General features: G+C 42.2%; 3 protein-coding genes, 1 long non-coding RNA gene and 1 pseudogene across 4 annotated transcripts in view; 1 reads left to right on the top strand and 4 right to left on the bottom strand.

Annotated features, from left to right (window-relative positions):
• Positions 1-5,774, bottom strand: part of LOC149995047 (uncharacterized) — a 6,398-nt gene extending 624 nt beyond the window's left edge. The window contains exons 1-3 of the mRNA XM_090260764.1: positions 5,633-5,774; positions 4,661-4,753; positions 1-1,585 (exon numbers count right to left, since the gene is read on the bottom strand). The exon at positions 1-1,585 is cut by the window's left edge and continues 624 nt beyond it. Coding sequence (XP_090116890.1) covers positions 1-1,585; positions 4,661-4,753; positions 5,633-5,666 — 1,712 coding nt within the window. The 5' untranslated portion in view covers positions 5,667-5,774. The remainder of the gene's footprint in view (positions 1,586-4,660; positions 4,754-5,632) is intronic.
• Positions 5,775-7,602: 1,828 nt separating this feature from the next.
• Positions 7,603-12,281, bottom strand: LOC149995048 (uncharacterized). Its single transcript, XR_016507792.1, has 3 exons — positions 12,140-12,281; positions 11,759-11,922; positions 7,603-7,654 (listed from the first exon to the last, which is right to left on the bottom strand). It is a non-coding gene; the product is annotated as an uncharacterized LOC149995048 (long non-coding RNA).
• A 7,688-nt stretch (positions 12,282-19,969) lies between these two features.
• Positions 19,970-33,995, bottom strand: ZNF234 (zinc finger protein 234). Its single transcript, XM_090260763.1, has 5 exons — positions 33,444-33,995; positions 33,272-33,342; positions 31,686-31,778; positions 28,255-28,381; positions 19,970-22,476 (listed from the first exon to the last, which is right to left on the bottom strand). Exons 3-5 carry the CDS (start codon positions 31,698-31,700, stop codon positions 20,618-20,620), a joined length of 2,001 nt encoding a protein of 666 aa, XP_090116889.1. The 5' UTR covers positions 31,701-31,778; positions 33,272-33,342; positions 33,444-33,995; the 3' UTR covers positions 19,970-20,617.
• A 547-nt stretch (positions 33,996-34,542) lies between these two features.
• On the top strand, positions 34,543-35,501 carry LOC149995050 (WW domain-containing oxidoreductase pseudogene; annotated as a pseudogene).
• A 3,877-nt stretch (positions 35,502-39,378) lies between these two features.
• Positions 39,379-51,823, bottom strand: LOC149995051 (uncharacterized). The gene is made up of 4 exons (XM_090260767.1): positions 51,762-51,823; positions 48,721-48,814; positions 47,780-47,906; positions 39,379-41,978 (listed from the first exon to the last, which is right to left on the bottom strand). The coding sequence occupies exons 2-4, from the start codon at positions 48,733-48,735 to the stop codon at positions 40,576-40,578; spliced, it is 1,545 nt and encodes a 514-aa protein (XP_090116893.1). The 5' UTR covers positions 48,736-48,814; positions 51,762-51,823; the 3' UTR covers positions 39,379-40,575.
• Positions 51,824-60,948: the final 9,125 nt, after the last annotated feature.

The raw sequence follows: 60,948 nt of genomic DNA on the forward strand, positions 1-60,948 counted from the left end.
TTAAGATCTGCTCTACGACTGAATCCCTTCCCACACTCTTCACATTTGTATGGTTTCTCCCCAGTGTGGCTCAGCTGGTGGACCTGCAGTCGTGAACTCTGATTGAAGCCCTGCCCGCACTCCTCACACTTGTACGGTTTCTCTACACTGTGAGCCTTCTGATGGATTTGAAGATAGGAACTCTGACTGAAGCCCTTCCCACATACCTCACATTTATAGGGCTTCTCTCCTGTGTGGACCACCAGATGAACTTGATAATGGGAGTTCCTCCTGAAGCCCTTCCCACACTCCTCACATCTGTATGGCTTCTCTCCAGTGTGGACTCTCTGATGTGCTTGCAGATTTGAACTCAGAGTAAAGCCTTTACCACACACATTGCACATGTATGATTTCTCTCCAGTGTGGACTCCCCGATGGGCCTGGAGACTTGAGGGCCGACTAAAGCCTTTACCACATTCCTCACATTTGTAGGGTTTTTCTCCAGTGTGGACCCTCTGATGAATGTATAGATTTGAGCTACAAATAAAGCCCTTCCCACACTCCTCACATTTATAAGGTTTCTCTCCTGTATGGACTCTCTGATGGGACTGAAGATGTGAATTCCTACTGAAGCTCTTACCACATGCATCACATTTGAAGGGTTTCTCCCCAGTGTGGACTCTCTGATGGTCCTGAAGATGAGAGGCCTGACTGAAGGCCCTCCCACACTCCTCACAACTATGTGGTTTCTCTCCCAAGTGTAATTTACAGTGAACAGTAAGTGCAGATCTACGACTGAAGCCTTTCCCACATTCCACACATTTGAATGGTTTCTCTACAATAGGGACTTTCTCATGATTTTGCAGACGTGAGCTCTGTCTTAATTCCTTGCCACAATCATCACACTTAGAGTTTTTTTCTTCCATGTGAAAACTCTGATGCACATGAAGAGCTGATCTGTAACAGAAGCCTTTTCCACACTCACTACACATATGCGACTTCTCTCTTGAGTGTACTTGCTGATGAAAATCAAAGGTGGAGCGATCACTGAAGGTTTTTTTACACTCATTACACTGGTAAGGTTTTTGTCCTGTGTGAATCACACTATTCTGATCCAATGCTGAAATTTTCATGCTGTCTCTTCCATAATGATTGTAACTACAAGATTTTTCACTTCTGTGTACTCCACAATCATCGAGGCAACGTGATACCCAACTGATTGTGTTAACATCCCGTTTATACTGACAGAGTTTATTTTTCACAGAAATTTCCTGATATCTAGTCTGATAGTTCTGGGACTCATTCAGGGAAGTTTTCCTCCAAGAACCTTGTGCCCTCAAAGTTGGAAACTCTGGATTTCCAGCATCCCTGGGATCATCCATTTTATGATTTAGTATATAGTTTTCATCTTCAGAAATCTGAATAGATAGTCCTGCTCCAACATGATAGGGGGAATCACTTTGTTTGTAGAACTGAGAACAATTTATCATGAAGTCTTGACAATGGGTTAAATCATCTACAATTTGTTGCCAGATCTGCCAGCAGGAAAGCTCTTCATGTGCTCCTGTGTCTTGAACAGTCCTCAACTCACTGTGATTTCTCTCACCTATACAGACAAAGAATTCAGTGATATGCGCAAGTGAAAGCTTTGTTTGATGATTTAAGATTTCACACTTAGGGTACACAGTATAAGAGTTTAATGAACCTTGGGATGGTTCAGCTTATCTTTTTTACCACAAATGATGTTCTCTGCTTTATATACTGGCAGAAACCAGGGGGTGGTCCACCGAGCTCCCAACCACTTAGCATTAACGAAAGCCATTTAAGTCAAAATGACTGCTGTTTGACATACTATTTAAAATACTTTTCATAAATTACATGTCTTTCCTACCATAACACAGTATCAATAAGGAAGAGCATTTTGGAGTGCTCACAGCTGTAATAATGCCTGGTAGTAGGTGCTCAAAAAATGGAGACATATGGAACCACATTTTGATTTCTGGGATTCTCTACAACTCTAAATCCCAGCTTAAGTTTGAAGCAAGTCATAGGAGCAAAAGTGCTTTTACAAGAAAGGTATCTGAAATAGAAAAAGGGTTGGAAAATATTTGCTGAGAAGTTGAAAGGCTGCAAAAGAGGCAGCAGTACCCCAAGGGGTGTAATGCTGAGGATAAAACCAAGGTGCTAAGAATCACTTGATATAAATGAAAAGCTGGACGATCTAGATTCTTGAGACTTTTGTACTGTCTAACATGGTTTTATTTTCCTACATAGGAATTAAAATTTAGAGGCTAAGGAAGAATGCTGTCTCTTTGAAAATAGCATGATATACTTTATACGGAGATACATTGGCCTTTAACAAGATTGATTTCAAAAGTGAGGATGCCTGGACTTCCGGCCAAGATGGAGGTGTAGACAGACATGCTGCGTCTCCCTCCACAACTAAGAAGAAATATAACTACCTCAAAACCAGAAACAACCAGAAGTTCCAGAAAATCAAACTCCATGGAAATCCAGCAAACAAAGATATAAAGAAGAAATACTCATCCAGGCAGGCAGGAGGGGTGTAGAGGATGCGGTGTGGTGGCGGCAGCGGCAACGGCGGCAGTGGGCAGACAGGCGGAAAGCACAGTCTTATGTTTTAAAAAGTCAGGAGGGACACCTGGGGAGCACTCCCAGCTCCTCACCAGACTGCGCAGCTCACGGTCCCAGCACTGGGGAAGATCAAGCCTCATTGCTTCTGACTGTGCAGACCAGTGGAGTTTGGGGGGGGGGGGGAGAAACTGCCAGTCTCAGCAGAGTCCACTTGTTTAAAGGGCCCCCACGGTACTAGAATGTCCACGGACCCACCCATTTTGGGAACGGCAGCCAGGGTAGCAGCTAGAGGGGCGCCAGTCTGGTGCGGAAGGGAGAGAGGTGCCTGGAAAAGGGGCGAGTGCTGGGAAGGTGGCATTATTCCCTCTCAAACCCCTCCCCCCCACACAGAGCCACAACGTGGTGAAACAGGTCACCCTGTACTGACAAATCCCTAAGGCTCTGCTCCTTACAACATGACAGGAGTGACTGCTCTACCTGGGATGCGGAGGCAAGCAAACAAAGGGGTCAGGATGAGGAGACAGAGAAATACGGCCCAAAAGGGGAAACAAATCAAGGTTCCAGTGGAAGAACTAAGTGACAAGGAGATAGCCAACCTAACAGATGAGGAGAAAGACAAGCTAACAGACACAGAATTAAAAACACTGGTGATAAAGATGCTCACAGGCTTGACAGATATGCTTGAGTATGTCAAACACATAAGAGAATAAGTGAAGGCTATGCTAAGTGAAATGAAGAAAATCCACACAAAACCAATGGTGAAGGGAAGGAAACCGGGGTTCATAAGGAAGAAAAATACAGTCAACCAGAACAGAATGAGGAAGCAAGAATTGAAAAAAATGAGGAAAACTTCCCAAATTTTATGAAGAAGATGGACATGCAGATCCGGGAAGCACGGAGGGTCCTGGGTGAGCTGGACCCAGAGGAGACCACACCAGGACGCATCATAACTGAGATGCCAAAGGTGAAAGATAAAGAGAGCGATAAAGAGAGAGTCCTGGGGTCAGCAAGAGAGAGTCAGAGAGTTGCCTACTGGGGTGTGCCTAAAGGACTATCAGCTGATTTCTCAGAGGACCCTTTGCAGGCAGGAAGGGACTGGCAAGCAGTATTCAATGTGATGAAAGGCAACCTGCAACCAAGATTACTCTATCCAGCAAGGCTATCATTTGGACTGGAAGGGCAGATAAAGTGTTTCCCAACAAGGTAAAGCTAAAGGAGTTCATCATCACCAAACCCTTATTATATGAAATGTCAAAGGGACTTAGTTAAGAAAAAGAAGATCAAACTATGAACACTAAAATGACAACAAACTCACAACTATCAACAACTGAATCTAAAAAATAAAAACAAAATCCAACTAAGCAAATCAGAACAGGAACAGAATCATACGTATGGGGATCATTTGGAGGGTTATCAGCTGGGAGGGGGAAGGGGGAGAAATGAGGAAATGGTGCAGGGATTAAGAAGCATAATTGGTTGGTACAAAATAGACGGGGAAGTTTAGAATAATACAGGAAAGGGTGAAGCCAAAGAACTTATATGTACAACCCATGGACATGAACTAAGGGGGGTGGGATTGTTGGAGGGAAGGGGGTACTGGGCAGAGGGGAGCAAAGGGAAAAAATTGGAATTACTGTAACAACATAATAAAATACATTTTTTTAAAAAAGTGAGGATGCACTTTATTAGTGAGCTGTGAAATAAATTCAATACCTTCTGATAAGTATTTAGAAGACTAGGAATTATTAGAAAATTATCACATGCAGTAAAGGTTTCAGTATATGAAATGCATTCTAAAGTCACACATATCAATGTACACAAAAATCAAATAGAGGTAATGACGTGATATCTATTTCTTATTATGGATGTGGGCTTCAGAAGAAGCAAATGTGATGAGCTGTGCAAATATTTTAAGGGAGAGGCTGACTCATAAGCTGTTTTCTGAGGGCAGGCAACCAATACTAAGGCTGTTGAAATAATCCAGGAAAGAGATTTGGCAATTTTGACTGGGTGAGGGCACAGGGGAGGTGAGAAATGAAATATATAGACAGTTAACTACGAGAACTCACAATTGCTCGGTTCTTACCTAAATTTCTCTCCATTTGGAGTGATGTCTGTATCATCCAAAGCTTCTCTTCTCTTTCTATATGTGACATATCTTGCCTGAAGAGTTGATGTCCTGAAAACATGCAAAGTCATAAGTTTCAAATGAATACGTTGGAGCTAAAACTTACTGGAAATTTGAGTTCTAAATGCATATTCAAGATATTGAAAGCAGTGTTTTTCCAATTTTATCATAATCCATTGAAGAAACCGCATTTACTTTATGATCTGGACACATATGCACAGATACATATTACTAAACCAGAAGGCAAATGGCCCATTTCTAACCAATGTCTGTTTTCATTGTATCTCCTCCCAGTGGCTCTCAGACTACTCATGCAATTGGCCAATTTTAGCTGCAATGTTCTATTCTTCTAAGGAGCTCTGATCTTTCCTGCCCTATTTTATTTGATCAAAAATTGCAGAGAGAACTACATAAGTTGGTTTTATAATTCACTAATGGGACAAGGGTGAAATTTTAAAAAGAATACAGGAGAGGTATAGCAGCATACTGATTATTTATGGTGCTTTTACAAAACACAAATGAAAAGAAGACCTGAAACAACCTGTTTAGAAAGACCAGAGCCTTGGCTGGATGGCTCAGTTGGTTGGAGCACTGGCTCATACACCAAAAGGTTGTGCCCTGGTTAGGGCACATTTCTAGGCTGCAGGTTCGATCCCTGGTTGGGGCATCCATGGAAGGCAATCAATCAATGCTTCTGTCATAGTGATATTTCTTTTTCTCTCTCTCTCCCTTTCTCTCTAAAAAAAAAATCAATTAAAAAAAATAAAATAAAAAGGGCAGACAGAGAGCAAGAATAAAAAGCAAAAACCAGAAACATTGTCTTGGGTCCTATAGGAATTGGCCAAAGTCCAGTCCCCAAAATGGGGAGCTATTCCAAGAATGCCAAAGCCTTAACTCCACAAAGATACTCCAGAAGGAGGCTGCCCTCACCCAGGGAGGCCAGGTTCCGGAAGTTCTCCAGCATCACGTCTTGGTACAGCTTCCTCTGAGCAGAGTCCAGCAGCTCCAGCTCCTCCTCTGTGAAGGCCACAGCCACGTCCTTGAACGTCACCGCCTCCTACAACAAGCACATAAAACCGCACTCTTACACCCAATGTCCACAGGAAGAGGGGCAGCACTGACAAGCTGAGGGGAATGGGTGGGAAGTTGCTCTGGCTCCTGAACAGTTTGTAGATCTCCCCGCCCTTCTATCCTGTCGACGCCACACTGATTTTTCCACAGCCTTGCCAAAAGTGCTATGAAAAAGCAAAGTTTTGTGTTCATCAGTGCTCTCGCATTGAGCACTGTGAGGAGTAAGCTCCCTAGAATTCTAACTGCTATGTTCTGACCAAAAAGGTCCTATACTTTAGTTACTACTGTCAATTGCCCCCGAAACATTTACTGTTTTAGTCCCAACAGTGTTTCATAGCACATGCCTTCTCACTGAGGTGGGAGCCAGGTGAGGAGAAGCACTGTATGTGGAAATAAATCAAAGAGGCTGGCCAGAGCTCTGGAATAAAAAATTCTCTTTCCTCCTGTCTCTGTATTTCACTTGAGTAAAATACTGACTTTTCTTTCCTCTTTTTAAAAGATTTTATTTATTTACTTTTAGAGAGAGGGGAAGAGAAAGAGAAGAAGAGAACATCAATGTGTGGTTGCCTCTCACACGCCCCCAACTGGGGACCTGACCTGCAACCCAGGCATGTGCCCTGACTGGGAATCGAACTGGCGACCCTCTGGTTTGCAGGCTGGTGCTCAATCCACTGAGCCACACCAGCCAGGGATGAATTGCTTTTCTATGTGAACTTGAGCAGGTTCCTTATTTTTCATAATCCATTTTCTTTACATTAAAAGTAAAGACGAAACCAAAAACCTCTTCATAAAATTGTTCTGAAGTGTCAATGCAGTGACAAGCACTCTAGTACCACGGGACTTTTTAAACTAAAGTCATGTATTACTTCGACTTAAAAATTGCATGAAGGAAAAAACAAATAAACCAGTAAATACATACAAGGTATGACTCAAGAATGGGGGGACAAAATCTACCTCTTGTAGTGAGAAAACACCTTTAAAAAATTTTTTTGTTTTTTTAATTTATTGAGTTAAGAGAGAGAGAGAAACATTGATTTGCTGTTCCACTTATGTATGCATTCACTGGTTGATTCTTACATGTGTCCTCACCAGAGATCAAACCTGCAAACTCGGCGTATGGGGGTGACCTCTAACCAACCGAACCACCCAGCCTGGGCAGAAAACTTCTATCAGTATTTCTTCTGTGTGAAGCAGCAGTCTGATCCTGATGCACTGTGCTGTGTTTGAACATTCAACAAAAAACCCCAAGGTACCACATATAAAACATACTTTTTCTATTTTGAATACCTAATATGCTAAGGACAAAAAAGGACAGTATTTTTTAGAACTGATTTTTCGAGAAAAAGGTTCAATGCTGGAAAAGTATCCTGCAGTGTTCCTAAAATAGTAACAATCCTAAACTAATGTCTATGAATTGACAACAGTTTAAAAAATAAGTACATAAATTTGATGAGAACATAACAAAAATGAATGTTACATAGTATTAAGTACAAAAACCAACTTAACGTTTTATCTGTGTTCTAAATACAAACACATAGTATGACTACATACGATAGAGATTACAGAAATAGAGGAGCGGCTAATTTGTAAGCAGGGAAGTAGTAAGGTAGAAGTTGGTCATTTCTATTATTTTTCCTCTTATTTGTGAAATAAAAAATGATGAAATAAAACAAAAACTAAACCCAAAAGCAACTGAGGCTAGAAGGGACAAAACAAGCATCCGACACACCCTGCAGCGCCTCAGATGCCCGGACATCCCTGGAAAGGGGAAAGCTTGCATCTCTGAGTACTGACACAGCATTTTTAAAAGTGAAAAAGGAAACCTCTACTCACCTTGTAAACGCTCATTTCTTTCTTTTTCTTCTGGGGAAACACAGCGGTCTAAGGGGACAGAATGGGAAAGGAGAAGGAAGTGAATGTAAACTGGCCCGTACGTCACTAACCCATAGGGCCGCTCACTGGGGGTGTGCAAAGGTGCCTGTTCCTCAGGGCGGCAGCAGCTGCCTGCAGCTTCATGAAGAGCACTTGGAGGGGAGGGAGAGAAGGAAGGGAAGGAGGGGAAGGAGGGGAAGGGTTTAGTAAAGGAACATGTATAAGTGACCCATGGACATGCACAATGAGGTGGGAGGAGTGGGCGGGGCAGGGGGAAGCAATGGGGGGATAGTGGGACAACTGTAATAGAAAAACAATAAATCAATCAAAAATTAAAAAAAAAAAGGAGAGCGAAAACTTGGCATGGACGCCAGACAACCGCCCTGCCCCTTTCTGTAGTTCACGGAACCAGCTGCCTAACCTCACGCAGGGGCCCGCTCCCAGCGTGTCTGTAGCTTCCTCAGGAGTAATTATCACGCTGGGCGCGGTGTAAATGGGGCAAAATAAGAGCAGACCCTGGAGCAAACACGCACGGGCTGAAGCCCTGGCTGGGCTACTCACTAACAGTGTCATCTCGGGGAAGTTAATTATTACCATCTCTTTGCCTTACTTCTGCCATCTACAAGTGGGGGGCCTCATGGGGCTGTTATGGGCGTAAAAGTTCTTAGAACTCTGTTTAGAACTCTGTCAGGATTTCTTACTTCTTCGCCACCACGCTAAAGCAGATGACATTCTCTAGTTTGATATCATCCTTCTAAATGTAATTTCTGCCCACAGAATGATGTAAGATACTTGGCGTCTGGCGACTGTTGAATTGTCATGCTAGAGATTTATAACTTTGAAAAATATCTCGTTTTCTTTTTTCAATAATATGTTACCTCAACAATAATACTGAAATTGACACAGACAACTTTAACAGGTATAAAAATGTGTAAAGCGTCTACTAAAGCAAGGGCCCTTTTGATGAATATGCACAGAAGTGAAGAAAATTAATTAAAATCCATGACTATGCAACAATAAAAGTTTGACGGCCCCTACCTAATTTAAGTTAGTAAGGAATGAATCTATATATACTGTTATAAACATGGGAATATATAAGAAGCAAATGGGTGAGAAGGGAAAACTCTTAGAACACTGTTATGGTAAAATGCAAACTAATAAATATAGAATGAAAGGTAGTCAGAAAATTACCAATGGATGCTAAAACTGGTGAAAGTTTGGTGAGGAATAAGATAGCCACATAGTCTCGAAGTATTAATTGCAAAAGGAAAAACAGTAACCTGGCAGACACCGTCACCAAAAAAACGAAGCTGAGACCACCAACTGCGACAAACTGACACTGGCTTCCTAGGATGATGCTGAGGATGCCTCATCGCTTCGGCGGCTTCCCTGCTGAGCCCGAGTCTCATCATGAACAATACCCGATAAAGCAAAAAAGAGGGACCTTTTACAGACTAATCTGCCAATACTGTTCAAATATCAAGAGCAAAAATGGAAAAAGCCCCAGGAATCATTCTAGTGTAAAGGAGACTAATGTAACAAAAACTAAGTGCAATGTATATAACTGGACTGGACCTTGAACTAGAACGAAGACTTTATTGGAAAAACAAAACATTTAAATAGGGGCTGTGATTTAGATAACAGTATCTTATCAATGCAAGTAATTCCATTTTCATCACTATCTCTAGTTTGTTCTCCAATAGTTCTGAAAAAGAACAAAAAATACTATATATAAGTATGATAAAGCTGGGAAAGAAAAAAAAAAGAACAGTTCTGACAAGCTAAAACCATAACAGCTAGAACTTGGTGTTTCCCACTGATGAACAAAAATCAGTCAGGACCACTCAGTGATTGTGGTGAACAAGAAAAGGACAAGACGTCCCACAGCACAGAGACAAAGGCACTGTACGGTGACGGAATAGCCAAAGAACGGCCCCTCCCAGTTGACAACTCTGGTTTCATTTTGTTTCTTCCACTGCTAGGTAAAAAAATCTTTTTTTATTTTTAATATTTATTATTTTGAGAGAAGGGGGAAGGGAGGGAGAAAGAGAAGGAGAGAAACACTGATCAGCTGCCTCTTGTCTGTTCCCTTACCAGGGACTGAACTGTAACCTAAGTACCTGCCCTGACCGGAAATCAGAACTAACAACACTTTGCTTTGCGGAATGACACTCAACCAATGGAGCCACACTGGTCAGGATTAGGTAAAAATTCTTACAATATTCAGTCATGAGATTGCTTCTGCTTCTTAACAGCATCTAACCCAGAACAAACCCTCACTGCCTACAACTCTTTCCAATTCAGCTAACACAGGCCACAACCCTGTAAGCAACCCCTCCTAACTGCCTCTTACCAACACCCTCTGTTTTGACTCCCCATGGTGAGTGGGTTTCCCTGCTGCAGGGAACAAACTTAATTCTTGAGATTACAGATATGTTCCTGATGGTATTTGGCTGATGATCACCAACAGAGGAAATGGGCAAAGCATATACAATTGATGAATCTGGGTAAAGAATATATGAGAACTCCTACTATTCTTGCAACTTTTCTGTGAGTATAAAGTTATATGAAAACAAAAAGGTATGGAAGTTAGAAAATAATCATAATAATAACTGGTTATGATGATGATGATGATGATGACTACAGCCAAAGTATCTAATACTAACAGTAAGTACTAGGTGATCTTCCTACTTCCGACAGAAGTTCTCCAGTTTAAAAGATGGCACTGAATCCACTCTGCAAAGCCTTGGAGAAATATAGCTTCACAACCTCTAACTCTGTCCATTCTGTCTCTATACTTGCCGGCTACTTTCTGCTAATGTCAGGATTTTGCAAGGAAACCTGACAGCTGACAATAATTTGCGGGGGGGTGGGGTGGGATTATCGAACTGAGTAGGGCTCTGGTGTAGCCCACTCAGTTTTATCTGTGACAGCTAGCAGGGTCAAATTTTTAGGTTTTCTTTCCAGACAAGAATCTTTCCTGAATTTCTTTTTCTTTTAAAGATTTTATTTAGTTTTAGAGAGAGGGGAAAGGAGGGAGAAAGAGAGGGAGAGAAACACAGATGTGCGTGAGATACATAGATCGGCTGCCTCTTGCGCGCCCCCAACTGGAGGCCTGGCCTGGAACCCAGGCATGTGCCCTGACTGGGAATCGAACTGCGACCTTTCAGTTCATAGGCCGGCACTCAATCCACTGAGCCACACCAGCCAGGGCCCTTTCCTGAATTTCTTAAACTTTCTTGTGCACAGGCATCACCTCAGGATCTTGCTGAAATGCAGATTCCTGGGTCCCAGCTGCAGAAATTCTACATCATAAGGTCTCGGGTGGGGCTCAAGGATGGGCATTTCTACTCAAGTGATGCCAATGCCACTGGTTTGTGGTCCACAGTCTGGGAAGCACTGCAGTGTACCAGCCGCCCCAAAGAAAACAGCCTCCACTAACCAGAAATATCCACAACAAACAACAATGGTTATATTTACATCCTAAGGTTATATATAATTTAATTTTTTATTTATATATTTCTGTATTTTCTGAATTTTTCCATAATGATGATGTTACTTCTATAATACAGGGTGGGGCAAAAGTAGGTTTACAGTTATGAGCACCTGATTTATTCTTGTGTTATTACTTATTAATGATTGTATTTTTTCCATATGAACAATTGTAAACTTATTTTTTGCCCCACCTTGTATAGCCATTACTGTAAAGTAGTGAAACAGTTGAGAAAACTATTTTCAAAACTCTTCCATAGAAGAGCCTAAACCTTGCTCTCAAGGTTCCCACAATCCAGTCCCCACCCGCTTCCCCATATGACTCTCACAGGTCTCTGTGCCCAAGGAGAACACACCAAAGCGATTAAGGAACTCAGGCGTGGGACTCAGACTGCCTAGGTTCCACCCCCAGCTCTGCCACCTACTAGCAGGGCGGCTGGGACCAACCTGTCCCCTGCCTCTCCGTCTCATCTTGAATGAAATGTGTTCATTTGTATAAAGCTTGAAGAGGGACCTTAGCAGCCAAGACTTAGTTGTAATCATCGGCTCTATCTGTCCAAGTGCACGGCCCACGCATTTTCCAATTCATGTGAATGTTAGAAAATGGCAAATCCTACTCACGCGTAGGGCTCCGGGGCCCCCTCCACCGCGCAGCGCTCTCTGCGAAGCCAGGCCGGGGAAGCACAGGCAGCCGTGACACGCGAGGGCGGAGTCCGCGTCCCTGATGGACCGCATCCCCGGGTCGTTTTCTCTCAAAACATTCCAGTAGGAAGGTATTCATTTCCCTTTTACACAACAGTAAGCGAAGGCACAGAGGGGTTAAGGAACTCACCCAATGTGATACGGCATTAAGTGTTAGGTGGGGGAGCGGGCCAGGGGTGCAGAGAGCCCGGGGGACCCCCAAACCCCGACGTACGACCGCGCCCGCCCCATCCCGGGTACGTCCCAAAGGCAAGAAAAGCTCCACCCCGGGAAATGCAAGTCGCCACTTTTGCCTCAGACCTCCGTTTTTAGCCGCTCTTCTTCTTTCTTCCCAAAAGGCAGACGGCTGTTGGCCCCAGGTGCATCCCTGATTAGTTAGAGTAGGTCGTGTACAGTTGACCTCAAGAACCACAACCTGGGAAAAGATGGCCGCCACCTGGTCCAGCTGGGGCGGAAGTGCCTGGGCCTAACCCGAGCCTCCGAACTACATTTCCCAGAATGCGGCAGCACCGCCCCTCTGGACTAGAAGTACCTGCGGCTCCACGCAGCTTTTGCGTTCGCACATCCCAGAATTTCGCGGGGAAAAAAAAAAAAAACGTGTACAACACGGCCTTCCTGTAGGTGTCGTACGTAAGACTACACGGAGCTGTGGACTACGCGTCCCAGAATGCTGAGCGGAAGAAAAAAAACGGGCCAGAGCCGCGCCCCCTGTTGCGGAAGTGCCCAACTACTCGGAGCGCATGGTTTTTCACTCCCCGGAACCCTTGGAAGTTCTCGGGCAGATGTTTGACATTCTAGTCTACCGGGTTTAGGGGAGTGTGGATTCTGTTCATTAAGAAGCTGAGGAGCCCTTTGGACGGGTTCGAGGGACTAAGCAACAGATCCATTACCTTCCGCAGAGGCCTCCTGGCAAACCCCAAAGATCTTCACCGTAGGAATAACAGCCAAAGGGAACTGGGCATTCTTCGGCCGGGACTGACACCAGACGTCAAGTCGTCTCAATTCCTGAAACTGCATGAAGGTGAAGGCGTTTTGTTAGCATTACGGCCCTTGCAGAAGCAAATGAAAAGCCTTTCTAGAGAAACGTACCATCACCCTAGACCTCAAATGATTTCTGTAATTATAAATTTGGTGAGATTAATATTTGACCAAGTGAACTTTAAGAAAAAAGGCATGACCTGACACATGGAGGGGCACTTTATAATGACAAAAGTTCCGAGTTACCAGACTCTAACACCTTGAGTTATATTTTATAAAGTGGAAACTGAGAGAAGCACTGCGAAGGAAGATGCAGTGGGTGAAGAGAAACAAAAGGTTTTAAAAAGAAAAGCAAGCACTGTAGGTTGTAGTGCAGTGGATCCTGACAATGAACTGCAGCATGAAACAGTCTCGCCCATTATTTTATTTTTAAGTACATTTTATTGATTATGTTGTTACAGTAGTTACAATTTTTTTCCCTTTGCTCCCCTCTGCCCAGTACCCACCTTCCCTCCAGCAATCCCACCCCCCTTAGTTCATGTCCATGGGTCATGCATGTAAGTTCTTTGGCTTCACCTTTTCCTATACAGCAGTCCGTCTCTATATCGCGGTTCACTTATCGTGGCCTCACCGTATCGCAGGATTTTTTAAAATATTATATTTAATTATTTATTGCGGATTTTTCACTATATCGTGGGATTTTGCGGTACTGTATAGGTATTTATATGCGTAGTACTAATGATTTTAGACTAAAATTTTTCAAAAAATATGTAAAATATATAATAAATGATTCCAACATTAAAAGAATATTAAGTCGAAATAAAATACTGCACAGTGTTTATAGTATGTATTTTTTTTGCGGATGAACACATACATTACACTGAAAACGAGATGTACGTTTGAGCTCGTTTGTGTACGTGAGATTGTACACAGCACACGATTGGCTGATTGATGAAAGGCGACCAACCAGAGGAGCATTGTCTTGTGTATCCTGGGTGCTCATTGGCTCAGTAACCGTAGCATCAGCCTGTTGCTATCCCGCACTGTGCGCATACGTTCAGCATCTTGCCTTGTCCACTTCACTCCTACCTCCAGTCGCTGTGGGTAGTTTTGCTCTGCGGTGTTGTGTTTTGTGAAATTTTCCTTAAAGACTGAATTTATTGCAAGCCCTACGATGCCACCCAAACGTTCTGCATCTTCTAAGGATTCTGGCAGTGAACCCAAGTGCCAGAGGAAGATACTTACCGTAAAAGAGAAGGTGGAACTTCTCGACATGTTGAAGGAAGGGAGAAGCTATGCGTCTGTTGGCCGTCATTACGGGATCAATGAGTCTATGGTTCGCTATATAAAGAAGAACAAGAAGAATATCAGGTCTATGGCATCAGTGATTTTCAACAAAACAGCAAAGAGAGTGGTTACTTCCCACAATAAGATCATCGTGAAGATGGAGTCTGCCTTAGCTGTGTGGATAACCGATTGCAGAAAAAAAGAATATCTCGTTGGATACAAAAACCATCCAGACGAAGGCCAAGCAACTGCATGATCGTTTAGCAGCAAAAAGGGATGATCACGACGGTGATGAGAATGAAGAAGAGGATGATGACGACGACCACCCCCATTCAGTGCCAGCAAGGGCTGGTTTGATAAACTTTAGAAATGCTTTGGACTCAAGAGCGTTTCTCTGCACACAGAGGCTGCCTCTGCGGATAAAGTTGGAGCTGAGGAGTACGTGAACAACACGTTCAAAGACATCATCAAGGAAGGAGGCTATAAACCTGAACAAGTTTTCAACATGGATGAAACGGGCTTATTCTGGAAACGGATGCCATCTTGCACTTTCATGATGAAGGAAGAAGCAAAAGTCCCTGGTTTCAAGGCCCAAAAAGATAGGGTAACTTTAATCATGTGTGGGAATGCTGTGGGCTTTATGATAAAGGCAGGGTTATAAATCCAAGAACCCAAGGGCCCTAAAAAACAAAAATAAGAATGTGTTGCCTGTGTACTGGATGCACAGCCCTAAGGCTTGGATCACGAAACTCCTCGTGACTGGTTGATTTTATCAATGTTTTATCCTGGAGGTTAAGGTTTATCTGGCAGAGAAAGGCCTTGATTTCAAAGTGCTTCTGATAATGGGCAATGCTGGAGGCCATGCTGTCGACCTGATGTATGATGGCCGTCCAGATAGACTTCTTGCCGCTGAACACCACATCACTCATTCAGCCAATGGATCAAGGCATTATTTACACTTTTAAGGCGCTCTACACCTGAAACACCCTGTAAGAAAGAAGAAAGGAAGCTGTATATCATATTTCATAGGTAGCAATACTGGAATATGAAGGACAGGAAAACAAGTAAGTGGGATTTCAGGCCTTATATATTTTTCTCTGTTATTTTGTATTTTTTTTTCTTTCTTTTTATTTATTTATTTTTAGAGAGAGGGGGAGGGAGAAAGAGAGGGAGAGAAATATCAATGTGTGGTTGCCTCTCATGCGTCCCCAGCTGGGGACCAGGCCCGCAACCCAGGCCTGTGCCCTGACTGGGAACTGAACCAGCGACCCTTGGGTTCACAGGTTGGCACTCAATCCACTAAGCCACACCAGCCAAGGCTATTTTGTATTTCTTATCTATTGAGGTTGATGTGGCTTTGTTATGAAGACAATAAAAACATAGAATCTTTTTTTAAAAATCACACAACATCCCAGGTGGTATGTGCATGTGTCTTGAGGTAGAAGGGGTGGGGAACTGTATGCATGAAAACCTAGTTGCTAAACCCCTGATTGCTCAGCTCTTCTTCACTTCGAGTACACACTTGAAGCAATGCTGCTAGACCCCATCAGCTTTGGGCTGGTGGAGGGGAGGAAGTGACATGGAATCAGGCAAGCAAGAGTGCTTGGCACTTTAAAGAGAAACAGACTTACCAAGTGTGGTGGGGACGATGACCTGCTGTCCTTGCCCGCATGGTGCTGGCAGGGTGGAGGGGATAAGAAGAGGCCATTTCATCTTTAGGTACTGCACAGGGGACAGAAAACAAAGCAGCTGGTGAGATGAGGCCTCTGCGCACCCAGGTAAACAGAGGAGGAGCTCTGCAGTTGGGTTACTGGCAATTACGGGAGCCAGTTCATTTTAACTGCACATGCTCCCTCCTGGGTCAGTGTCCAGATGGTCATCAGAGTATAGACCATACATTTATAGTCATTACTATCAACACCAGTCCCCTCATTTTCAGGGGGCACAAATGATAGCACAACGGACTAAAGTATTCGAAGAACCTATCAGTGACGGTGAAGTGCTTCCTACTCTAGTCATGGGACAAGCAGGGCTCTTCAAAGGAGCAAAGGCTCCCAGATAGTGGTCCTACCTGTTTGCTTCCATTTCTTACGGCATCACACGCAATGCTCCCTAAGCAATAGCCTCCCCAGAAGTATCTGGTGAATGAATGAATAAAAACCATTGGCCTGGGTCATGGGTAGAATCTGTTCATACTAAAGGATGCTGAACTTTACTTCATTATAGTGTTTCTCAACCTTGAAAAGATAAACCAGTGCCCAGCCTTCTCCCATGTATTATTGCAGGAAATCCAAACAGTAAGTCACACACACACACACACACACACACACAGAGTCATTAAACAAAAAGCCTTTCAAGAGCCTATACGGGAGTGAGTGGAGAGGCAGTGGGGGGCACAGGGAGAGCTTCCCGGGCTTGCGAGTCCAGTATTCACGGGTTTAGGTTCTCACTCTGCCAATGATGGCTGTGTGACCTTGCATGAGCTTCTTAATAACTCTTAGTCTCAGTTTCTTCACTTGTAAGGCAAGGCTATTATGACTAACTCTACAAGTTGTTAGAAGGATTAGAGACTATGTCAAGTATTGAACGCAGTAATTTGCACGTGGGAGATATTGACAAATGGCAGCAATTTTTTTTTTTAAATTAGTCTGCTGGAAGCAAAAGCATACATGTAAAAAAAAATCAAACTTATAATTGGAACTTTGGATTTTAACTTATACATAGAAAAAAAAATGTTGAGCCTTAAATGAATAAATGTTAAAATAGAAGGAAAGCTGAAAATTGATTCAGAAAATATTAATCTCAAGAAGTTACCAAATAAATAGCAAAACCAAAGAAAGTAGGTGGATGTCCATAGAACTCCCATTTTCTGCACCCATAACATTTTACCTACTTTTCCCATTGCCTTTGCCAATAATAATGAAATGAACACTATCATACATGTCTGCTTATAGAGCTATGTGAAAATTTGGGATGAAATTATTTCATAGCATATGTGTATACTTAACTTTAATATTAGTCTGACTGACCCTCAGGAAGGCTACCGCAGTCAATGTTATGAGGATTTTTGTATAACAGCCTCCTCATCTTCATTTGGATGACTCAGTAGTCTTGTAGTACTACTGATTTTTTTTCCCATTGGAGAACCTTGACTGATCTAAGACAGCTACATTTTAACACTTACAAGGGGATATCACATATCATTTTTTCACATCATTTCTTCATGTTTGAAAAGATTCGTAACTGCACAATGATCACCACTATCTAATCCTAGAACACTTTCATCTGCTCCAAAGAACTGTCCCACCCTACACATTAGCAGTCCATCCTTATTCCCAACCCCACCCTCCACCCCTAGGCCGTAGGAAGCACTGACTTACTTTCTCTCTCTATGGATTTGCATATTCTGCACATTTCATATACATGCAATCATACCACACATCATCTCTTATGTCTGGCTTCTTTCACTTAGCATAATGTCTTCAGGGTTCATCCATGCTGTAGCATGAATCAGTACTTCATTTCTTCGTATTACTGAAAAATACTATATTGTTTGGATATCCTATGTTTTGTTTATCCATGCATCAATCGAGGAATAAAGGATTATTTCTACTTTTTACCTATTGTGAATACTGTTGCTATGAACACTTTTGCACAAGTTTTTGGGTGGGTGTGGTTTCAGTTCTCTTGGGAGTATACTTAGCAGTGTAATCATTGTGACGTAAGCCCAGTCTTCTTGGAACGTGGTTTTGGTGATGTCGGTCTCACTGAGACGCTCGTGGAATTGTCTTACCAGTCTCCATCTTGTAAGGAAAACACTTAAGACTGGGGCCCAAAACAAATGAACAAGGGTAGTTGTAGTGCACTTCGCAAGATGACGGGGTCACGTTAGCAACGGGAGAGAGGTACTACCCTTAGGTACAGGGAAGTGGGGCTCCTGCTTTGGGCCCTGTGCCTCAAGGGTCCCCACAATTTCTAGCTCCTTCCTCCAAGACTTTGAAGTCTCCCTCCAACCCCTGGGATTGGTCCCCACTAGCAGTGCTGTCCAGGCTGGCTGCCCCATCCGTTTTCCTAGGGTTTGTCTTTAACTTCTACCCAGTGTGAGTGATTGACCAAGTGCTCCAAGAAACTACAAGATGATGCCCATGTGGTTGTCCCAAAGCCCTGTGGCCATTGGCTAGCGCTGGTTCCAAAAGGGAAGCCTGGTGAACAGATATCTCAGATACATACTATACTCAGTACATGGCTCTCCCACCACCCGCGACGAGGGCTGGCCAGGGGATTACTAGCCAGAAGGACTGTGTGTTGTTTTGGGAATGGATTGTAACTCCCTCTTTATCTCCTTTTGCGAGTGTCTTCTTATCCTGTGACTGTCTCTTGACCTTTTCCTTCTGCACATACACATTGATGTAAGGTAGCTCTGGGCCACACGTAGGTTTGTGCAACCTGGACCTGTCCTGCCTTTGCCTGGGACCCCTTATAATGAGCCTCAGACTGAAGGAGGGGCAGCCTCTCTCACACCAACCTACTGTCATCCTCTGTAATGTGCGTTATAAACACCATGCCCACATCTGCTAGTCCACAGGGTTGGTTTTTTTGTTTGTTTGTTTGTGTGTGTGTGTGTGTGTTTTTCAGAATATAATGAACACTTAAGCGGCTCCCTGGTCTGGGACTCCTGTGCTACCAATACACATGCAGATGTCATAGGAGCTGGTTCACACAATTCTGAAGGTTAAGAAGTTCCACGATCTGCTGTTTGCACACTGAAGACCCAGAATAGCTGGTAGTGTTATTTAGACCAAGTCCCAAGGCCTGAGAACCAGGAGAGCCAATGGTTTAAAGTCCAATCCGAGGGGCAGAGAAAATATGCCCCACTAAAGCAGGGAGGCAGGAAATGAAAAGGGGCAAATTCTCCTGTCTCTCCGATGCAGTGTGCAGATGGTTTTATTGGGTTGTACACTTGAAACCTGTATGGCTTTGCAAACCAATGTCAGTCACCCTAATAAATTCAATCAAAAGAATTCTTCTCCCTCTTTTTGTTCTCCTCAAGTCCTCAACAGACTGGATGATGCCCAACCACACTGGGGAGGGCAAGCTACTTTACTGAGTCAGCTGACGCAAATGCTAGTCTCATTCAGAAACACTCTCACATACACATGCGCACATGTGCAAACACACAAAGACTAATGTTTGATTATGCGACAAAGGCGACCATCTATGATCTCTCAAAGCCCATATTATGCATTTCTCCTATCCTTACAGATATCTGCCATAATTTTAATGGCTTCAGATTAATATAAGGCTATTTCAACATTCAAACTCCTACAGATGTAAGCTTATTTCCATTTCAAATAGTTCAGTGACATCATCGAAGCAGTGCTCATCTTCTTGGCATTTTAATCTCATAATCAGAACTTTCACTATATGATTCCAGATCAAAGAGATGTACTACCTATATTCTGATATATACTCCTTGCCCCAAACCATGGTTACTGTTCCCAATAGGAGAGAGCATATACATGTCGGTCTTGTCTCGATAATATTTACATTTTATAAAATTATCAAATTCCTACAAGTTTTTTGGTGTTTGTATCATGGGGAGTAGGGGGAGAATATGGCATAAACCCTCCCTGAGAAGTTTTGACAAAAGAAATGCTACAGTAATCAGAAGGCAAACGTTTCAAAGTCAGGCTGGAAATACACAGAATTAGAAAACAGTAATAATTTTAAGGTTAAGAAAACTGACACTGGTGACACTTTCAAAGTGTTCAGGGCAAGCCCCTGTCTTAACATTGGCAGATAAAAATCAATTTTGTAACACGTTTTTTAACTTCTTGTAAAGTAAAACAAAATCTTTTTAGTCTGTACTGTCAGAAAAACCACAAAAGATAGTTCAATTACACTGTACACAATCCTTGGAAAACTAGACAGGGCCCCCAATAATCCCTCAACTTGGGAACAAAGACTGCAGGGAGGATGGAAGGCAGCTGCAAGAGGGGAGCACCATATCAATACTGTGGATGTGAATACTGCGTGGTTTTATTTCAACAAATGTTCATTCCCCCGAATTTTATTTGGCAGAGCTCCTCCTCTAGATATGATTTCATATATTGTACATTTCTCTTTTTGGTTTATTTAACATATAAGTACTGAACACATCTACAAGAGTCAGTCAATGTTACAGTTGTGCAGACTTGACAGCAAAGCCCCTGCCCTCATGGGGCTCCCATTCTGGAGGGCGGCAATTCTGGCATGCCCATCACTGCACTTCCGTTAAATGCCAGACTGAACTCCTTCCCTTTCTAAGTACCATCTCCTAAGTGACAGCTAATAAATATGAAAGTTCTGAAGGAAGTGCTTACTGCACCACATACAGGGGTTTTCCGCTGCGTGGCCTGCTGAGAACTTAGATGTGTTCCACTTTTGCTTAAATACTGACTAAACTAAAACAAGTATATTTTTCTCTATGAAACCTGATAAAAATTCAGATTGTACATGAGTTTTTTCAAAAGATCATTTGGTAGAACTTCTTTCCTCTGACAATTCTCTGACGGTTTTACCACTCTCTCCACCTTTGTAAAATGCATCGCCAGCATGAATTTTGTGGTGACTTACAAGATTTGATCGCCAGCTGAAGCTCTTACAACATATCTCACACTTGTAAGGCTTCTCCCCTGTGTGGACTCGCCCATGATACTGAAGTTGTGAAGACCGACTGAAGACTTTGCCACAGGCGTCACATCTGTATGGCTTCTCTCCAGTGTGGACGCTCTGATGGAGCTGCAGACTCGAGGCCTGACTGAAGTGCTTCCCACACTCCCCACACTTATACGGTTTCTCTCCTGTGTGGACCCTCTGATGCATGTCAAGATTCAAGCTCCACTTGAAGCCCTTCCCACACGCCTCACATTTATAGGGTTTCTCTCCAGTGTGGACTTTCTGATGGGCTTGAAGGTGTGAACTCCGACCAAAGCTCTTCCCACACTCGTCACATTTGAATGGCTTTTCTCCACTGTGGACTCTCTGATGGGTCAGAAGATGTGAAGCCTGACTGAAGACCTTCCCACACTCCTCACAAGTATATGGTTTCTCTCCTGTGTGGATTCTACAATGAATTTTAAGATCTGCTCTACGACTGAATCCCTTCCCACACTCTTCACATTTGTATGGTTTCTCCCCAGTGTGGCTCAGCTGGTGGACCTGCAGTCGTGAACTCTGATTGAAGCCCTGCCCGCACACTTCACATTTGTAAGGTTTCTCCACACAGTGGGCCTTCTGATGGATTTTAAGGTATGAACTTTGACGGAAGCCCTTCCCACAAACCTCACATTTATAGGGCTTCTCTCCTGTGTGTACCACCAGATGAACTTGGTAATGGATTTTCATCCGGAAGCCCTTCCCACACTCCTCACATCTGTATGGTTTGGCTCCTGTGTGAACTCCCTGATGGGCTTGAAAACTTGAACTATAAATGAAGCCCTTACCACACTCTTTACATACATATGGTTTCTCTCCAGTGTGGATTCTCCGATGGGCCTGAAATTGTGAAGGCTGAATGAAGCACTTACCACATTCCTCACATTTATATGGTTTCTCTCCTGTGTGGACCCTCTGATGGATATGAAGATTTGAACTACAAGTGAAACACTTGCCACAGTCCTCACATTTGTATGGCTTCTCTCCCGTGTGGACCATACAATGGCTATTAAGTGCTGATCTACGACGGAAGTTCTTCCCACATATATCACATCTGAACGGTTTCTCCCCAGTGTGGATTCTCTGGTGTTCCTGAAGATGTGAAGCATGAATGAAGGCCCTTCCGCATTTTTCACAGTTATAAGGTTTCTCTCCCAAGTGTAATTTACAATGAACAGTAAGTGTTGCCCTACGACTGAAGCCTTTCCCACACTGCTCACATTTGAATGGTTTCTCTACAGTGTGGACTTTCTGATGAGTTTGCAGATGTGAACTCTGACTGAATTCTTTACCACACTTATCACACTTATACCGTTTCTCTCCCAAGTGAACTCTCTGATGAATACGGAGTGCTGAGCTGTAACAGAAGCTTTTTCCACACTCACCACATGTATGAGACTTGTGTCCTGAGTGTATTTGTTGATGAAGATCAAAGTTGGAGACATCACTGACATATTTTTTACATTCATTACACTGGTCAGGTTTCTGGCCTGTGTAATTTATAGACAGTCCTGCCCCAACCTGGCCAGGCAAATCACCCTGTTTGGGGAACTTTATCATGGAGTTTTGCTGTCTGGTTAAGTCACTTGTAATCTGTTGCCAGATATGCCAGCAGGAAAGCTCTTCATGTGGTTCTGTTTCTGGAACAGTCTGTATCTCACTTTGGATCTTTCCTCCTGTAAATACAGAGAATGCAGAGAAATGAACAACCGAAGGCTTTGTTCAGTGTTTTCACAACTTCACATTTAAGAGAGAATCTGAGCCCTGGCTGGTGTGGCTCTGTAGAATGAGTCCCAGCCTGTGAACCGAAAGGTTGGTTCCTGGTTCAATTCCCAGTCAAGGCACATGCCTGGGTTGCAGCCAGGTTCCCAGTTGGGGGCGTGTGAGAAGCAACTGCACCTCAATGTTTTACTCCTCTCCTTCTCCCTCCCTTCCCTTCTCTAAATACTATATAAAAAGTAAAATATAAAAAATATTTAAAAAATAGATATTGAAAAAGAGAGAGAATTTGAGATTTTAATGAATCCAGGGAATATTCAGTTTGTCTTCTCCATTGAGTATCATGTTCTCTGGTTTGCGTGTCTACAGAAATCAAGAGGTGGCCTAGCTGACTCCTATCCACTAAGCATAATGAAACCCATTAGTACATTTCAAGTCTCCTATTCACATAGATGCAAGTTAGATGCCAAAGACTTAATTTTAAAAGTTGATAATATGATTCAAACAGTTAACCTATGGCCATTTCTACTGAATATCAAAGTTAGTGTAGAATCTTAGATAGTAAATTATGTAGTTAATAAATTATGTAGATAGAAAAGTTACATAGATAATAAAATGGGAATCTACTACAACTTTAAGGAAAAGCAATAACAATCAAACACTTCAGTTTTAGGTTCATGTAATATAAACTAATATCCAATACCTTGAAGTATTTATATTTACATAGTTAAAAGTATTCCTGGAAATTCTGCACATGTACAACTAATCTTGTTTTTCTGTGTTGATAGACATTAGAGTTTGCAACTCTTATAAACTTTTGACAATTCCTGATAACTTCAGTTTAGAAATGTGTTTTCTACAAGATTTACCCTTGTTGGCATTCCAAAGTTTCTATACTTATACAAAGTTATCTAAACATCTGGAGAATACTTTTCCAATAAATTTTTCAATTACTTTAAAAAGTACTTCTCTTGCCCTGGCTGGTGTGGCTCAGTGGATTGAGCATTGGCCTGCAAACCAAAGGGTCACCGGTTCGATTCCCAGTCAGGGCACTTGCCTGGGTTGCAGGTCCCCAGTTGGGGGTGTGTGAGAGGCAACCATACACTGATGTTTCTCTCCATCTCTTTCTTCCTCCCTTCCCCTCTCTCTAAAAATAAATAAATAAAATCTAAAAAAAAAAAAAAAAAGGTGGAAAAATGGAAGGTAATCTTTTACGATGAAGACAGAACCTGGGAGAAGGACCCTTATGTCTTGTAGGCCTCCACTCAGTGTCAGCCTACCCACAAGGGCTCTTTATCCCCCAGTGTGAAATAATAAATCCTGTCCTCACTCCATTTACCTCTGGCAACCTCCACGCCTTTTGTTGATGTTCTACACAGCACTTTTTACCATGAGACACACAAAGTCAACTGCTGTTTAATGATGGCTTTCCCCTCACAACACAGGATCAAAGAGGATGCACTTACACCTCGTGCACCAAACACATTGCACCTTCCTGCTTTATAACCACTGCAGCAAACATATGTTGAATGAATCAATGAACCCCGCCAAGAAAGTTTTCACTTCTGGTCAAACCAAAGACATAGGGGTACATACACTAAGCCTGATGCTAATGAGAAAATCAAAGCAAGAGGGCCTATCACTGGTTCCTTCTGAAGCTTTTGCACTGTTTCTTTGAAAACAGAGTTTGGAAAAACTTGGGCTGTAGATTAAAAAAATCTTATTATAGCAGTTTTTCAAACTGAAAACACCATCCCTCAATTTATTTTGAAATAAATTTAAAAGCCTAAGATAGGCATTCAGAACAAAGAAACAGGATAGAAAGTATCCGAGAATCATCACCAACAGGAGAGGGATTACTCTGTGAAATGCCTATGAGAGTCATACATGTAATTCTAAATCATGTGAGACATTGGTTCTGGTTACAATGAAAGATGTGTGGCTTACTATGGCTCATAGGAAAAAAAAAAAACAACCTGAAAACTTTGGTTCTAGAAGTTACCAAGGCCTTAATTAAAGAAATTACTCAAATAGAAAGATAAGTTCCAAGAGTGGAAGCTTGGAAAAAGATGACTTTGTGAGTATGTACTTCTTGGTAGGCTGCCCTGGCTGGTTTAGCTCAGTGGATTGAGCGTCGGCCTGCGAGCTAAGTGTCGCTGGTTCGATCTTCCAGTCAGGGTACATCAGAGAAGGAAAACTCTGACTCCAAAAAACCTCCGCTGCCTTGCGGCATACCTCTTCAGGGGAAAGGCTAAGGGAGTAAACCCCGACAGAAAATCCGGAGCCGGAGTCCCTAAGGCGGTTTGACGTTGTAGTCAACACCGGCAACTCCTGCGGCGCACCTGAACCCAAGCTGTATTGACTCCGTCTTTCCCTTGGACCCTTCAGCTGCGAAGAGAGGGGGGGTCTGCTGCATGGGCAACAGCAGACCCTCCATATCACCCTGCCCAGGCTCTGTAGCTTCAGCGTCATTACAAGATGTCGATTCAACACGGGAGGAGACAGATACCATATCACTCCCGAGTCGGACTGCACAGCCATTCTCGGCGGTGCAGATAGACTCTTAAGAAGCTACATCATCGTCTCTCGAGACGGACGGCTGCCGACGACGACTTCTTGGTAGGTAACATAGTTTGTGGTTATATTTAACAAGTTGACCCTTAAAAATAGTTGTGTGATGGGGACAGGGAGGCTCTCTGAGGATGTGACAATTTTAAGTAGAAATTTTCCTGATTCTTTCCAGGTTAAAATGTTCACTTGTTGAAAAAACACCAAGTCTTTATAAAAATTAAGGGAAAATTGCATGAAATATATATTCTTGAACATTTATTAAATAGCTAAATTTGTAGAAAACAAAGATTTTTGAAACAGAGATATAGGCAACACTCAGGTGTGTGTTTCATGTCACTCTGATCTTACATCTTCCCCCTCAGGGACATGAAGGGAAACCTAGGGGCAGTGACATGGACAGGCACTTTGAAAGAGGTGAAGCCCTGGCTGCTGTGGCTCAGTGGATTGAGCATCGGCCTGCGAGCCAAGTGTCACTGGTTCGATTCCCAGTCAGGGCACATTACTAGGTTACACGTCAGGTCCCCAGTTGGGGGCAACCACACAGTGATGTTTCTCTCCCTCTCTTTCTCCTTTCCCCTCTCTCTAAAAGTAAAATAAACAAACAAATAAATAAATTATTAAAAAAAAAAAAAAGAAAGAGGTGAATGGGCTGCAGATGGCAGATCTTCAAGGGAAAGGCAGGTTGCAACCTGGTTACTGTCTGACAGCGTAGGAAATAGATATTTTTCCTTGTGTGGGTAGCTCTCTGAGCACTGGCCTTCAGAATTCTCATTCCAACACTATTCTTCCCAGAAATGAGTGTGCTCCCCTAAGGAAGTCTCCAGGAGAGCCACAGGGAAAGTGTGTTACTCATTGTGGTCACAACCACAAGGCTTACCGGTTTCCCTGGAATGTGGGTCAAGTGCGCACACACAAACACCCATTCATATGAAGGGCACCCAGGAGAGCACATGAAATATAAAGTAACCAGCTAGGCATTCATCAAAGGACACGAAATGTTCTGATACACCCTCCATGACCTGCAGCTATTCCATGAGCTATGGAGACACTGAGGTCCCCAACCTAGGAACACATTCACTACGTCAACAACATTATAGACACCTGTCACATACCAGGCACTGAGGATGGAGCAATAAACAGAACAGACAAAAATTCCTCACTCAGGGGGACTGCACTCCAGTGTGGAGAGAGGTGACATGTAGGTAAACAAAAAGAGAAAGGATGCATTTGGCACAGGGTGGTCAGAGAAGGCCTTTCTCATGAAATTAAACTGAGCAAAGACCCGAATGAAGAAAGGAGGGAATGGGAAGGTTTTAGGTGAAAGAGCATGTCTGGCCCAGAGAAAGCAAGCAGGGCCTTGAGGCAGAAGTACCTATAGTCAGCAGGGTAAGTGTCCCCCAAAGAATCTGCATCCTAATTTATGGAGCCTAGAATATGTTAGGTTACATGGCAAAGGGTAATTAAGGCTGATAATCAGCTGACCTTAAAATCTAAGAGGATCTGCCCTGCCTGGTGTGGCTCAGTGGATTGAGCGCCGGCCTGCAAACCAAAGGGTTGCCGGTTTGATCCCCAGTCAGGGCACAGGCCTGGGTTGCAGGCCAGGTCCCCAGTTGGGGGAGTGCAAGAGGCAACCACACATTGATGTTTCTCTCCTGCTCTTTCTCCCTCCCTTCCCCTCTCTCTAAAAATAAATAAATAAAATCTTTAAAAAATTGAAGACAATCCTCTACTGTCCAGATGGCACCGTGCAGTTGAAGGGTCCTTCCAAGTGGAAGAGGGCAATGTGACTAGAGGAGAAAAGGCAGAGAGGAGCACCTTTGCTGGCTGAGAAGATGGAGAAAAAGGTGGGGGGCCCAGCTAAAAAAGGAGGGGGAGTTTCTAGAAGCCTTAAAGGCAAAGACAGACTGCCCCCTAGAGGCTCCATGAAGAAATATAACGGTGCTGACACCGTGATTTATACCCGAAGAACCACGTCACACTTCTGGCGTACGGAACTGTGAAGATAATCGATGTGTGTCGGTTCAGGCCATGATGTTTGTGGGGCTTTGTCATGGCAGCAACAGGCAGTAGTGTTGCTGGCTGATCTGAGAACCAGCAGGAGGGACAATGTGGGTGGAAGAGACAGAGCAGGAGGGAGAGGATGCAGAACAGGCCACCGAGGACTCCAGAGAGCCACTTGGAGGTTTTAAGAAAAATGAGAAGCTGTGAAGGACTATGAGTAAAGGAACGGCAGTCTGGCTTTGTTTCCTGCGGCTCAGAGACCACCCGGGGGAGGGTAGGAGCAGGGCAACCTGCAGGAGGCTGGCTGAAATAATCCAAGGAAGAGGTTTGGCAGTTTGGACCAGATGACAGCCAAAGGGGTGGGGACAAGAAGTAAAACCCATGGGAGAACACCTCCGAGGACCCCTTGGTCCCTGGTGCTTGGCTTGGTGCTTTCTTGATCTCCCTTCTCTTTGGGCTGCGGCCACCATGCAAAGCCTTTTCCCTTTTCTAAGTGGACTATGTCATGTCTGAAGGGGTGACGCCCTGGGAACGTGCCAAGTCACATACTTAAAATGAACACACTACAGGTACAATTTACTGGAAATTTGGATCCCTACTGCATACTGATCAATTAATCAAAATGAGTAAAAACATGACCTATTTGAAGAAGTACCAATTATCTCAAGACCTAGAGGGATATACATAAAATGTATTTATTACAAAACCCAATTTCTAACCAATGCCTATTTTCATTCAAGCTCCTCTCATTGGTTCTACATCACTCATGTAATTAACCACTGTTTTTGCTGTGGTGTTACCTGTTCCTCCTACTTCCCTAACACACTGATATTTCTCCCTTATTTTATTACATTAAAAAGTATTGGTACAGGGGACTCCTACAGGCCCACGAGGAGGACCAGGAGTCCCCATTCCCTGTTCCCCATTCCCCACTCCCCTTGCTCCCACGGGCCCTTGAGTGGGTCCAGGAGCTGCCTCTCCCCTCCCTGCCCCCCTTTTTCCATTGCCTAATCCCAAAACAAACAACAACAAAAAAGTGTTAGTATAAAAGTCAGGTCCATGAATACAAGTGACCATTTTAAGACCCACAAAGCCTTGAATACCTGAGGACACAAACCACACCTGGGGAGTGACATTAGGTTAGAGAGGGCGCCTGTGCTCACCCAGGGAGGCCAGGTTCCGGAAGTTCTCCAGCATCACGTCCCGGTACAGCTGCCTCTGGGCGGCGTCCAGCAGTCCCAGCTCCTCCTCCGTGAAGACCACGGCCACGTCCTTGAACGTCAGTTCCTCCTACAGCACCAAGCACATGTTACATCCATCTTATAATCAACGGCCACTTGAAAGGGGACAGCCCTGAGAAAGCAGGGAGCTTGCGTAGGAAACGGTTTCAGAATTGAATGACTGAAGTTGATGCGTAGCTCTCCCAGCCCTTCTCCTGCTCCAGGGCCACACACAGACTCTCCTCAGCCCGAGCACAAGGGCGGCAGTGCCACCAGGCCTCGTGTTTTTATCTTGTGCCCTCATCAAGTCTACTTACAAGTAACCTCCTAAACCCTAAATACACATCCTGGGCTACACATGATCTACTTTTTGGTGAATACTGCCAGTTGCCCCTAGAAGCATTTAGTAATTTAGTCCAAGTATATATATATATATACTTTAAGATTTTATTTATTTATTTTTAAAAAGAGGGAAAGAGAGGGAGACAGACAGGGAAACGTTGTGTGAGAGATTGGTTGCCTTTCACATGCCCACAACTAGAGGCCTGGCTCACACCCCAGGCATGTGTCTTGACTGGGAATTGAACCAGCAACCCTTCGGTTTACAAACCAGTGCTCAATCCACTGAGTTGCTTTTCTTAAGTGGGTTGTCCTCTGTAACCTCAAGGCACACACTACATCTCTTGATCGCAGCATTCAGTGGTGTGCTCTGGACCCAGCATGCCTCAGCGTACATCCCAAAGGTCTGTCCCTCAAGAGCTGTGTGACCCTGGACACGCTTGCCTACGTGCCTGAGTTGCCTCTCTTTATAACGGTCCTTACCATGGCTGAGCTCTTTCAAAGATTAAACAAGGGCCCTGACTGGTACAGCTCAGTGGGTTGGACATTGTCTCCAGTCATGGCACATGCCTGGGTTTCGACTAGGTCCCCAGTTGGGGGCATGTGAGAATCAGCCAATAGATGCTTCTCTCCCTTTTTCCCCTCCCTACCCCTCTCTCTAAAAATAAATAAATAAAATCTTAAAAAAAAAAAAATTAGCCCTGGCTGGTGTGCCTCAGTGGGTTGAGCACCAGCCTGAGAACTGAAAGGTCACCGGTTCAATTCCTGGTCAGGGCACATGCCTGGGTTGTGGGCCAGGTCCCCAGTTGGGGGCGTGAGACAGGCAGCTGATCGATGTATTTCTCACACAAATCACTGTTTCTCTCCCTTTCTTTCTCCCTCCCTTCCCCACTCTTTAAAACTAAATAAATAAAATCTTTAAAAAAAAAAAAAAAGATTAAACGAAGGAATATCTACGGCATTTGGAACAGTGTGTGACAGACTACTTGCCTAATAAACTTTTGCTATTATTCTTACTTCTCTCAGCATTATCAATATGTATTTTATCTTATTTCATGGCTGCATATTATTCCAGGGAACTGAAGACCTATATTTGCCTGTTCTGAATATTTAGTTTTACATATTTTTCTCATTGTAACTTATCCTGCAAATCTACATTTACGTAGATTTTACTTTCCTGAGTATTTAAATTGCAAATGAAAATTAAGATGTCAAAAATAAGCACATTTAAAATTATGATCTTATAATGACAGATTTTCTTCCCCGTTTTTTTCCCTGCTTCCTGAACCTTTCAGAGAATACAAGCGGCCTCGTTCTCTATTACAAGGGCCAAGAGCAGGTTACAAGTTTTCCCGTGGTTTTGGTGATCTGATGTGGAAGAACAATTCTTTTAGTATTTGTACTTATATGGTTATCAATAACTACCTTCACCTTTTCAAATGTTTATTAACCATCTCCATTTCTGCTCTTGAGCAGGCCTATTCATGTCCTTCGTTCATATGCCATTGGGTTTTTTAATTGATCCTACGCATAAGATTCCTATTATGAATTTTAGCATTCACGTAGTAAATATTTTTGGCATTTGGGGGTAAATATTTTGGCCCCAGGTTGTTACTTTTTTCGGTAATTTTATTTTTCTGGTAACATGGTGTGTCTTTTACCACAGAGGAATTTAAAGGTTTTATTCAACTATGCTAACTGCAGTCTTTGTGTGTAGGGAGGGAGTGCTGAGCATCTCTGTGCACCAGAGGAGAAGCCTCCAAAGAAGAGAAGAGACGCACAGCCCCGCCCCAGACGGGTGTCGGGAGCAGCAGCGCCCCCTGTGGAAATCATCACTCAAGGAGTGCTTCCTGTCTCTCTTGTCAATCCCTTCTGCTTGAGCAGAATGCCTACCATTCCTAATCCCCGGTTTCCGGTGGGAATCTGAGCAGGTTTTTCATATTTCATGTGTTTAAGCTGAAGATGAGACCCAAATAGCCTCACATTCAGCTGTTCTGAGGAGTAAATGCAGTCCCTGAATGCAAGTTACTGACAAATCTTCTAGTAATCTCTGGACATTTTGAATTAAGGTTCAAACTTAAGGTTATGTTAGTCAAACTAATTACTATACAAGAGAAAAAAAAAACACTAAATAAAAATACACAAGGCCTGACTCAGGCATGGGGCAGGTGGATTCCAGCCCTTTCTGTGTGAAAATCTCCAATGATATTTGTGGGAAGCAGCAGTGACAGTCTGCTGTGCCATGTTCATATTCGAGTATTCTACTTAGAGAATGACAACTTGACAAATATAAAACTTCGTTTTAAAAAATTGGCAGATTGTTTTCACAATTGATTTTGGAGGAAAAGATTTTATGTAACACAGCTGTCACTGCAGTGTTGCTTTAAAGAATAAAATTCCACACAGAGATGTAAAGTACAGCATAGGAAATATAGTCAATAATATTGCAACAACAATATATAGTACCAGGTGGTACTAGACTTAATGAGGGATCACTTTGTAATTTAAGTTATATGTCCAACCACTGTGATACTGAATGTCAACTGTAATTGAAAAATAAAAATAAATTTAAAAAAACAGTAAAATTCCCAAACCATCCAAGTGTCTATGAGTGGCAAGTAGTTAAAAATTAAAAGGTACACCAATTCAATGGGAATGTGATATAACCCTAAAAAATAAACATTATATAACATTAGAGGGAGAAAAGTCACAATCTAAAATTAGATATATAACACAAATAAAATACAGCTATCATGAGAAAAAAAGAGTATTAGGAAATAAAAACAGCTAATCTGTCATCAGGAAAACAGTAAAGTGGGAGAATTGTTCATTTCTAGTAATCTTTCTGCTCCATAAAAAAATAAATAATAAGAAGGTAAAACAAAAACTAAAAAGAAACGCAAAGTAAACTCAAAACCCTGGAGGAACACCAGGTCCTCAAATACCTGTTGTTCTGCTTAAGTTGTCCCAAGAAAAATGTGACAATCTGGTAATGTAGTGGAATTTTAGAAGTAAGCAAAGCAAGCCCTACTCACCTTGAATTTGGTCATTTTTCCTCCTAGTTCTGGGAATGCCCAGAGTTCTGAGTCATACAGATCCCAGGCAGGCAGAAGTGTGCCTGGAAGTGCCTGCAAAGGTTAAAAAAAAAGGTTTAAAGAGCAGTCTGGATGCTGCTCAGCTACACGGGCAATTATTGTGAATGAACTTGAGAGTGTCTCTATAGTAGCATGAATCATAATAACCTAAAACTGAGAACAACTGAAGCGTCGACCTATGTGTGAGTAAACAGACAAATGTGGCACTGGATTATTACCGTACAATGGATTATTACTCTCAGTTAAAAGGAATGAAGTACTGATCATAATAGAGAATGGATAAGCTTTGTAACAAAGGTCTACATATTGTGTGATTCCTTTTTATGCAATGTCCATAAAAAGCAGATCTATGGAGACAGAGAAAGTAAGTTGGTTGCTTAGGTATTTTGGAAGAGAATGGGGGCAGGGGGGGGGGGATGACTGACTATACTGCGAGTCTCTGTTGTTTTTCCATGAGTCCCCCAGTGAAAATATTACATTATGAAGAATTTAAATGAAAAAGAGAAGAAAATAAATACAGGACTGTGGATTATGTAACAGTATGTTATCTAGTATGTTTTCTAGCATTATGTAATAGGTAACACTATTAACCTCCATTAGTAATAACTTATTAGGAAATTATATGGAAGTTCATTAGTTTATCCTTTCTTGGCAGTGTTTGCAAATTTCCATAGTTAAAACACGTAAGAGGAAAAGCATTAAAAAAGGTATGATAAATTTTTTGTAAAATGTTTACAATATACAAATACACATACAAAAATCCACTGAGCAAAAATGTATTAGACATTTAAGACTTGCTATATTTACATCCTGGATGAATGGGTAATTACAAAGTGTTTTTTTCTCTCATATTTCTGTAATTTCTGGATACTCCATAATGATATGGTTCTATAAGAATATTTTTTTGAAGTAAGTGAAACAAAATAGTTGCCAATGTTTAAAAAAAAAAAAAAAAAATCACAGAGCCCTGGCTGCTCTGGCTCAGCGGTTTGAGTGTCAGCCTGCAAACCAAAGGGTCACCGGTTCAATTCCCAGTCAGGGCACATGCCTGGGTTGCCAGTCAGTTCCCCAGTTGGGGGCACACGAAAGGCAACCACATATTAGTATTTCTCTCCCTCTCTTTCTCTGTCCCTCTCTCTCTCTCAAAATGAATAAAATCTTAAAAAAAAAAAAATCACAAAAAAGCCCAAGCCCATTAGTCTTGCTCTAAGATCCCCCACAATCAAGTCCTGATTCCAGCTAGTTCCTATGGTTTAAGGAGAATATATTCCAGATTATGAACTCAAGCTCTGGACATGAACTTCCTAAATTCCAACCCCAGCTCAGCCTCTTATTAGGTGGTTGACTACGGGGAAGATTTACGCTCCCTGGGAAAAAGCAGTATGTATTTATTTGCATAAAATCTTTATCATCAAAATTAGCAGGGAAGTATTAATTATTACTAATACTCATGCCCGATTACACATCCTACTCTCTCTGATTTATGTGAATATCATTGTAGAAGGAAAATGCCAAGTCCCACTCACGTAGAGCTTTGCTGTCAGTTGCTAAGGCGCCACTCCCTCTAACTCCGTGCAGTCCTTTCTGAGAAGTCAGGCTGGGGAAAGAACAATGCTATGAAATGCCATGATCGTGCTGCTGTCTCCCAGAAAACTTAAAGCTTCCCCTCCCTCCGTGCAATCAGGAAACAACCCTTACCTCTACCTCCCCGCTCCAAAAGGTCCGGGATTAACCGGACTCACGCAGGGATCAGAGAGAAGAGGCAGGTCACTGCAGCTGGAGCTCTGGCCCTAACCCGGGAACCTGACAGCTTTTCGGGAAATTAACACTGAGGAGAGGTCGCCTTTCACCATTCACAACTCACAACTATTTTAAGATTTCAATTCCCAAAAGCAATTCTATCAGTTAAATCCTAATATCGCCATTTTAAAGTACAGCAACGGGAGGCATAGGGAAATTAATTCCCCAGTGTCAGGAGGTAGAAGCACTCATGTAAGGAGGCGGACTGGGCGAACTGAGAGCCCCGGGAACTCTCAAACCAGGCGATAAACGACCCAAGCCTGATCCACTCCGGGACGCGAGAAGTGCCCCAAACGCGTAGAAGCACCGCCGACCTCGCCCTTCAATAGTAGCGTCCGCCGCGGAGGCTTCTTTCCCCCCAAGTCGACCGCTTGATCTTTAGGGGTCCTGAGAGCAGGTGCAGAAAGTTCGGACGGGTCAGAGAAACGCGGAACAGATGTACCACCCCCGGGCAAACGCTGCAGCAACCTCACACTCCGGGAACGGAAGTGCTTGCCATATCCCGGAGCTTTTGAACTACGTTTCCCAGAGTGCACCAAATCTGCCTTCTTGAGCAAAAGTGCACGCGATCTCCCAAGGCCTCTGGACTACACTTCCCAGGATTCCGGAGGAAACCCGTTTACGTATAGGCTCACCATGTAGAAAAATGTGGTTTGGCTCCTGTAAACTCCTTGACTACACTTCCCAAACTGCTAGAGGGGAGAGATGCCCACAGTCCCAACTTCCTGGGTGGTAATGTGGATTCCTATACTGAGAATCACGGTTAATTTTCCCTAAATCCTCCAATGAAAATATTACATAGACACGACTTCCTGAGGTCGTAACGCGTCCAATTATGCCAGGAGTATTGTTGAAAAGGGAATAAGTGAGGAGATACAATCTTCGAGAAATTAACGGAGTTTGGCAGCGGGGTGCTCAGTTGAAGCGAGTGAGTTCATGGGCGCGAGACCCAGCAATGCGCTTCTTAGAGGGCAGGTGACCGAGCGCCTCTGCTGCTATGAGCTATGCAGTCCTGGACGAAACAGACAGTGAGAACGAGCTGCGTGCGGGCTGGGAGCAGAGAACCGCCCAACACGGCTGGGTTTACTATGCCAATCACACTGAGAAGACAGTGGGAACATTGGAAAACTGGAAAAAGGAAACGAATAGCGATTTGCCATATGGATGGGAACAAGAAACAGATGAGAATGGACAAGTGTATTTTGTTGACCATATAAATAAAAAACTATTTGGACCCAAGACTGGCATTTACCGTGGATGATAATACTACAAAGCCAACCACTAGAGACATGATGGTCGTACCACAGCCATGGAAATACTCCAGGGCCGGGATTTCACTCGCAAAGTGGTTGTAGTTACTGGAGTTGATTCGGGAATAGTGTTTGAAACCACCAAGTCTTTTTGTCCTTCATGGTGCTCAAGTGATCCTGACCTGTAGTAATACGAATGAAGCCGTGCCACGCATTTTAGAAGAATGGCATAAAGCCAGGGTTCAAACATGACCCTGGACCTCGCTCTGCTTTGTAGAATGCAGCATTTTGCTCGAGAGTTCAAGGCCAACAATGTGCCTCTGCACGCGCTTGTGTGTAACGGAGCAGCTTTTGCTCTGCGCTGGAGCCTCACACAAGATGGCAAGGAGACCACCTTCCGGGTGAATCACCTGGGGCGCTTCTACCTTGTCCAGCTTCTTCAGGATGTCTTGTGCTGCTCAGCCCCAGCCCGAGTGACTGTGGTCTCTTCAGAGTCCCATAGGTTTAAAATATTAATGATTCATCGAGAAAATTAGACGTTAGCCGCCTCTCTCCATCTAAAAATGACTACTGGGCCATGCTAGCTTACAACTGATCCAAACTCTGCAACACTGCGTTCTCCAAAAAGCTCCGTGGGCTCATCCAAAGCATAAAAGCTGAGGAGCTCAGTATTGGGGTCATTTTGACTTTCAAAGCCATCACTTAATGCCAGAGCACTGATGACGATTCTGTAGGTGAGGGAGCATGTTTTAGCAGATTTTTTTAAACTATATTTCTAGTTGAAATATCTTTATGATGGTAGCACTTTTAAAACACGTTACTGGAAACTAATTTAAAATTCTATAAAGCAATTTTTAAGAGAAAAATGCACTTAGAATTCTTCTCCTTGAAGATAACTGATTTTTTTCTTCCCATAAACATACATATAGCTATCAACATGCATGCTTTAAAAAATGAAGTCTCATGTTCTGTATCCATTTTTCTAAACTCAATATAAGCTAGACAATTTCTAGTATCCAAGACTGAAAATCTGCCTCCTTCCAAATGATCGCTGTATAATGCTGCACTGAATGGATCGAGAACTAAAAACAAAACAGCCCCTAACATCTGGAGGCTGGCATGGCAATCACAGCTAGGCCATGTTATCTTCCTTTGGGACATAAAAGAATCACAGCATACCATATTTAAATGAGGTTTCTCTGAGATTATGGTAAAGTAAGACAAAGCAAGGCCCTTTCATAACTGTTGAGACAGAAAAAAAGGTCACTGTGCTACCACACAATTCCAAACACTCCCCTCTTAGCTAAATGGGTGACTTGTACTTCTTTACCATTTAGAGCTTTATCCTTGCTCTAATTTGCCCTCTCAAAAGTTAAATTTATTGCAATAGAGTTGCTCCTTTTTTCAGACACCAACCAACCTAGAGTGCTTCCTCAGGCCTTACCCCAAACCAGAAAGCAAGGATCCAATCATTGCAAAAAGTCTTAATTATTTCCCCTTTCAGTACACAGCCACACACCCCCTTGGGAAACTCCAGGGAAAAAAATTAACAGCACACATTTGTGCAGTATGGAAAGCTCCAATCTCAAGAGGACTTGGCCTCCCTTTCATCCAAGGGATTCTGGGTTTGTAAACTATACATTTCATTATCAATTTAGGGGCTGGGGCTGTTTTTGGTGATTCAAGTTAGACATTCATTCATTTGACCGAGAACTTTGACACCTATATAGATTTTTTAAAAATGATTTAGTAGACTTTCCATCTATTTATTTACTAGGGACACCAAGGTTAACAGGAAAGGTGAAGAAGCCAATGCGTAATTACTTAAAGCTTTCAGGTCGTATGGTTGAACTGGAATTTGAGGCCATGAGTTCATCTTTCTTATTTCCACTTTTTCCAGCATGGTTAGAAGCAACCAGAAAACTCCATTACACTCCTTAGTTTGACCAGTATGCTCTAAAATAACATCTCATGGTCATCCAGTACCTTGCCTTCAGCAGTTCACGAAGAGTAGCAAATGTCATATTTTGTCTTTTTGTCATTTCAATGACTACCAACACTCTATTTTCCATGGGAAAGTCATTAGTGCCTTTAAATATAATTAGAGAACCAATTCCAGAAAACAATTCAGAAAACTCACCCTTAACATTCTGTTTCTCTAGAACCACTCTCAGAACAAAAATCTTTTTTTGGTAAGGGTCCAACCAAAGAAACAATTATCAGGATAGAACACAGAGATTTATTTCAAGAACCTGCCTTACAAGATTGTGGGGCTGGCCTGGCAAGTTAAAATCCCTAGGACAGGCCATCAGGAGCACCAAAGTGGAAAGGTGAATATTTTCAGGGAAGTTTCGGTTCTGCTCTTAAGGACTTTCAACTGATTAAATCAGGCCAAGTGAGATGATCTGTTTATCCCTTTCTCAGTTAGCTAATTATGGACTTGAATCACTTCTACAAAATACCTTCTCACCTAGGTTTGTGTATAATTGAATAACAGGGCACTGGAGTCTAGGCAAGTTGCCACATAAAGTTGACCATCCTACCGATCTTCATCAGTAAGAAACTGGTTAAGAAAATACTGTGCAGGGATTAGAAGTGAGGTTCTAGGTCAATTTATTGAAATAGCCTTAAACAACTGTTTCAATGAGTGAAACACTATAACTAGGAAATAGTATGAATCATGTTCCTAGTTTGTAAAATTCTACACGGTTATTTATATGCACATACTGAAGCATGCTCACCAAAATATTAATAGTGGGAGTTCCTACTACTTTTCACCCTCTTCTTTGGACTTTCCCGTACTAATATGATTCCATTATTTGCAATGGTAATAATTTTGAGATCCTCTCCAAGAATTAAATATTTGTATTAAGATGTGACATGTAACAATGTCTGTAGATGAATATGAGGTGTTTTGAGAATTACTTTAATCAGTATATCCAAGAAACAGGAGATATATCAGACCTAAATCTTTAAGTGAAATCCTATCAACATAGTTAGACTTTAATAACTTGGGGAGTCTCTCTACTTTTTCAGATAGGATATTCTCTAACTGTCCCCATCAAATGTAGCCATGTCTATTCAAAGGTAAGATAGGGAAATCTCCAGGGACCACCAAAAAAAAGGGGGTGGGGGTAGAGTGAAGTCCATGGTGAAAAGTGGAAGTTTGAACTCAATGGTCCCACAAAGGCTCAGAAAACTAGATACAGAGCTAGAAATTAACTATGGAGTGTGATTGGGAGTCTACCCTCATGCACATTGGGAGACATGAAAACGTACCACCTAGTCCCAGGTGTTATCATGTGACCACCTTGAGGACCCCTACCTATAGTCTTTTCAGTTTTAGAATACAAGTACTTTTGGTTTAATCTGGTGAGATGTTAGAAATAATTACCTCGGAGATAACTTTTCTGTTATTTGATGACAGTTAAAACAACAAACAAACAAAAAACAACAAAAACTACCAGCCCTGGATTTCTGATACCACATGCGAAGGACAGTAAAGCAGTTCCAAGACTGTGATCCTTAGAAAGGCCTGCTTGCAAGGCTGGACTTCGGCTGGTGACAAGAAACATGGATTTTGGGTTTCTACCATTCTGTAACTGGTAGCTGTGCACTGTTGCTTACTCTTAACACCCATTTTCCTTATTGAAGTCTGAGGTTTCGGTATGTGTTGAGCAGATGGTGCTTACATGACGAGCTCCCAGTAAGTGCTGGTCTCTTAACGAGGCCCTGCTGTAGACATTTCGCACATGTGGCCAAAATTCAATGCTGGAGGAATTGAGTCCTGTGTAAGACCTCGGGGAGAGGACTCCTGGAAGCTTACACTTGATTTCCTGCAGACATCTTCCATGTGCCTTTTCCCTTTACTGACTTTGCTTCATATCCTTTCACTGAAACATGGTCCTGAGTCCAACTACATTCTGAGTCATCCAAGGAAATCAGAGCCTGAAGGTGATCATGGGTCTTAGTAAGTACATAGAATTCTGTTAAGATATAGTCCAGAAAATTATGAAAATGAATTTATCTATATTAAACTTTGCTCAGTAAAGCCCTTTAACCTAATACACTTAAAACATCACCATGGTGTAAAAAGTACGGAATGGCAACTAAAGCTGCTTTGTCCTTGAAGGCACCACTATCATGCTTATGTTCTCTATCCATGCACACCTTTTCTTCCAAGAGTCTTTTTGTCCCCAGTATTTGCTCACTCCCTGGCTTATGCATAAAGATGTGTCACATGCGTAAACTGTAAGGATGGTTGATCACACTCAATTTATCTATGTATTCAAAAAGACAGAAAATTTTTTGAGTACTGATTGAATCCTATTCCTTAATTTTGATCTTATATGTCATATAATATAGCACAATTATTAGGAGTCCTTACCTGTAAAGGATTCATATATTAATCGTTTTTCAAATTTCATTGTACATAATTTACCAGTTTGATCAAATTGATATTCATTGAGAAATTAAAATACACAATTAATGAAATTATAAAATGGAAATACTACAAATAATCCTTGCCAGAGAAGATCATTACTAAGAGTATCCCTTTCCACATATATACATACACAGACACACACAGATTTATGAATTTAATTTTACCATGAAGGCCACAGTCTGATTTCACAGAAGCCCATATTATGTTCTTTTCCTGTTATTACATGTCCTTGCCATCACTTGAATGGCCAATGCTATTATGGAAATATATAATTTAAACAAATTCCTATTGATGAACACTTGTTACTTGTATTCTAAAAATTGTGACATTATTGATGATATTCACTTTTCTATAATCTTAAATTCTTATACTATGATTTCCAAATCAGAGTCACACCTTACACAGTCTGCTATATCTGATTCTCAAAAGATGTGTTTTTACCAAAAAAAAAAAAAAAAAAAAAGCATGTAAATGTTATTTCTGTACCACTATCGGATACATTTGAAATGACCAAGTCCCGATAAGTTTTTTGGTATTTATTTCATGGGAATAAGGGAAGAATATAGGAAGTTGAGAAACTAAATGTCCTTCAAATTTGGAATAGCCTCTACCAACAAAGTTTGACAAAAGAAATGCTACAATTAAAAGGCAATCATATGAAAGCCTGCATGGGAATATAGAAATTTAAAATTCAATCAATTCAAGATTAAAAAAACTCTTGTCACTAGTACTAAATCTGACACTTTTAACGGGTTGCTTTGAATGCTTGCCTTAACGCTGTTGAAAAATTTCTATTGTGAAATGTACAGTAGCCAGTTATTACAAAGTTAAAACTGTTTCTCTGCACTGTGAGAAAAACAAAGTGAGATGCATGAATTTGTACTACATATACCAATGGGACACCAAACAGAAAACTCAAATAGTAAGAACCCAACCTAAAACCAAACAAAGAAAAATAAACACACCAACCAAAAAACCACCTTAGAACAGAGCCAGAGGGTAGGCCAGGAGCCAACTGCAAGGATACTTCCAAACTGATGCCATGGGATACAGCACCCAGTGTATTTCCACATTTCAACTCGTTTGTTTCTCTGAATTATTTTAGCAGGTGTCCTCTTCCAGATACAAGTTTTATATATTATGTATTTTCTCCCTTTGACTGATTTAACAAACAAGTACTGAGCACACATACAAAATGCTAATCAACATTAAGGTTGTGTAGGTTCTACAGGAAACAAGCTCCCTGCCCTCCTGCTCTTCCCACACCACCTGTGCAGTTTCAGAATCACTGCGATATGTTGAGCTATGGCTGAAGCACTCACTTGAATTAATCAAATTATTTTTCTTCCTTTGGGAATGGATGGAATTTATCACCAATATGGCTTCTGTAATGAAGTTTAAAATATGAACTGGACCTGAAGTGCTTACCACATATGTCACACCTGTAAGGTTTCTCCCTTGTATGAACTCTCTGGTGAGACTGTACATGTGCAAACTGACTGAAGAGTTTCCCACACACATCACATTTATATGGCTTCTCTCCAGTATGGACTCTCTGATGAAGTTTAAGATGTGAGGCCCTACTTAAGTGCTTTCCACACACCCAGCATGTATACGGTTTCTCTCCCGTGTGGATGCTCTGGTGCACAACAAGATCCAAGCTAGTCTTGTAGCCCTTCCCACACTCCTCACATCTGTACGGCTTTTCTCCGGTGTGGACCTTTTGATGGGCTTGCAGGTAGGATTTCCGACCAAATCTCTTCCCACACTCTTCACATTTGAATGGTTTTTCTCCACTGTGGACTCGCTGATGGGCCAAAAGGTGTGAGGCCCATCTGTAGCTCTTCCCACATTCCTGACAATTATAGGGTTTCTCTCCTGTGTGGATCCTCTGATGGTAATAAAGATCTGCCTTGGAATAGAAGCTCTTTCCACACTCCTCACATTTGTATAGTTTCTGTCCCATGTGGACGCTCCTATGGATATGAAGATGTGAATTCCAACCGAAGCACTTGCCACAGTCTTCACATTTGTACGGTTTCTCTCCCGTGTGGACCACACAATGACTATTAAGTGCTGATCTACGACGGAAGTTCTTCCCACAAATATCACATCTGAATGGTTTCTCCCCAGTGTGGACTCTCTGATGGTTGTGAAGATGGTGAGCATGAATGAAGGCCCTCCCACATTCCTCACATTTAAAAGGTTTCTCTCCCAAGTGCAATTTGCAGTGATCACTAAGTGTTGCCCTACGACTGAAGCCTTTCCCACACTGCTCACATTTGAATGGTTTCTCCACACTGTGGACTTTCTGATGAGTTTGCAGACGTGAGCTGTGACTGAATTCCTTACCACACTTATCACACTTATAACGTTTCTCTCCCAAGTGAACTCTCTGATGAATACGGAGCGCTGAACTAAAGAAGAAGCTTTTTCCACACTCGCCACATGTATGAGACTTCTCCCCTGACCGTTGATGAAGATTAAAGTTGGAGATATCACCGAAGAACTTTTTACACTCATTTTCCTGGTAAGTCTTCTGGTCTGTGTAAGTTATAGACAGACCTGCCCCAACCTGGCTGGTTGAATAACCCTGTCTGGGAAACTGAGAACTCTCTATCATGGAGTCTTGCTTCCTGATTAGGTCAACTGCAATTTGTTGCCAGATATACCAGCAGCAAAGCTCTTCATGTGGTTCTGCCCCTGGAACAGTCTCCATCTCATATTGAATCTTGCCTCCTGTGGAGAGAGAAAATGGAAAGATGTAGACAAGTGAAGACTGTTCACATTTAGGAGAGCATGAGACTTCCATAAATCCAGGGACTATTCACTATATCCCCTGGGTATGAATCATGGTTTCTGGTTTACATGCCTACCGAAACCAAGAGGTAATCCCGTAGGTTTTTATCCACTAAGCATCAATAAAACCAATCTAGAACCACACCAAGTCTCCCATGTGAGGTACAAGTTATTCTCTTTTTTCCTTTCTTTTCTTTACATAAGGTACAAGTTAGAAATCAAAGACTTTATAACAACATATAGTAATATGATACATGATATTAATCTGTTGATATTTCTACTACATTTCGTAATCAGTGTAAACTCTTGGAGAGTAAATTATGCAGCAAATAAATTATATACACAATGGTGCTGGCCAGGTGTCTCAGTTAGTTGGAGTGTCATCCCATACACCAAAAGGTTGCAGGTTTGGTTCCTGGTCAGGGCACATACCTAGGTTGTGAGTTCGATCCCTGGTCAGGGAGTCCATGGGAGGCAATGTTTTTCTCTCACATCAATGTTTCTCTTTCACTTTCCCACCCTCTCCCTCTAAAATCAATAAATACACCCTCAGGTGAGGATTTAAAAAAATCATACACACAATGAAGTATGAATCAACATGAACTTTAAGGAAAAGTAGTAACATAGTCAATACTTCGTATATTTGGGTTTATGTTACATATCCTTAGGTAGTAAAAAAATTAATTTTACCAAAAAAGGGATCTGTTCTTTGCCCTCGACATCAGAAAGATATGCTGTAAGCACGTGAGATGTCATGTTTGCAGAGTGCCTGAGGGTTTTGAGTCACACAGGCTGGTCTAACAGTATGATTTAGGAATGACGCTGACCACACCAGAAGGACCAAAATGGGACTGTGGAGAGAGCTTTCAGTTACCTGGTGTGTGAACCAAGAGACTGAAAGTAACCACGTAAACTATCCACCATACACTGGCCATGTGATGGAGCTGTAATCATTACTCTGGACACTGAGGCTCAGGTGGGCTTCCCTGGCTGGCGATACCCTCTGTGTAATTTCACATCTTTAGGCTGGAAAGTAACACAGAAACACATATCCTTGACTCCATGCAGAGGAGAAAGGAAGCTCTGCATCTGGCTCCTCCCTAGTCTCCCTGGCATGTGCCTTCTCTCTTTCTTAATTATAAGGTGCATCCTTCTCTGCAGTGAACACTATAACCATGAGTATACAGCATTCAGTGATTTCTATCAGGCCTTCTTGGAGACACATTCAATCTGAAGGTAGTTTTGGGACACGCCCCGCAAACATGCAGTTGTTAAATGCAGGAGGAGGAGTGCAAACTGTCCCTCTAAACTTTGTAGTTGGCTAAAGTCTTCACAATCCTTTGTATCAAAAACCTAGAGTTGATTGTTATCTATACATACAAAGTATTCCTGCAAATTCTACATAGTATATGCAATTCATTTTATTTTGCTGTGTTGATACACATAGTAACTTAGTTACAACTATCTGATAAAAGAACTGCAGTTTTGCTATGAAGCCAAATCTGTATCTCACAGGCACAGTCAAAGGGTGATGCTACAGATGAGACAATTGAAGGATGAAAAGAACACATGAGCCCTGGCTGGTGTGGCTCAGAGGATTGAGCACCAGCCTGTGAGCCAAAGGGTCGCTGGTTCAATTACCAGTCAGGGCACATGCCTGGGTTGTAGGCCAGGTCCCCAGTTGGGCGCATGTGAGAAGCAATCACACGTTGATGTTTTTCTCCCTTCCTTCCCCTCTCTCTTAAAAATAAAATAAAAATAAAAATAAAAAAGAAAGAAAGGAAGAAAAGAACACACAAGGGCCCATGTAGTAGCTTCTTCTGAGGCTTCTGGTCTGTCTCTTTCAAAACAGAGTGTGGAAAAACTTTGGATGGAGATAAATTGGGTTTTCACATCAGTTTTTCAGATAGAGAACTGTAGACTTTTACTTAGCTGTACAATAAACCTGACATCGTGCAGTAAACATCTGGGAAAACAAGGAGTCAGAATAAACTATCAAAGCATCATCACCAGTAGGAATGAGGCCACTGCATGAATTGTCTACACCCATGTACAGTATTTCCTTTGGTTATACTGAAAGATGCATTTCTTAGGGTGGCTTGTTGTATAAAAGGTTTAAAAATTTTGTTCAGAAACTTAGCAAGTCCTTAATTAAATGAATTATTCAGATGGAAAGATAAGTCCCAAGAATGGAACCTTGGGAAAATACTACTAGGTGAGTGTGTACCTCTTAACAGGTACTATAGTTCAAGATTCAATTTAATAAATTTTCACTTTAAAATAGTTTTGGGGGGAGGACACTGATATCTCTCTGAGGATATGACAATTTTGAGTGGGCAGTTTCTTGACACTTTCCAGGTTATATTGCTCACCAGTTGAAAATGAAACTATATATCTATAAAAATAAAGGGAAATCATGTGAAATCATTATTCCATAGCATTTGTTTAATGGCTAAATTTGTAGAAAATAAAGGCGCAGAAACATACACCTATTTTTGACCAAAAATGATCAGGAGTAGACACCATCCAGATGTGTGACTGCTGTTACTTTACCCTCATTCTTCCCCTTCTAGCACACGGAGGAGAAAACTGGAGACGGTGAAGTGCGTGTCAACTTTGTAAGAAGCAAACGGCTGCAGATGGGCAGGTCATGCAAAGGAAAGGCGGCCTGCAAGCTGATTATTGTCTCAGAGCCCAGGATACAGTTTTTTCCATTTGTGGGAAACTGTCCAGGAGACACCAGAATCCTCATTAAAGAAAGTATTGCTCCCCAGAAATGAATATGCCCCCGTGGAAGGCTCCAGGAGAGCCCCAGGGAAAGCATGGTCCTCAGTGTGGTCACAATCACACGGCCTAGAAGTCTCCTTGGGATATGGGTCAAGTGCACACATGCCAACACACAATCATGCCATGAGGTTGCGTGGGCAGTCGTTCGGAGACAAGAAATGCTCTCAGTCTCTTTAGTTTGCTCCGTTGTATGTCCCGCTTATTCGCTGTCTCCAGGAGACAGGGAGTGACCTGGGGTGGAAAGGAACCACGAGGGCCTCTGCAACAGTTCCTTATCTGGGCTCTGGGCTGTCTTTTTAAAAACAGTGTGGAAAATCTGTGGATGTAAATAAATTGGTCTTTCACATCAGTTTTTCAAATTGGAAACCACAGGTCTTCAGTGAGCAATGAAATAAATTTAAAAGCTTGTAATAAGCATTTAGGAAGACAAACAGAAGGGAAACTATCAAACCATCACCACCAGCCCTGGCCTGTGTGGTTCAGTTGGTTGGAGCATCGTCCTGGAAACCGTAAGTCCACAGGCTTGATTCCCAGTCAGCACATGCCTCAGGCTGCGGGTTCGGTCCCAAGTCAGGGCATGTATGAGAGGTGACTCCCTTCCCCACCTCTCTAAAATCAAATAGTATGTCCTTTAGTGAGGATTAAAAAAAAAAAAAATTACCACCAGTAGGAAAGACAGTAAGGACAGTAAGGCCCACCTATCCAATAACTCATTCATTAAGTCAATAAATATTTACAGATCCCTGCCATGTCCCAGGACTATTCCTAGGCACTGAGCATACAGCAATAAAACAATTAAAATTTTCCTCCTACAGATTATATTACACTTGGGAGAGAAACGTGATAAACAAAAATATGACAACCAGCAGCAGGTAGGTAAAGGTAGGGCTGTACTTTAAATAGGGTGGTCAAAAGGCCTGTGTCCTGTCACTGAAACTGAGCAGGCCGTGAAGGCAGAAGGAAAGGGCCGGGAGGATTTTAAGTGGAAGAGTATTCCAGGCAGAAAGAAGTAAAGGCCCTGAGGGGACAGCTTCTGTAGTATACTTAATGAGAGATGTCCATGTCCAGTCCCCAGAACCTGTGAACATGCTATTATACAGCAAAGAGGAACTGGGTTGCAGATGCAATGAGGGTTGCTAATCAGCTGACCAACGTAATTAGGGGCCAACGTAACCAGAAGCATCCAGAAAGGTGGAGGACAGTCAGAAGAGCGGCAGAGGAAGAATACAGAAAAATGGGCAGAAATGCAACATCGATGGCTTTGAGGATGGAGGAAGGAGAACAAGACCAAGGAACAGGGCAGGGCCTAGATCCTGGTACCCCAAGAGAAAGGCTTTCTCCCCAGAGCTGTTTGTATCCTAGATACGGTCTTCATGTAGCACCCAAAGTGATTCTTTGGAAATGCGGGTCATGCTGCCATTTCTGTGCAAAATCTTTGGCACCTCTAGACCCCTTGATTTTAGCCCAGTGAGATGTCAGACTTCACATCTAAAGAACTAAAATACAATCAAATTTTGTTGCTAGCTCTGCCATGTTTATAGTAATTTGTTACAGTAGCCATCGGCAATACACAGTATCCTCGGCAGGTCTGAGGAATAGCGAGGAGGATGATGTGGGTGGGACAAATGGAGCAAGAGGAGGGGACAGCAGGTGTACTCAGATAGGGAGTGGGGACACAGAGCAGACCACAAGGGACTCCAAACTTCAAATGTGTGTGTGTGTGTGTTTTTTTTAAGCCATGAAAGATTTTGAACAGAAAAATGGCAATGTGACTTACCCTTCCAAAGGCTCGCTGTGGCTGCTATGTGAAGAACAGACCTAGGATGGGAAGAGTGGGAGCAGGGCCCCCAACACCAAGGTGATTGTAATGATTCAGGAGAGACATCTGGGATTTAGAAGGAGGCGACGGAAACCCGTGTGGAGAGAAGTGCAACAGATGGGAGCGCTGCCTGCAGGACTCAGAGCTGTTTGCTTCTCACCCGAGTTCCCTGTTCTTGGGGCTGCCATCTTTTTTTAAAAAGTATTTTACTTATTTACTTTTAGAGAAAGGGGTAGGGAGGAAGAAAAAGGGAGAGAAACAGCAATATGCGGCAGATACATGGATTGGTTGCCTCTTACATGCCTCCCGCAACCCAGGCACGAGCCCTGACTGGGAATCGAACTCGCAACCTAACAATTCGCAGGCAGGTGCTCAATCCACTGAGCCACACCAGCCAGGGCTGGGTTGTCATCTTCATCATCCAAATCTCTTCTCCCCTCACTAAGTGGACCATGTACTGTTTGAATGGCTGATGCCCTGTGAACATGCAAAATCACATCCTTAAAACCAAAACAGCCTAGGTAAACTTTCCTGGAAAATTAGGTTTCTACTGCATACTCTTCTAGTAATCTGAAGCAGTGCTTTTCAAACTTTTTTTGTTTTTTTTCATAACCAATTTGAAGAAATGCCATTTGTCAAAACCCACATACATACGTAGAATGAGTTAGGAAGTTCTTCCTCCTCTGACTTTTTGGAAGAATGTGAACAGGATTGATGTTATATAACTTATTTCCTTAAAAATTGTGAGTAGGACTCAATTGGTTTTATAATTCATGATAGGGTCAGAAATTGGTAAGGTAGAGCTGTATACTGTGCACTTACAATGAAACAAACTTGCCTGTTCATAAAAACCAAAATACTTCCCTCTCTGTGCCCCCCAAATACAGGGTGAGGAAAAAAGTAGGTTTACAGCTGTGAGTACACAAAACAGTTTATTCTTGTATTATTATTTATAAATTATTGTACTATTTTCCAAACAAAGAACTGTAAACCTACTTCTGCCACATGCTGTATTAGAAAAGCCAGACCCTCAAATTCAGGGAATTATTTCAAAGGCCCCAAAGCCTTGAACACCCAAGGATACAAAGTCACGTCTGGAAACTGACATTCAGTTAGAGAGGGCGCCTGTCCTCACCCACTGAGATCAGGTTCCGGAAGTTCTCCAGGGTCACCTCTCGGTACAACTTCCTCTGGGCAGGGTCTAGCAGCTCCAGCTCCTCCACGGTGAAGACCACAGTCACGTCCTTGAAGGTCACCGCCTCCTACAACACCAAACACAGGCGACCTACATCTCACAACTGGCCTCTGCTGTGACAGAGACAGCACTGAGCAGATGTTATCTTCTTACATGTCCTTTCCAACAGAATGGCAAATATTTCTTGACCCTTGCTTGGCTTGCTGTGTGAACCTAAGCAAGTTTCAACAATATTTGCACAAAGCAAGAGTTAGAGCCTACAGTGCTGTGCTGTACTTGAATATTCTATCTATAAAAGTCCAACGAGGTGTGTGCAAATGCACCTTTTCAGCACTGAGCCCCTACTACACTGAGGACTAAAATAGGCAGGTTATTTGGAGACCTGGTTTTATGGAGAAAAAGGTTGCAAGTAGGAAAAGCACCACTGAAACGTTACTTAAAACAAAACTCCTAAACCACCTTAATGTCTGTAAGTGGTTAAGTAGTTAAAAATTTAAAAAAGCATATCATTTTAATAGAAATATTACACAACCACAAATAATGTTATTAAATGAAAATCTACTATTTAATATTAGATGTAATCATGAATATTAATAAAGCTATGGATGCACATGAGGAAGAGAGTATGAGAAAATAATAGTTAATGTGCCAGCAGTGACATAATAAAGTTGGAGAACCGTCATTTCTATTAATCTGTCCACACTTATTTTTAAATAAATTGAATCATGACAAAATTAAACAAACACTAAAAACAAATACAAAGTAAACAGGCCTTTAAACACCTGGTGTTCTCCTTGAGTCCTCTCAAGAAAGAAAAAAGCACATGACCGTCTGAGCAGTGAAAGGGAATTTTAACAGCAAGAAAGGTGAGCCATAAGTACCTTAAATGTGGTCATTTTTTTCTTATTACTTCTGCAAATGTACAGATTCCTGAGCTATGGAGAGTCCCGGTAGGAGAACTGTGCCTGGTAGTGTCTGGGAAGACAGAAAAAGGACATGAAAACGTGACCAGGAAAGTCGCTCCCCTCCACGAACGCTTACTGCAGATCGGACAAGCAGCCCCTTTCTTGCAGGGGCGGCTGCTGTGCGCAGCTGGACGAGACCACGGAAGGGCACTCGATTCCTGCACAACACACCCTGGCACCATCTCCAGCTTTGTCTTGTGGCTCCCGGGGTAGAAAACTGGATTCGGATACGGTACAAGTGGAATCATCTCTGGGACAATATCTGGGTTCAATCCCAGTTCAGCCTCTCCTATAGCTGGGTCGTCTTGGGCAAGTTCATAAACAGCTCTTTTCCTCAACTGTGTCATCTGTACGCCTGAGAGCATATTGTTTCCCACTTAACTGAACCGTTCTAAGCTAGACAGCACTTTGAATACTATTGTAACCAAGTGAACGGGGGTGCTTTCACATGGCCCCTTGGTGTAAAACCCAGCAATAGTGTTGAGGAAAACAGGTCTGTATTTACAATATGCCAACCTGGGGAGGGCAGTGAGCACTCCGGCTCAGAGCCCTGTTCCCCCACGGGACCCAGCATTTCCCTTGCTCCCCAAAAGGCTATGAGCCAAAAACATGTCCAGAAGTTCCCCACTCCTTATCCGTCAGCTCTCTCCTTCAGGATCTGGGGTATGATGTCATCAGCCTCCATGTAACAGTCCAGGAAAACATGTGCTGTGTTGCACTGGATCACGCACAGTTCTCTTTGCCCTTTCAAAGCCGCATGGAGTTCCTCTTCTAAAATGCCTGCTGCCTTATTTTTAAGTTCCTGACCGTGGTCTGTGACGTAGTAGGCATGGTAATCAGTTCTGACCATTCACAGAAGCTTGCACAGGCTCTGTATGCTCTTTTCCTCACTATTTCATAGTCAAAAACCCTCCCATCTCCTTGGGGCCTTGGAAGAACCAAACCATTTGCATAACTGAGACACTAGTTACCAGCCATCGTTATGCAAAGGCATCTTAAAAGCTGCTCCCTTCTCCCCATCCCTCAATCCTCAGGCTCTGGGGATTTTTGGGGACCCCCATTCTGTAACACTATCCAGGGTTTCTCATTTTTGTAGCTATAGTAAAAAAGATGACACTTTGCAATATGAAATTGGTCTTACAATGTGATCACTACCAAAAGACATTATACCATACCTGGACTTTGGACATGATTGTTCTGTTTGTGAAGGTCACTCCTAACCTCTGAAATATCTATCTCTGACTCACTGTCTTCCCTAATGATGTGTTTGCTACCTTAGCAACAAGTTTTAAATGACCACAAATGTTTCTAGTGTCTATTAAGAAACACAAGACTCTGGAAAAGATTTTTTGGAAAACAGTTTTGGCAGTTTCTCAAACTTGGCTGAAAATTACACCTTACCAACTGTGGCATCTCTGCCAACAATGAATCAAGCTGTAAATATATGAGGTAAACTTCAAATGATGAACTTTCTCCAAATTAACTTGCCTATACCCTTCAAAACCACCATGAAGAAAACAATGGAGGCTGAGAAATCATTCTGGATTAAAGGAAACCACAAACTAGACACCAAAAAGCAACCCATAATATTGGCCTTAATTGAGAGGAAAACAGTTTTAAGGATTTCAAATGAAAAACAGAACAAATTTAAATATGAACTATGGATTAGATAACAGTATATTAACAATATAATAAATTTCCTGATTTTGATCACGATACTATATTTATGGAAGAGAAGATCCTTGTTCGTAGAATAAATACACAAATAGGGGCAAAGAGGAACCATGTCTACAGCAGAATTCAAATTTTTCAGGGGAGAAAAGAGAGAGGTAGGATAAAAGTATGAAAAAATGGCAAGGGCAGCTGCTGACCGCTGGCAACAGCGAGGCCTTGGTGTTTTCAACCTATCATAGATAATTTCTAGAATACCAACAGTTTTCAGGCTGTTAGTAACAATGGTACAACAAGAAATGCGATCCTTTTTGAGAAGTGAAGGCTGAGGGGGGAGAAAAGGAAGCTCTGAAATACTAGATGCCACTGTTAAAAACAAAATTCAAATAAGTAAATTTTAAAGATGTTAATAGCTTCTTTCATCTATTCACAAATTGGGCAGCATCCAGTCTAGCAAAGAGAAAGGAGCTCCCAGGAGCCGTACGAAATGAAAGACTTTATAAATATGCAGAGGGAAGCAGGAGTAAGGAAGTTACATTAGGGGGAAAGCAGCTTGGTTATTGCGAAGTCACGTTCCTTTAGGGGATGGCATGGGTCCATCAGGCAGATGACCTAACCAGTGCCAATCTGGAGATTCCTGCCTGACTAGTTTAAGTTTCCATTTCTGGGGGAGCTGAAACTATCATTAAGTCTCAGTGTGGTGACAAGGGACTTCGCGTTAAGCGACTTCATTTGGGGCCCTGTCTTGTTGTTAACATCTCCGTCCCGGAGAAATCAGGGATATCGCGCCCGCCCCGCCCCCTCCCCCGTTTCAGCCACAAAGGGCTGGGAAACCTAGCCTCCTACAGAGAGCAGAGCAGCGCCCAGGGGCGCTGCGGCGGCCGCACTTACCCCTCTGGGTACCTGGCTTTCAGGGAGCCGAGCGCTTCCGCCAGACGAGCAGTAACGAGCTCCATACCTGCTAAGAACCGCCGTAAGACCCCTATTGACACTGTCTCTAATTCTCACCAGCACTGTCATCCCGATTTTACACAAAAACATCGGAGACAGGAATTTGGGTACCTCGTCCGAGGTTTTACCACGGGAAACCGCAGCCCGAACGAAGGTGCACGGCCTGGGGCGGCGGAAAGCTCTGGAGATGCACGACCCGCCCGCCCCGAAAGGAGAGCCGCCCAGGCCCTGAAAGCACGGCTTTCCGAAACCACCTCCTGCTCCTGAACCAATGGCCGGGCCGCACCAGGACCCGGGGAAGTTCGGAAGGCTGGCCGAACGCGGAGCCGACTTACCACAGCGACCGGAACGCGCGCCGTAACCTGGGCACCCGAGCGGCAGTGCCGCGCTGGGAAATACACTTCCCAGAATCCCCTGCCCGCCCCGCCCCCGCCCGGCGGCGCCTACGCGGAAGTGTCCGAGGCTCCGCGGCGCCCATGGGCTGCACGCACCTCCCAGACAGCCGGAGGCGGGCCCCGGCCGTGCTCTCGGCGTGCCTGACACTCCTCGGACGTGGGCCACAAGTCCCCCAAAACCCTTGGGAACGAAGTTCACGCTGTCGACCTCAAGGCGGTGGTGCGGTAACTACACTGAGGGCTGGTGTTCCGCTCTCCTGAATCCACGAGTGGGAATTGTCCCCACAGGCCTTACTTCCTGAAGCCTAAATGTGTTCAGTTGTTGCAATACTGTTGGCAGAGTAGACAGTGAGCCGCGAGATTAAAAATTAATCTCAATTGGGAAATGTTCAATTTAGGGGCAGGACGGTAGCGTTTAGTATCATCTTTATGAGAATTAAAGCTGGGGAGTTGAAGAATGAGCGAAGTAGACTAGTTTTGCAGAGGCGATGATGTACAAAAAAGGTATTATTCTCTTCTCTTGACATAGTGGTACCAGTGGTTTGGTAGGATATATGACTATATTCAAGAATCATATATAACCCCGATTGCTAGAGCATCAGCCTGCAAAGTGAAGGGTCGTGGGTTTGATTCCCAGTCAGGGCACATGCCCGGGTTTCAGGCCGGGCCTGGGTGGGATGTGTGCGAGAGGCAACCACACGATGTTTCTTTCTCTTTCTCCCTCCCCCTCTAGTCAAAAATAAAATCTTTTTTTAAAATAAGAGAATCATATGTAAAATTAGTAAACACTATTAGTCAAAATGAAAAGTCAAATTAATTAGATATCACTACATTCTCACAAGAAAAACTAAAACTAAAAGACAAAAACTTATCCCTGGCTGGTGTGGCTCAGTGGATTGAGTACTAGCCTGTGAACAAAAGGGTGGCCAGTTTGATTCCCAGTCAGGGCACACGCCTGGGTTTCAGATCAGGTCCCCAGTTGGGGGCGTGCAGGAGGCAACCACACATTGATGTATCTCTCCCTCTCTTTCTCCCTCCCTTCCCCTCTTTCTAAAAATAAATAAATAAAATATTTTAAAATAAAGAGATCATACACATACCAGAGCATTGACTGCAGGACATTAGGAGGGAAGCAGAGAGAGAGAGAGAGAGAAGATCATACACCATGATCAAATGAGATTCATCCCTGCAATGCAAAGACAGTGCAACACATGCAAATCAATAAATGTGATAGGCCACTTTAACACAGTGAAGGATGCAAATCATATGATCATCTGAGTAGATGTAGAGAAAGCATTTGACAAAATCCAACATCCTTTTATGATGAAAAGTCACAATAGATTAGATATAAAATAAATGTACCTCATAATCACAAAAGCCATATATGGCAAGCCCACAGCTGACATCATACTCAACAATGAAAAAATCTCTTAAGTTTTTACTCTAATACCAGGAATAAGATAAGGATGATCACTCTCACCACTACTATTCAACAGTACTGGAAGGCCTAGGAGAGCAATTAGACCAGGAAAAAGAGACATCCAAATTAGAACGAAAACAGTAAATTTGCCTGTTTATAGATGACATAATCTTAGACAGAGGAAACCTTAATGACTCCAAAATTGTTAGGACTAATAAATGAATTCAGGAAAGTTAGAACATATAATCAACATACAAAATTCAGTTGTATTTTTTTATTTAAAAAATTTATTTCTTGATTTTAGAGTGAGAAAGGAAAGGGGAAGGCGGGAGAGAAAGAGAGACAGGGAGAGAAAGAGAGGAAAAGACACATCAATTTGTTGTTCTGCTAATTTATGCATTCATTGGTTGCTTCCTGTATGTGCCTTGACTGGAGAGCTAAGCCACAAAATTGGTGCATTGAAACAACACTCCATGGGACTCCTACGGGTCCACGAGGAGCACCAGGAGTCCCCATTCCCCTTGCTCCTACTGGCCCTTGAGTTGGTCCGGGAGCTGCCTCTCCCCTTCCCCTTCTTTTCCCCTCAATAAACCCATTAAAAAAAATAAAAAACAAAACAAAACAAAAAACAAAAAAACACTCCAACGAACAGTGCTAACCTGGCCAGTGCTCAGTTGTATTTCTATACATTAACAACAAACTATCAGAAATAGTTATTAGATAACAGTTTTATTTACAATATCATCAAAACAATAAATTACTTAGAAATAAGTAAATAAGGAGGTGAAAGAACTGTACCTAACAACTATAAGAACTTGAAGAAGACAAAAATAAATGGAATGATATTCCATGTTCATGAATCAGCCGACTTAACATTGTTAAGATATCCATACTACCAAAGTTACCTACAGATTCTATGTAACTCCTACCAAAATTCCAATGGCATTTTCAAATAAATAGAAAAAAACAATCCAATAATTCATATGGAAGTAAGAGATCCCAAATAGCCAAAGCAATCTGGAAAAATAAAGAGAAAACTGGAGGCATCACACTTCTTGATTTCAAACTATGTTACAAAGCTATTGTAATCAAAACAGCATGGTACTGACATTAAAAAAAAAAAAAACAAAAACCCAACGTACATAGACCAATGGAATAGAATAGAAAGCCCAGAAATAAACCTATGCATATGTGATCAACTAACGTTTAACAAGGGCACCAAGAACACATAACGGGGAAAGGATAGTTCTTTAAGAAATGGTTTTAAGGAAACTAGAAATCCACATGAACTTATATCGTTATCTTACACCATACACAAAAATCAACTCAAAATTGATTAAGACTTAAATCTAAGACTTGAAACTGTAAAATTCTTAGAAAAAAATAAATGAAAATATCCTTGACATTGGTCTGGGCTAAGATTTTATGGATAAGACACCAAAAGCCCATGGAATAAAAATGAAATGAACAAGTGGGAATATATCAAACTAAAAAGCTTCTGCACAGCAAAGAAAGCAATCAACAGAGTGAAAAGGCAACCACACGAATAGGAGAAACATTTTCAAATCATATCTGATAAAGGGTTAATCTCCAAAATATATAAGAAACTCCTACAAATCAATAAAAAATCTAATAACTCAATTTTAAAAATGGGTTAAATACTTGAATACATATTTCTCCAAAGAAGACACACAAATGACTAAAAGGTTTACGAAAAATGCTAGAACTTCTGATAAAGATTGCTCACCTCTTTGCACAACCACATCAAAATTACAACTAAAATATGGAACAACCATCACTCAGAACCATCAGAAATCAAGTTGAATAGAAGTCTGACAACTACGGAATTAAACCACATCCATCCCCAATCGTAGGAGGGGCAGAACTTGGAATGGGATGATCCCACATGCACGTGCGGTGGATAAAAATTAGGGACAGACATCTCGGGAGTAAGGAGTCCCAGCTGCACACAAGGCCCCCACAGCGCAGGGTTCCAGTAAGATAAGCCCCCAAAACTTCTAGCTGAAAAAACCAGCAGGGATTGAGTCAGTGGAAGAAACTTCTGGAGTACCAAGCAGTTCCTCTTAAAGAACCCACGCAGCCCTGGCTAGTGTGGCTCAGTGGATTGAGTGTCAGCCTGAGAACCAAAAGGTCACTGTTTCAATTCCCAGTCATGGCACATGCCTGGGTTGTGGGCCAGGTCCCCAGTTGGGGGCGTGCGAGAGGCAACAAATCGATGTATCTCACACATTGATGTTTCTCTCCCTTTCTTTCTCCCTCCCTTCCCCTCTAAAAGTAAATAAATAAAATTAAAACAAATAGACAAAAGAACCCATACACAGACTTACTCAGACTTACTCCCTCTGAGCTCCAGCACTGGGGTAGCAGCATGAAAGGCACCAGAGAGAAAAGTGAAGTGTCTGGTATCAGTGTGAGAACTAGGGCACAGCCTACTTCCAGACAGAAAGGTAGGCCATTGTCCCTTTTCTGAATATTCCCCCACAGAGCCAGAGTCAGCAGGTTGGTGCCATATCTGAGACTCCATCAACCTGTCTAAAACTGTTTACCCTGCCCTGGAGATCCCCAGAGACTCCATCCCACCCAATTTATGGGCTAACTTAAGCTACATTTCCATATGAATGGCTGGTCTTGACTGATGCTTCACAACTTCCTAAATCCTCTCAAATAAGCAACAGCCATCCTCAGGGAGCCCCTTGCTCCCCATACCTCTTGCTAACAGTCCCCTGGCCCAGCACTAGCTGCAACTGGCCCAGATTCACAGCCTGGCTTCACATGGGAATCTCCAAGCCCAGGATAAACAGCAGTCATCTCAGATTGCATTATAGCTCAGGCAGAGTGGCCCAGGCAAAACATAGGTGGGGGCTGACCTTGGCCTGCACCACCCCAGAAACCCCAGAGCCTGTGCATCCAGTGGACAACTACAGACCACATCGGAGCACCACCCCCTGGAATATGAGGAAGCAGAAACCATCCAATCAGAAAAGCAAGAAGAAAAAAAGAGTCCAAAAAAAATAGTGGTAGTGTAAGGAGCCTCTGGGACACCTTTGAGCATACCAACATTCGCATCACGGAGGTGTTGGAAGGAGAAGAGAGAGTGCAAGAAATTGGAAATCTACTTGAAAAATGACAGAGAACTTCCCTAACTTGGTGAAGGAAAAAGACATACAAGTACAGGAAGTGCAGAGAGTCCCAAACAAGATTAACCCAAAGAGGCCCATACCAAGACACATCAAAATTAAAGCACCAAAGGTTAAAGACAGAGAAAAGCAGCAAGAAAAAAGCAGTTAGTTACCTACGCGGGAGCTCCCATAAGAGTACCAGCTGGTTTCTTAAAAGAAATTTCACAGGCTAGCAAGGATTGGCAAGAAATATTCAAAGTGATGAAAAGTAGGAACCTACAACCAAGATTACTCTACCCTGAAAAGCTATCATTTAGAACTGAAGGACAGATAAAGAGAATCCCAGACAAGAAAAACTAAAGGAGTTCATCACCACCAAACCAGTCTAATAAGAAATGTTAAAGAGTCTTCTTTAAAAAGAAGATAAAAGGTATGAACAATAAGATGGCAATACATATCAATGGTTGAATCTAAAAAACAAAATAAACAAGCAGAACAGAAACAGAATCACAAATACAAAGAACGTTTTGATATTTGCCAGATGGGAGGGGGTTAGGGAGGATGGGTGAAGAGATTAAGAAGTACAAATTGGTAGTTACAGAATAGACATGGAAATGTAAAGTACAGCATAGGAAATAGAGTAGCCAAAGAACATTTATGAATGACCCATGGACATGGACAATGGTGTGGGGATTGCCAGAGGGAGTGGGGGGAGGGCTGAGTTGATAGGGGCAAAGGGGGAAAATTGGGACAATGTAATAGCATAATCAATAAAATATAATTAAAAAATAAAATATAAAAAGAATTAAAAAAATACCTTAGAATAAATTTAATCAGGGATGTAAAAGACTTACACTTAAAAAATTATAAGTCAGCCCTGGCTGCTGTGGCTTAGTGGATTGAGCATCGGCCTGTGAACCAAGTGTCGCTGGTTCAATTCTCAGTCAGGGCACATGACTAGGTTGCACACCAGATCCCCACTTGGGGGTGCGTGAGAGGCAACCGCACATTGATGTTTCTCTCCCTCTCTTTCTTCTTTCCCCTCTCTCTAAAAACAGATAAATAAAATAAAATAAAGTAACCTTGTTAAAAAATTAATTAATTAAAAAAATTATAAGTCACTAAAGAAAAAACTGAAGAAGATATAAGCAAATGGAAGCATATACTGTATCCATGGATAAGAAGAATTAACATCATTAAGATGTGTAGACTACCCAAGGCAATCTATAGATTCAATGCGATTCCTATCAAGATACCAATGAGGTATTATACAGAAGTAGAACAAATATTCCAAAAACTTATATGGAATCACAGAAGACCCTGAATAGCCACGGCAATCTTAAGAAAGAACAAAGTTGGAGGATTCACGCTACCTGATATCAAAATACACTACATGGGAACAGTAATCAAAACAGCATGATACTGGCATGAAAACTGACATACAGATCAAGGAAACAGAATAGATCCCAGAAATAAACCAGCATCTTAAAGGTCAATTAACATTTCACAAAGAAGGCAAGAATATACAATTTGGTGAATATAGTCTATTCAATAAATGGTGTTGGGAAAATTGTACAGATACATGTAAAAAATATGATACTAGAACACCTTACACCGAACATAAGAATAAGGTCAAATAAATTAAAGGTTTAAATGTTAGACTCAAAACCATAAAAATCCTAGAAGAGCCCTGGCTGCTATGGCTCAGTGGATTGAGCATCAGCCTGCGAACCAATTGTCGCTGGTTCGATTCCCAGTCAGGGCACATGCCTGGATTGCGGGCCAGGTCCCCAGTTAGGGGCGCGAGAGAGGCAACCACACATTGATGTTTCCCTCTCTTTCTCCCTCCCCTCCCCTCACTCTAAAAATAAATAATAAAATCTAAATAATAATAATAAAAAAGCTAACAATAGAAAATTAAAAAATTGTAAAAGAAATCCTAGAAGAAAACTTAGGCAATAAAATCTTGAACACTTCTTGTAGCAATATATTTTCCAATTTATCTCCTCAGCCAAGAGGAAACAAATGAAAAAAACAAATGAGACTAGATCAAACTAAAAAAGTTTTTGCACAGCAAAGGAAATAAACAAAATGAAAAGACAAGTCAGTGAATGGGAGTGTATATCCTCCAATGATACACTTGATAAGGGGTTAATATCTAATATTCATAAAAAACTTATAAAACTCAATGCCAAAGAACCCCCCAAAAATCCATTTTTTAAAAAAGGCAAAGACCTGAATAGGCATTTCTCCAAAGAGGACATACAGGTGGCCAATATACATATGAAAAGATACGCAATGTTACTAATCATCAGAGAAGTGCAAGTTAAAACCACAATGAGATATCACCTCACACCTATCAGAATGTCTACCATCAATAAGTCAATGGACAACAAGTGCTGGTGACAACATGGAGGAAAGGAAACCCTACTGCACTGTTGGTGGGAATGCAGACTGGTGCAGCCACTATGGAAAACAGTATGGAATTTCCTCAAAGAACTGCCTTTTAAACCAGCGATTCCACTGCTAGGATTATACCTGAAGAATCCTGAAACCCCAATTCAAAAGAACCTATGCACCCCTATATTCATAGCAGCGCTGTTTACAATAGCTAAGTGCTGGAAACAGCCTAAGTGCCCATCTGTAGATGAGTGGATCAAAAAACTGTGGTATGTTTACACAATGGAATACTATGCAGCAGAGAGAAAGAAGGAACTCCTGCCATTTGTGATAACATGGATGGAACTGGAGAGAATTATGCTTAATGAAATAAGCCAGGCAATGAAAGAAAAATACCATATGATATCACCTAATACGGGAGACTAATGAACAACACAAACAAATGAACAAAATTGAACAAGGAACAGAGTAACAGTTATCAGGGGGGAGGGGAGAGGGGGAAAAGGGGGGTAAGTGGGGGAAGAGTTTAGTAAAGAAACTAGTATAAATAACCCATGGACATGAACAATGGGGTGGGGATTGACTGTGGGAGAAGGGGTGGGCTGGGTGGGTGGTAGCAATGAGGGGAAAAGTGGGACAATGGTAATAGAAAAACAATAAAAAAAAATTTTTTTTTAAAGCTGTGGTTCATTTACACAATGGAATACTACTCAGCCATAAAAAGGAAATCTTAACCTTTTCTGACAGCATGGATGGACCTGAGGAGTATTATGCTAAGTGAAATAATCCAGTCAGAGAAAGACAAATAACATATCACTTCATTTATTTGTGAAATCTAATGAACAAAATGAACTAACAAACAAAGTAGAAACAGACTCATAGCTGTCAGAGGAGAGAGGGCAGGGGCCTTGGTGAAAAAGGTGAAGGGATTAAGAAAAAAATGAGAACCCATAGGCAGGTAACAGTATGGTTATTACCAGAGGGAAATGGGGCTGGGGGAAGGCAGGAGATGGTAAAGGGGGAAGAAATAATGAGGTAAAGTGGCAAGACTTGGGGTGGTGGGCACACAATACTATATACAGATGATGTATTATATAATTGTACACCTTAAACCTATATAATTTTATTAACCAATATAACCAGAATAAATTCAATTAAAAATGAAAACAAAAATCATGAAGCTGATTCTAAAGATCATGAAAAGCAAACAAATTAGAATAGCTAAAATAATTTTGAAAAGGATATAATTGGCAGACTCATACCCTCTTGTTTCAAGACATATTGTATCAACCCCTGGCTGGTGTGGCTCAGTGGATTGAGTGCCGGCCTGAGAACCAAAGGGTCGCCGGTTTGATTCCCAGTCAGGGCACATGCCTGGGTTTTGGGCCAGGTCCCCAGTTGGGGGCGTGTGAGAGGCAACCACACATCGATGTTTCTCGCCCTCTCTTTCTCCCTCCCTTCCCTTCTTTCTCTCTCTTTCAAAAAAAAAAAAAAATTACAAAATCTTTTTTAAAAAGACTTATTGTATTAAGCTACATATGGCAAAATGATAGAAACATAGAGCAATGGAACCAGAGGCCAGAAATGTCCACACATGTATGGTCAATGAATTTTTTATAAAAGTGCAACACACAGCAATTTGATGTTAAAAGGATACTCAATTGGATGTTCATATGCAAAGAAATGGACCTTGACCTCACACTTTATAAAGATGAATTCACATGGATAATAGCCCTAAGTGTAAAATCTGAAACCATAAAATTTTTAGCTAAAAAGAAAATCAACTTCTATGTTATTCACCAATGCCACCCCCAATGAATTTTTTATTGTAAATTATTTTTGTATATTTTATTGATTATGCTGTTACAGTTGTCCCAATTTCTTTTCCCTTTGCTCCCCTCTGCCCTCCACCACCCCTCCCTCCAGCAGTCCCACCCCCCTTAGTTCATGTCCATGGGTCATGCATATAAGTTCTTTGACTTTACCCTTTCCTATACTATTTTTAACATCCCCATCTATTCTGCACCCTCCTACTATGCTTCTTAATTCCTGCACCATTTCTCTCCTTCTCCCCCCTTCACCCTCCCAGCTGACACCCTTCCACCAGTTCCCCATACCTATGATTTTGTTTCCACTCTGGTTGTCTACTTAGTTTGTTTTTGTTTTT

This window comes from Furipterus horrens, unplaced genomic scaffold (genome assembly GCF_987537825.1).
Source record: "Furipterus horrens unplaced genomic scaffold, mFurHor1.1.pri manual_scaffold_13, whole genome shotgun sequence".
Taxonomy (NCBI): domain Eukaryota; kingdom Metazoa; phylum Chordata; class Mammalia; order Chiroptera; family Furipteridae; genus Furipterus; species Furipterus horrens.

Excerpts from the sequence above, each read along its gene's own strand:
- ZNF234 (XM_090260763.1), bottom strand. Across the intron at positions 22,477-28,254 it reads CCGGAACCTGGCCTCCCTGG|GAGGAAAGATCCAAAGTGAG; the intron begins GTGAGCACAGGC and ends CTGTATTTACAG.
- LOC149995051 (XM_090260767.1), bottom strand. Across the intron at positions 41,979-47,779 it reads CCGGAACCTGATCTCAGTGG|GAGGCAAGATTCAATATGAG; the intron begins GTGAGGACAGGC and ends CTCTCTCCACAG.